This window comes from Pyxicephalus adspersus, chromosome 2 (assembly GCF_032062135.1).
Source record: "Pyxicephalus adspersus chromosome 2, UCB_Pads_2.0, whole genome shotgun sequence".
NCBI classification, from domain to species: domain Eukaryota; kingdom Metazoa; phylum Chordata; class Amphibia; order Anura; family Pyxicephalidae; genus Pyxicephalus; species Pyxicephalus adspersus.
In genome coordinates, this window is record NC_092859.1 from 110,409,149 (window position 1) to 110,474,866 (window position 65,718).

Here is a 65,718-nt window from a genome sequence, read left to right on the forward strand (position 1 = left end):
TGCCAATCGCGACCTGTGTTCAAATTTCCACTGGCCCGCATCCTCCGTCATAAAATCAATAAAATGCAGCCAGCCAGCACTGTTGACCACCGTATAAAATACACGTGTACAAAAAAGCTATTTTATATTTTATTAGAGTTGAGCAACCACCTTGCAATTATCGGCCCGCTACTCGGTGGGCACAAGTCGGCAGGACGGGAGTCCCCTACGTCATTATAGTGGGCGTGTGCACTGCGGGACCCGCATGGACCACGGCCACTCTGATTCCAAGAACGTGCTCTGCCCGGAGCTCGCACTGACACCGGACTCAGTGCACCGGGAATTCCTGTTGTCACCCTGGTGGGCGTGTGCTGTGTAGGACCCGTGCAGACCACGCCCACACTAACCCTGAGCACGTGCTGAATGGTCAGCCCCCACACACTTTAATCTACCATATCTGGCACTCTTTTGGACACCCCTGCTTTAGGACATGCTGCCTCCCATAGCACATTTTGCTGCCATTTCTTCCCCATGTAAATGATGCATCACCCTCAACCATCAAAGTAATCGAAGTAATTCATCAGAGCAGGCAACCTTTCTGTTAGGACATGGTTCTGATGCTCAAATGCCCAGAGGTGTACAGAGGACATCATGGGCACTCTGACTGGTCTGCTGCTATGCAACAAGGCCAGATGTGCTAACCCCCCCCCCCCTTAAACCACAATGAACATAAACAAGTTATGGGCACCCGGAATCCAGTTCAGAAGCTGTCCCAATTTTTGGTAGCTATTAAATACTACATACAGGGAACAAGCCACAAAACTGATTTAGAGATGTTTTGGCCCAGTCATTTACCAATCACAATTTGGGCCTTGCCAAAGTCAGTCAGATTCTTACACTTGTCACTTAAGAATTGACTGTTCACTTGATATAATAATATTAATATAGTTGCTTGATATAATAATGTTACTTACTTTACATTGAATGGCTTAAATGTTTTAGCTGATTGACATCTAAATATTGCACATATATCACCTTATTTTCAACCAAAGCTACAATATGACTTGATTTCCTCCTAAATTCATTTTATTTGCCCTAGCAGCAAAATGAGGTTACATGTATTGTGTTTTATTATCTTACTTTAAATTCATCAGAGATCTCTGAGACAAACGTAGAAATCTGTTTCATTAGCCTGTCAACGCTGCTCTCGCTACCAGTTTTCAGCAATGTGGTGATGGCCAGGGTAGCGATACTACGGTTGGAATCTGTAATGAGGTTTTCCAGGTCCAGGTTACATGCAGTGACTGCAGAAGGATGCTTCATTGCCACCTAAAGAAAATATGTAAACACAGCAAACAGACATAAAAATAATCATTACTAAAGGGTTAGTCATTACTTCAAACTACTACAGTATTCTGTTGGTTTTATCTGCATCATCTATTAAGCAATACATATAAATCAGTAAAATAATAATTATAGTGCATGGAAAAGATCTGTGAATATGAGTAGCCTATTTATGAAATAAGTACTGACCTTGTTTAGAGTTCGAACTGCAGCATATCTTAGAGCAGGTTTGGGAGAGCTACAGAAGAGTTGCAGAACTAGGGTAAAAAACAAAAATCACATATGAATTAGCTATGAAATCATGATGACAGAGCAAAGCATACCATCAAACAATTTGCCTTTTTATTATAGTATATATAAGGTATAAGTATTAAATTGCAAAGGAGCTAGAAGACAGAAGTAATGTGAAATTCAAAATGTTAAAGTTGTCAACAAAACAAGGGATGGAATGATTCCAATGTAAGCACCTATTCCAATGACAAATGTCTAAAGACAAGCACACATACTAGATTACGGTCAGCAGAAATAGTCATCAGTCCTGGTGGATCAATGAACGACTGCTGTACTTTGCTATCAACAAGAGCACGGTGGAATGTCACCTGGACTGCTGCCCTGATAGACAATGCTGGAGCCTCAGTGATCAACCTCTATTTCTGCAGTTCCCCAACTACTCGCATTGTTCAGGGTTCATCTGGGCTTTAACTGTAGTGTGGTCATAAGAGCTGCAGCAATGGGCTGTGAAGTTTTTCAGGTGTACCTGGAACATAGGACTTAATGAAAAGGTTCCAAACTCCTAGGCAGAGCAAACACTTCTCACGTATATATTTTACTTTTGTACCTTGCTATCAGGAGCTCAACTGTTATTAGCCAATTTCATATCTAAACAACATTACTTAAAACAAAGACAAGCAAATTGTTCTTCTGTGGGGTATTCCTTTTGCTGCCTGAATCATGTGCAGAGCTACCCATAAACTACAAGTAGCTAAAAGGGTAATACCAATACAAAAAAGTAAGGCGTCACCCTTAACCAATACCAACTTTTAGACTGGATTAAATAAAATGCTTTATCTGCTGATCAGCTAAACACTGTCACCCTAGCTACTGTAAGGAGAAAACAACCAGAAACTCATTGTAAAAAATGATGGATATTAATACAGAAGCATTTATAGCATAAAAAATGGAAAGTGATAATATTCTGAAAATGAGAGGAATAAAAGGGGAAATAGGTATCATCAAGTACTATGTGGGCATAGACAAAGACATTTTAACCATTGTTAGTTTGCCTTTAAAATCCCTCCACTGAAGTGAAAGAGCTAAAGTGAATATGCTAAGCTGTGTTTGAGATTTGTTTCTAACACATGTCAAAAACAGAAACACTTGTCTACACAAAAAAAACCATTTAACACGCCTAGCGTTCTAACTCCGTGTCCGTATTTTCATGCAAAAGCGTTACTTATTTTGCATGGAAATTTATTTTACATTGTAGGCTTATAGTTTTAGGCATAACTCACCAAAATATGTCCAATATTGAATAAATGTAATAATGAACTTTAAATAAAAAAAATAGTGAAACCTGTATTGGACTGTATTGGACCTGTATTGTATTTGTATTGGACTCAATAAAGTTATTTTGTATTGAATCCAATACAAAATTATTTGTATTTCCCGCCGCGCCTCACGCACGAACCGAAGCATGCATGAACGTCACCGGGAAATCCCAGAGAACGTCTCTGCAGTCGCCGGCTGAGGATCAAAGGAGGAAGTTGTGTCCCAAAGTCCTACAGGGACAAGAAGGACGCTGGGGAAAGCCAAAGAAAAAAGGCAAGTGGGGTTTTTATTGTTTTTTAGTGACCCTGAGTGTGACTCGGGATTACCGCTTTTTGCATGGAAAATCCACCCCAAGTCACACACGGGAATACCACTGGGGGGGTTAGTAAGATCAAGAAGGTGATGGACTGGATACCTGATACAGCTGGGGCCAGTTCTCTTGCAGTGCAGTTGGGTAGATGAATGATGGCTGAGGCTGCCTCGTAGATCACCATTTCATGTTTGTTTCTAAGGCAACTTTCAATGAAGTCAAACAAAGGACTATTGTGCCTATATACAAAAAAAACAAAAAACAAAACACATGTATGATGAAAAAAAAAAAAATAAATAAAACTTGTAAAACTGTAATTGTAAAGGATGGGTCCAAACATATAAACAAGTCTCTTACTGAGAAAGGTGAACTAGTATGGGAGTTGCATAAAGGATAAAGATTTTTAGGGACCTTGTGAAGCTTGCTGTTAAGCAGAAACTTTAAGCATCAGATGGCAGACAGATTGACTTAAAATAAAATTTAAGGCTGAATGTTAGACCAAAAAGCCGTTTTGTATTCATTAATGTATTTTTTTAAGACTAGTATAAATGGTTGAATAGGATAAATGTCTAAATCTGTCCTGATAGGCTTCTGTAAAGCTCTGCACAGCTGAACCCACACAAGGCGAGAGGCAATGTTTGTTGGAAGATAAATAGTAAAAATTTGCCTTACCCATCATCGGATTCCTCCAGTAACCGGCTAGCAATTCGTATCAACATGCAGTATGCGAATGGGGATTTGAGCCCTGATTTGGTGAACTTGTTTATCATTTTGGCAACAGCCAGCCTGTCATTCTTCCGCAAATAGTAGAGAAGCCCCAATGCATGATACTGTTAAAAAGGTGATTGCATTGTTAGTCACATAAATAAAATAAAAAATAAATAAATAAATAAAACACAAAAAAAACAACAACACACACACAACTAGCAAGACATGTTTTATGAAGAAAATGCAAGAAAGAAGCAAAAAACACTATAACTATGTGGAGCAAATACACTAACTCTAGTTTTGCCTTGGTCCATTCCAGACAGAGTTCCTTTATAAACAGAAGCTTCAAATATACAGTAAGACCTGGGTATTAGTTCATTTCAATATTAACAAGACACATTTCTAGTGTATACAGCTTATGTTAAAAGCAGATATATACCTGAACCATGATGTTGTCACTTGAAGCAGCTTCCTGTGCCTCATTAATCCATCTTTTTACCACATCATGGCTTATTTTCACCATATGCTAAAATGATGAAGAAGAGACAAGTTATTTATGAACAAAACTTTAGCATCATGCAATAATGCAGCATTTATTCAGAATTACCTTCAGTGCTGATCAGCTGTAACAAATGCCATTTTCTATATTGTAGCTTCAATTCCTATTAATAACATTTTAAATATGTTGGTGCTATATAAATCCTGTTTATTAATAATAATAATAAAATATAAGTTCCTGTGATAGGGTGACAACTCTCACACACCATATATATGTATCCATTTAGTAGCAGACTTACTAAAACAGAAGTGAATTATGACTACATAACCTACAACTTCATCTTTTTTCCTGCCCGCGTAAAAGGTTTTTTTTTTTTTTGAACCTATTGAATATAAGAAAACAATTTTAAAAACTCCAAAAAACACTTAACGCAATTTTGTTTACCAATAAACCAATCTTCAGTTATATTCCTAAAAAGAACCCCACCCACCTACTTACTACAGTTTATCATTATATCAATAATAATAATTATACCATTATTATCTGTCTGCCAGTCATTACAGCAACCACCTATGTGTGATTTGTTAAACAGTGGTGACTTAAATTTGTGGTAGCAGCCCCTTAATGTAAATTCTTTGTAAAGTTTATAGCTGGACCCGGAATAAACTCTACTTTCTCATTATCAACATTTACTTCTGTGCTTGTCACAGATCTCTAAGCGTCTAGGTATTCCTGGGTTTACTGATCTGTGACACACACTGATAACCTCTCTGTAAAAAAAGCCCTGCACTGAGGGTCTGGCAAGGATGTGCTGCCGGTAGTGGAATCAGACATGGAAAAGGGTATCTGGCAATCGATACAAAACCCCTTTAGGGGAGAAATCGGCTATGAGCCATTACTATGTGCACGCAGCCCAGGCTAATGCAACTTCAGCAAGCTAAACTATTACAAAACAATAGGTTTACCAACATGATTTAGTATAACATGAATACCGGAACCGTAAACTTCATTATAAACATCTTTCTATTATACAGTAAGTTCTGCACACCATCAAAAATACAACAGTGAATCAATGACATTTTTGTTAAAGTTCTGTAATATTAGATCACCCAAACTTAACTGTGCTTACATTAAAGTGTAAATCTTGTTACGGTTTACAATTTCATAAATGATAACAATGATCCAGGTGAAAAAAAACCAGAACCAGAAATATGTTTTTCATGTGGAATTATTGCATTCAAAGCAATGAGTAAACATTCACTGCTTTAAATACCAGCAATCACAGTACCTCTCCTGTCAAATCCCTAATCTACTGATACCTCAAAAGGTCTGTGCCATCCTCCATACCATTTACTTTCTGGACTAGAAATCTGGCCAATAAAGGACACAATCATATAATTTGCAGTGGAGTATCTCTAAATGGCTCTGAAGGCAAATATAAGTGTCTGCAGACACCTTCAGCAGTATCAGAGAGCCATCAGGGCTGACTACAAGGGTAGCAAACCTCCAACATGTCTAAAAGGTGCAGGAGCTTACCACTAAGTCTGCACACAAAAACACACACACTGCCCGACGCTCCCTGCCCCTTTTTTTTTTACCTTGTTATATTGTACAACCTGGGTGACTGAGGGTGTAAATTGTAAAGAATCCTTTTCTGTTCACTGATTGCATAAATTCCCCAGACTGCACCTCCCAAAACCCAGGCACAATCACATCACTGCAGGTTAGTTGCTGCTTTTTATGTTATTTTCCACACTTTTCATGTATATTACAATATACTTAAGTTATCTTTGGAAAAATTACTGATGGGGCCGCTTTAATGTAGCTAGAATAAACATATAAAAAAAATGAACACCTTAAAAAGCAGTTTCCCTGATTGTGGTAGTGGGGATAGAGCCAATAGGTCATAACCTCATCACACGCACGGTTACAAAACTTCTCTAGAGCTGCTCCAACTCTCTGGAATGGCCTTCCTCGTCCTATTCGGCTTGCTCCTACTTTCTGCTCATTTAAAAGAGCGCTCAAAACCCATTTTTTCAAACTTGCCTACCCGTCTTCTTCTGTCATTTGAAACCACCACTACTTCCCACCACTACATATCTCCCATCCTATTGTGTGTGAAGTTCCCTCACCTACTAGATTGTAAGCTCTTCGGGGCAGGGTCCTCTCCTCCTGTATCACTGTCTGTATTAGTCTGTCATTTGCAATCCCTATTTATTGAACAGCGCTGCGTAATATGTTGGCGCTATATAAATCCTGTTTATTAATAATAATAATAATAATAATAATAGGTCCCTTTGTGTTTTACAACTATATATTTAGCTGCATGCCTGGCTGTGCCGCTTTAAAGTTAAGAAACATTTTGCACTTTAAGCAAATTCACAGATGCAGACGTTTTTGAGTAGTAAAATTCTTTCCAACCAACATGTAAGCAACTGCAGTTTCTGTAGCTACCCTTATCAAACTTTGGTTACTCAAAACTAAGATTCAGTAGATCTGGTAACAGGAGAATGCAGGATGACCCTTTCATATTACAGGGTCAGAGTTTACTTGTAGCTTAACCTTGTTTAAAAACATTCAAGATTTGTAAACTAAATAAAGATGGTTAGGCCTAATAACATACAGCAGAAAGAAATAGCCCACACCTGCATGGATTTATTTTTCAGTTTCAGTTTGTTGCAGTACATAGCTACAATAAAAAAGCAAAGCATTGGGATTTATTTATGGGTATTAAAGGATACATACCAAGGATGATACCAATGCAGAACTGGAGACACTAGGAACTTTATCCACAATGGCTTGCTTCATGTACCTCTCAATGGCCTGCAGCATAGTGGCCTGTCACAAAAAGCATTTTAGGACTTATATTGTGGGAAAAGTAAGTTTAAATAAAATGTATGACTTTCAAGCAACATTTCAATTATTAATCTACCACTATATTTATAATAGGCACAACTTTCAATTCACTGTATGCCCATTATAAATGCCTGTGACAGAAACATTTTTCGGATCTTTTTTAAAGAAAAAGAAAATAATAATCCCAGGGCACTACCTTTCACCTGGATAGCTACTTACGTCAGTGATCCGGCAAAGGGCACGGATAGCTGGTCCGCGGTAAACATCTTCTTTCCCAGTCATGTCCTTGGTAAGACTACCAGAATGAAATTATTAAAAAGGTCAATTCAATAACTATCAGTAGACATCTGTTTAAAAAAACAACATTAGAGCATTTATTTTGCCATGAGACATAAGATACAAACATGAAAGGCTTCTATTTATTAACATGATTGGAAATCCAAATATCAGACAGAAGAAGTACTGAAATGTCAAGGACAAAAAATAATTATTTAACTATATTAGGCCAGGAGCTGTGGGAAAAAAAAAAAAGAATAATTTTTTTCTGAGCGGGTACTAGAAAAGAAAAAATCTAGTATTGTACCTTACAGAACAAGTAAACTAAACATATGTCAGGATCATGGGAACTTAGGTATTTATATATGTGAAACAAACATTACAAGCATTAGTTTTTAAATTTCACACAAAAACAAACATAAAAAAAACCTTGTCAGTGCCCAATGTCAGATTCCCTGTTTTATAAATAGAGCTCCAATCATCCTTACAGCCCTTTATTACCTTCTTGTTGTCACACCAAACAAAACCAAACCAATCCACACCCCAAGTGTGTTGAGGTGCCACTAATAATAAATGGCACTGCATGTAATGTGAATTAAAAGCAACCAAGAGGTGTGAATGGGCCCCTACGCATTTGAAGTTACTAATGGATTGGAAGAAAATGGATCCCAGATTTCAGCAGGAGAATCTTTTGTAACATACAGTGTATGGTTTTGAGGAGGATTCCTACCTGCTTGTAACAATAATGACATCTTCAGAAATATTGGCCATCTCCTTGATGGTTAGGTAACACATCCTTCTCAGGGTTTGCTGAAAACACACAAAATGAACCATAAGCTTCTTCTTGCTAAGATCATGATTTTTGCTTCTGAATATTTTATAGGCAGAATATTTTATTTTTACCATTATGTGTATTACTTACAACTCATATGGGATAGAGCATTAACACCTGAAGCAGTGGAAACCAGCAGGAAAGATTCTCAAGGCTTCCCTTAGCACAAAGTGTCCAGACATCAATACATCATGCACTTCTCCACTAGCTTTAACCCCCCCCTAAAATCTGTCAGAATATTCCACATTTTCCAAACTGAACTGCAGAAATGACAGTTTAAGCTAGGTCTACACGGACGTATTTAAAAACGCATGTAAACATTCCCACTGCGTTTATATGCATTTTCACACAATTTTACTAGTGTTTTAAAGCTTGCACTTAAACTGCTGGAACCTGCGTTAACCCTGCAAGGAGCGTTAATTACACCGCTCAAAAACATGCCTCAAGGAAATGCTCTGGTCTAGATTAGCCCTTTAGAATGTATGGGAATTTCAAACATGGGCTTTTAATACCCCAGGTTAAACAGTGGGGAAAACATCCGTGTAGACTAAGCCTAAAGAACACTTCCTTTATAAAGCAGAAGAAAACTAAAATTTTTGCCTTACATAAAAGGGTAGACAAGAATTTTAAATAGGGTAATAACTATCTTTTGTTTGGGAGAGGGGAGGAGGTTTAAAACTCTTTCTGGGAGCACAGAGACTCCCGGGATACATACATCACGCATCTCAGGAGATATCTGGCTGCAATCTTGGGCATGCGCAGAAGTATTTTCTTCAATGGGGTGAAAAAATACTGATCCTGATCTTGGGCCTGCACAGAGCAAGATGGGGTGACATGAAGAGTGAGTGACTTATTTCGTCTAACAGGCAAATGCAAATTTAGTAAGTTGTGGTTTTCAAAAGGGCAGAAAATAACTTTGAATGAAAAATCTTGGCCGATATGTGGCCCCCAAATACTAGAGTTGAACAGCCCCAAACTAGACATTGCCCAAGTATCACACCAGGCTTACAAATATTCTTTATTAGAGTTGAAAATCACTTACATCATTTGATTGGAATAATCTGGTCATAGCAAAAAATGCTTCTGTGGCTTCCATCGTTCCAAAATGTTCACCCTGTAAACAGAACAGTGGAATAATTTGAAATAGTTTGCTATTCTATTAACCTCCTGGGCAGTTCATTTCTGTCTGGATTTATATGTCTAAAAGCGGTAACATTGTTTTTCATGAAAATTTATTTTTCAGTATAACATAATAGTATAATAAAGTTTGAAACACAAAATCATGTAAAAATAATAAATTAAATAAACTAAAAAAATAAAAATAAAATAAAAATAATATTTGTTTTATTTTTAAAAACAAAACAAATAATATACTCATACTATAATATTATACTGTAAAAAAAAAAAAAAGTTCATGAAAGACAATGCACTGCTTTTACACATGTAAATCCAATGTATTGTCTTTAATACAGTTATTTTGTATTGAATGCAAAGCAAATGTATTTTGAATTTCCCGCCCCGCCGGCATCGTACACACGCACCGATGTCACCGGGAACTCCCGGTGACTCATCGTGTCCAGAAGACGTCGGAGGAAGAAGAAAGAAGACACGAATCAGGTAAGTCTGTATTTGCTAACCTTCCCATAGGTTTACCTACCTTGAGTGTGAGGCGGGGTTACCTCTTTCAGGAGCTTGGGGTTACTGCTGGGAAGGTTAATACTGAAAATTTGTTTGGTTTGTTTTAAAGAAAAAGAAAAAAAAAGCATATACGCAGATGCAATTCTAACGCTCAACTAGACATTCATTTTAAAGATGCTAAAAATATTATAGGAAAGCTCTCCAATTAGCAGAAAGCACAATATTTTCTGTTTGAAAAGCTGTCTGCTTGATGATTTTTAACATGAATTTTAATATATAAAATAGAATGCTTGTGAACCAAAAATCAGGAGAATGTTTTTTTTTTGGCATTTATTGAAAGAAGCGTACCTAAACTATGTTTACATAAAAGAGTAGACAACCCTTTTATGTAAGATAAAAGTTATGTTTTTTTTTTTTTAGCCTAGGCAATCGAGAATGAATGGGAGCGCAAAGCCTCCTGGGATACCTACGTCAGACATCCCAGGAATCTCTTGGGTGTTCCTTTTCACGTGGAAAAAAAAAATATGCCAAATTTTTTTTTCATCTTACGTCACCTAATCTCACGCCTGGGTCGGGTGACGTAGGATGAATAGATGAAGATGGTGGCGCCCAGGGGGCACCAGCTTCAGGACGACGCAAGACCTGATGCAGGACACCCCCGGATGGATCAGACTGCCCTAGGGGATTGAAGGCAAGTGTATTTTTTTTTTGGCAGTTTTTAGTTTAGTTTCTCTTTAAAGAACTTATAGGAACTGGAAAAAAAAACACTACTGTGAGTCCGAGGGGAAAAAAAACACTGATTTGAAACTACTAAGTAATATTGTAGATATGCAAAAATATCTTCCCAGTTACGTCTCCTGTTTTTTATAGGATACAGAAAACAAAGACATATAATGGTGAAGAAATTGTGAATCCACACATACAGCTGTTCTGCACCTGCTGGCTTTTTACTGTCTCTAACTGAATTTTAATGTGGAAGACAAATTCAGGTTTTAATGATTGTAACAAGATTTTTTTTTTCTCCTTACCTGGTTCAAAAGATACAAAATCTTGGTTAAAATATGAATACATCTTCTTGGATTTATTGGAGTTTCATTGAATAATCGAGCCTGAAAAAGAAAATATTTTCATGCAGGTATTAGCTGAGCTACTCACTGTTTCAGTATAATCACGTTGTCTAACAATTCACTAAACTGGGTTTCCTTTATGGCTGTATGATAGTTTTAAAAACACGCACACCCATTACATTGCCCTGCAATGCTTTAGAACAATCCATTAATTTCATGGGCTGCCCAATGAACCACAGCATATAAAAAAATGTATGCTGAACTTTTGAAAGTACGCCAATGATCCGCAGTGCACTGGTAAGGTCTGATGGTGGTTTATTATTAAATGGCAACTAAGTCCATTAATACTATTTTTTTTAATCATTTGGTTTGTTACTTTATGCAGCATTCAAAAAAAATCCCAACATTATTTAAAATAACATCCTTTGTGTTATTTTAGTGGGATAGATGATAGTATAAGATTTTTATTTATAATTATTATTAATAATATTAAACAGGATTTATATAGCACCAACATATTACGCAGTGCTGTACATTAAATAGGGGTTGCAAATGACAGACAGTGACACAGAAGGAGGGGAGGACCCTGCCCCAAAGAGCTTACAATCTAGGTGGGGGAAGCAGCAGACAATAGGAGGGGTGTGTCTTTTAGTTTACAGTGGAGCTACTACAAAAATGCCACTTTTTCAAAACTTTTTGCCAAAAGAAAGCATTCCTCTTTACGGAGGTGCCACTGACCTGAAGGAGGAAGCTACTTTCAGATCTACAAATTCATTTTTATATTGTCTTACCTCTTGAAGCACCGCACTCTTTTCTAAATGCTGAAATGGATTGGATCCACTTCCTAAAAACAAACAGGTTTTATTTACTTAGACGTGTGTGTATATAGTTAGACAAAAAGGAGATCTTTTTTAATTTACAGCATCATAAAATTATTACACAAGCCATTTTATAATTGAAAAGACAACACTAATACCGTGTTTCCCCGAAAATAAGACCTAGCACTTTTCCCCCCAACCTGCCCCAATATAAGACCTACCCAGAAAATAAGACCTAGTAGAAAAAGAAAAAAAAAAAAAAATACTCACCGAGCGGGAGACAGCGGGCGTACACACTCCGGAGCCGCACAAGCCGATGCTTGCCTTGTAGTTCCGGCTCCTGTCACAGGCGGAGTGATATTACATGCACTTCGCCTGTCAGAAGCCAGGAACTCGGCTCGCGTCTTCTGATAAGGTAAGTTTTTTTTTTTTATTTTAACCAGCACAATTACGGTATAAAAATAAAAAATAAAAATGTGAGCAATCATTGCCCCAGCCACATTTTGTGCTGATTTTAGGTTTGTAAGGACAAGCTGGCTGATTTAATACAGTAACAGTGCAAGAAGAGAAATGCTGAATTCAGTAACCAATACCGGTAGCAATGAATCAATGAAGAGTTTAATTTACAATTGGGTCACCATATAAAACTCTCAAATGTACATTGTTCTACATGTATATGGTGTTTTTTTTCATTAAAAAAAGTATATAAGACCTACCCTGAAAATAAGACCTAGTGTGTTTTTGGAAGCCCAAAAAAATATAAGACAGTGTCTTATTTTCGGGGAAACACGGTAGTACAGAAAAGAAAACCTACAGAAGATAAACAATGCTGCCAGGGCGGGTAATGAGGGGGCATATGTTACAAAACGCTACATATTTTTTTTTCTTTATTGGGTTTACAGACACTAAAAAAATAAAAATATAATACACATGTGAAAGTCCTATCAGTGCTTACATTCTGGTGTGAGGAATATTGCTAAAAAAACCTCTAAAATATTATATATATCATTTAATCATAAAAGGGATATTATCTGGTACAAAAAAAGTCAGAAAACCCTTCAGGGGTGTAAAGCTATTTTTTAGAGGCACAGCTATATACACAGAGGAGATACATAGAGGGTGAATATCTGACAAAGATTTGTCTTTCTGTTCACCCAGTTCTAAGGTGTCCACAGCTCTGCCAGACCAAACAACTGGCAGAACAGAGGACCTAATTTTCCCTGGCTGCAGCAAATTTGGAGACACACCAGCAGTTTACCATTTCCTCACGCCAGGAACCGCTGCCTCTCAGGGAGATGCCCCATATGGAATGAACAGGGGCGGCAGTGCCCCATAGTAACACTCACTGCCACCAACTTGTCATATATGCAGGTGCTGGTCCTTTTTGAAAAAGTGCTGCCATGCCTGTGCGACAGGTGTGAACCTTTCTTTATGACAGTGCTTTTGGTTTAATATGGTCAGCCATTTGATCAAATGGGTCCGCACATCACTCCTTATTTGACAGCTGTTATCATTGGCTCCTGTGTTTTTGGTCACTACATGTAGTGTTTAGGGGCAGTTTGCCACCCCCCTGCCAGCAGGGTGCCGCTTTATCGTTCTCTAGAGCAGAATGGGGCTGTATGTACAGCGCTCATTCATGCATCGTGCAGTTGTTAGTCCTTCCTCTACCTTATATATTGAGCCGGGGTCCTCCATACCTACAGGCTGTGAACACTTCCTACATGCTGGGAATCACATCCAGAGAGGTGTGATGTCATCGCTGTGTGATGTCATAGCGGGACGCATATCAGGGTCCGGCCAATGGGCACAGCTCCAGATCAGAGGGGCAGACAAGGGGCCTGGACAGGGAATTTATCTTCCTGCAGACCTCTATAGAGAGACACACTGAATATAATAATAATCATCACACAGCTATATTCATCAACATGAAACCAGCTGACACTCAATGTGTTACAGGTATGGGGGCAGAAGAGCTAAAACAGCAGAAAACTATGAATATATTCCTGTCAGGACATACACGTCACCCCCTGCTATCTGAACAGTGAAAACTCCCCGGTATACAATGTGAGCGCTACGTGTCTATCACATGTACAGCCACGGCTTCCGGCTTTAGGAAAGACCGAGGCTCCGGGCCTACACAGCCTAGCTCCATTCCTCCTCTGCATTGATAACACCGGGAACGTTTCCTACCGGCCTCCTCGTCCTTCTTATCGAATTTCTTTATCATTTCCACGTGTAGTGGCTCTGCTGTCGGTACCGGAGGAGATTCTCAGCGTAAGATACACCTCACACTGCGCCTGCGTACAGATCTCTGTAAAGCCACACCCACATCTCACTGGAGAGCCACGCCCACCCGTGCTCTGCTGATGTTATTGAAGCGGCGCGTGCCTGTGGTCAGTGAGGGGATTTGTGTGCTGGGTCAGAGCGGGAAGGCGCCGTGCGGAGGGAGGGCGGCTCAGAGATAACAAAGTGCGGAGGGCTGACTCCGGTTTGAAAGATTTAAACAAATGTTTTATCTCTTGTTTTAAAGTGGAGTAAGGATTTTGCCATAAAGTTCACATACACATAGCAGACATACCTGCCAAACTTCCCTACTTCATTTAGCGCTGTCACAGCCACAATGTTCCTTGCCTACCTGGCCCGCTTTCCACACCTTCCTGAGTTTGTCATCTTCAGCCGTTTTCATTGGTTGGGTAGGAATGTCGCCAGCTTGCGTGCACGTTTCACGTTCCGCCACAGAATCACGCTGACGCTGTACACTGAGCTGCTCCGAGACCATTATTGTACCGCCTGCTACAAACTAATGGGATTATCCCATTCATGTAACATTATAATATAAATATGGAATAAGCTGTAAAATAAAATATTACTTAGGGCTCCGCAGTGACTCAAAGCTTGGCTCGCCATATTTGAAAACATCAAGAAATCATATTCTTGTCCGATACCAGCCCTGAAGTGATAACACTGGCCTGGACTTGCCAAACAATAAAGTCATTTTAGGGTATGTTTGATGCACAGATTCCAACTATGATATTGGTTTTGCTAGATTGGCTCTAGTTGATAAAATAATTACCTCAATAATAACCTCATAGAAAACGAATAAAACATGAAAATTAAGCAAAATTAAACTAGATACCGTGTTTCCCCGATTTTAGGACATCCCCATTAAGTAAGCCACCCCCGATTTTTAAAAAAATAATTAAAATAAGACACTCACCCGTTTATAAGACAGCTCCAGATATCTGATCCTGCGTGTGTGTCCTTTATGCTGGCAGCCTGGATGCTAAAAGTTCAGATGCTTGTTTTGACAGACTTAGGTCACGTAATAAATCATTGAGCTCTTCTTAGGGAGAACTGCTGGTTTGATGAACCCCTTATTCATATTCACTTTCACTGCTAACTCCTGGATTACACTCCGAACCCTGTATATCCTCCATGTCAGATACAGGAATATCAGGGAGTGTACTGAACACTGCTATGGGAACATCAGCACCATGCGGCACAGGATGTTATGCTGATTCCAAATCAGAGTACTCCCACTTTTTCATTCTACTGGAGACCTTTGTAATTACATGGATACAAAATGCTTACTGTTATGGTTGTTGTCTGCATTGCTGCCACGGTCAACACCTTTCACTGCTATTTTTGTGCAATGCTTGATAAAATAAACTTGTTTGGACTTTTAGGATCATGCAAAAAGTATAACAAGTAAACTTCATTATATGTTCTTTTTTTAGCTCCTATATCAAACAGAAATGCAAATTGCTCTTTATTATTTGTATTGCTTTTTTTATTTAGGATTTGTCACCACTGCAGTCCTTTTTCAAGGAAAAGTCCCTTTTGCGAAATTAAATTTGAGTGGGCGTGCAGACAAATGTCTGACTCCTCAGCTCTAAAACAAAGCCACTGCATGATCCTGATGCTGTGTCTGCCCATACATAGTGTGACTGCCTGTTATTTCAGTTACAAAATTTGAAGATTGACAAATCAGAGATATCTGCCACCAGACCTCAGGAAAAATTGCCGTTTGATCTGCAGAGTCTTCTACCTTTTTTGTATCTTCTTTTGGCAGCGAGTAGTCCTTAGTGATGCAGTGGGCAGAGCTGACATAATGATGTCCTGTCAGTGCACATACATACTGATTTATTAAAGCTCTCCAGGGCTAGGGAAGATATTCTATGGTGGGTGAACCTGGGTGATTCAGCAAACCTATAATGGCTTTCCTAAAATCATTTGCTCTTAGATGGCAAATGTTTTTAACCCTGGACCAAATCCATTCCAAGTTTGCTGAATCAACCAGGTTCACCCATGATAGTCTATCTTCTCTAGCCTTGGAGAGCTTTAATAAATCTGGCCCATAATGTCCTCAGTCTTCCTGGGCATCATTCAACCCAGTAGATTGAGCATACCTTGTGGTTAAGCAATGCCAATGAGGAGGTAAGTATGGCAGCTAGAGTTTTCAATGGTACATAAATGTTAGATGGAATTAGACTATTTTGCTATACAGACAACACATCAGATACCAATCATGATAAACAGGTAAAAGGTTTGATGCAGGTACAATAAATATAATGTTTGATGGCGAAAATACAGGCCATAGGATAAGTAAATGGAGTCATTATCTAAGGGGGTGTAGATTTTATGGTGGTAGCAACCTTAGGTTGGGGGGTGTTTGGAAGCCGTGGATGTTTCTGCAAATATGAATTTAGATGCGTCCTAATTTGTATTGGCAATTGCCCATAATGAATTCTAAAGTTTTAATCTCTGTGTGTTCCAAACCCTTTGCTTTACCTGACCTCAACTTCTGATATCTACCACTAGTGACTCTGCATTTTGGCCTGCTACACCCGCTCCTGATTTCTGTTCTATTTTACAAACACAAAAGCACCAAATAATCCTTGTGATAAATAATTCTGTCAGTGTTACTTTCAAGGACAACAGAGAAACAGGCCAGCTTGTCAATATTTACAGTCAGTAATAAAGACAAAAAGGTTGTGTTTAATAAAAGATGTAAATATGACAATATATGTTTTGTAATATGTATGTTTTGTTTTTGTTTTTTTAGTGTACATCATCAATGGTTACTCAAGATGACTGGGAATATCATTTGCAGGGTGACATTTCTATTTAATGCCACCAGGAGGGGCTATAGTTCCTCTCATTCTTCTATATCATCGTAACCTATTTTGTGAGAAGAAAAGTGAGGTAACTATTTTCCCATTGTGTCTCAAGTCATTTTACTAAGTTTTACATAGTAAAAATGAAAATGTATAGGTTGTTTATGCTGTAAAGGTTATAAAGGGTTAATAGGTTACAGAGCATTGTGCTCGAATGGAATTATCTGTATTATTTTTTCATATAAAGTATTAATCATACATCCCAGATATTAATAGAAGGACTAAACTTCCTTTCTGTAAATCATGTAATTATAATATTTTTTGTTTTTATTAATTTGACGTAGGTTAACCTTTATTATTATTATTATTATTATTATTAAACAGGATTTATATAGCGCCAACATATTACGCAGCGCTGTACATTATCTATTCATTCAATGCTTTTTTATATCTGATTTCATGTCATGTCTTCATGGCTTTTATTACAAATGATTGTTGTGCCATATTCCATAGGATTCTTTTTTTTAGTGTATCCATAGATTGTTTTCCCCAATATGAACAAATAGTAACGGTCACAGTTCCATATTGTGCATTAAAAAATTGAGCAGCTAAATTGGATATTTGCCTTAATAATTGATCATTTTGTGGGTGTATATGTAAATGAACATATGATATATTATTACCTAAACTGTACTGACCAAATATACATATTGGTAAACAATCAACCCTTTATTAAGAATTCCTTTGAGGGACAGTTAGTGACATGACTATGGACTTTGTACAGTGCTACGTAATATATTGGCGCTATATAAATACTTTGTAATAATAATAATAATAATAGCTAAAAGGAAGTAATGGGGAAGTTGTTCTATTTAGAATTTTAAAACAGATTGTAGGTGCATTAATATAATGCCTGTACCTAACTATAAACAGAATATACATTGTTTTATTGTAGGCCTGACCTGTAACTATTTTAGCAAATAGATAGCACTTTATTTAATAATTGCAGATAAAAGTGGAAAATTCAAACTTCAATTTACTCAAATTTGACTGACCAAAAATGTTTTTTTTTACTTTCCTTTAAAGATTTAAAGACTGTGCTTTTTGAGGATATGTTTTTGTAGTTAAGTTTCTTTGGTTTACTTTTCTTTGTATTTGTGTTTTTTTATATATATAGATTTTGTATATTTTTGTGTATTTGAAATGTTTGTGTTGTAGCTTTTCAATTATTTATGTAAAATAAAGGCAGGCCAATATTACAGAAAGAAACAAACTATGTCCCTTCTGCATTATTCTGTTTTACCTGCCTGAATATTAATATTACACAGTACTTATATAGCGCTGACATAGTGTCCTGGCTGAGGTTCGAACCTGGGACCCAGCGCTGCAAAGACCAGAGTGCTAACCATCGAGCCACTGTCCTGTCTGTACCAGAGAACTGTCAAAAAAAAGCTGAGCTGCGCATGTTGCATGTTAGGAATTCCCAGCATCTCTTGTATGTGCATGGAATGAATTGACGTGCCTGGGCAGGAGTTAAATCATCCCAGCAGGGCCAATCAAGATGTCTGAAGCCCATTGTGCTCTTAAAAGAAACCCCAAAAACCACTTTAACCCCCCCAGGCGGTATTCCCGAGTGTGACTCGGGGTAGCTTTAACTAAAAAAAAAAACCCACTCACCTTGCTCCATTTGTGTCCCCAGGCGTCCTGCTGGTCCTCGCAGGTCCTGGGGTCACTTCCTTCCTCCTCAAGCTCGAGTCGGCGAATGCAGCGACGATCTCCGGGGTTTCCCGGTGACAATGGTGCGGGCGGGAGGATCGGTGGGAAATTCAATACAAAATAGCTGTATTGAGTCCAATACCAAGAAATAATATTAAATTATATATATAATTATATATATATATATTATACATGCTACTGTACAGCTTTTAATTACAGGTTTAAATATTTATTTTTATTTTTTTTTAACAGATTTTTGTGTTTTGTTATTTAAAGTTTATAAATAAATTTGTTAAATGTATTTAATATTGATGAGTTATGCCTAAAAATTATAGCCTACAATGAAAAATAAATTTCAATGCAAAAAATTGTACCGCTTTTTGGAAATTTGAACGGAATTAGACCACTATGGGGGTTAATTAGCTCCTAAATTGTTTTCAATGCAAGTTGATAAACTCTCCAGGTTTTTACTAATATTTCCATGGTAATACTTTTCTTTCATTTTTGTTTTAGTTTATTATCCTTGCTAGCTAAATAGAATGTAATTTGTCATTTAGGGCGATTATGTTTACAAATGTCCATATTAGTGCACCATAATTTTATATCCTGCCAATTAAACAGATATTCTAGGCTACTGTCATTTCTGGGTTTTTTCTGCGGAACCTTTTCTGTCCCATAGTGGTGTGACTGAAAATCACCCACAAATCAAGCCATAGCTTGGCCTTATTTTCATTCATTTCCTATTTTGGATTAAGTGTCAGTTTATCATTAAAATTCACACTTTTCATGCATCAATAAAGCATCAACTTGTCAACAGTACAAATCCAGTTTTATTTTGAGAATAAAGCTCTAAATGAATGCAATGAAACTGTGACCTAAAGCTTTAGCAGCTTAAATCCCATGGCCTTTGGCTAACATTGTGGGTGTTTTGCGTCATTAGAGACTGCAGATGGTGTATTGTTTTCGGTCAGAGAGCTACCGTTTGGTTAGGTTTGTGAGATAACAGGATCATTAAGGAGCAAACAGAAAGCAAAACCAGTATAGATAATATAGTCAACATTTTGCACATAAAAATAGAGTAGATACAAGCTATATATAAAAACAAAGCTAACACGTTATGACAAGGTAATATCCACCTGCTACAATGCCACTTCTGGAAACCGTGTGTTGGAGAACATTCCTAAGCAAGTTTTTCTCTTCAACACTGCACAGTTGGAGATCATGGGAAGCCAGACAAATAAGTATTGCCTGTTTTTTACAGAAAGGGTTTCTTTCATTTTGTTTAATAAAGTTGCTTATATCTACACTTTTTTTGTTGTAATGCTGAAGTATGATAAATAGTATTTAAATAATACATTTTTTTTAAAGACATGAATATATATTGGTGTCATGGTAACATATCATATAAGACAGAGCTATGGTAAGGTGAGCTGTTGCTTCCCTTACATCTGAAGTTTTTCCTCCCACTCATAAGTCACATAGTACACATTAATTTTAATCTTTATAAGTTAGATGGAGTCACACTATAGTATGTGTATGCACTCTCCTCATGCTCCTTCTGATTCATCACTTGGTAATTCAACCAACGCACCACCACGCTTGCGGTCAGCAGTATCCATCTACTGGAAAATTCAACAGGATGCACAGACAATGTGTTCATGAAAATCATTTTAATGAAAATAATGTAGAAATAGTAACAAAAATCAAAGAACTGTCCATGATATGCAGCTTTGTCACCCAGGTTCTTTGCTAAATATAAATGTACGGGTTCTGGCTCAGGCCATTTTTCATGTTGTTAGATTAATATTATGAATTATTATTATTATTTTGAAAGATACAATATATTACCAACCTAATCCAGGGCTAAATGAGTTACACAGTTCTTGAGGACCTTAAGCAGCCCAGTATATTCATATAAACAGAGTAATTTTCTGATTCCTTATTAAAAATTATTTCCACTATAGCTGTGCCCTTTGTTTTTCAAAATGCATATGTGTTACCGTATTCATTCTTGGGCTGTATTTGGCAGCCCATTTAATTGTATGACCAACCCAATGCATCACATCAGAGATGTAGTACTTTCTGAAAAAACACAGCAGACATCAACACATTGCAGTGTGCTTGTAGGGTGCATTTAGGGTGCATTGACAACCCAGCACCCAAGTCCTGAAATCATGCAGGCACCATTAGGCAGGAAATCAATCCTCAACTACTTTAGGAAGCCCTAGCAACCTCTGCAAGAGAGGGCGAGAAACACTGTACTGCATGTAACATGAAGGGAAGAACTTTACATGTAACTTTAAGTTCTGACAATAAATAGTTTTATACAATTTGGAGTTTATCATTGTATCTATGTTTTGAGTTCTCTGGTATCTCCTGAAATATTGTTTCCAAAGGGGCTGCCAGTGTATTCCTGAGTTGTAGGGTGCAGTTGTCTTTAGAGTTGCAAACCGTTGCTACAGATATTTGTCAGTGTTTTTGACTTATTATATAAACTAAATATTTAGATTAAAAAATCATGTGAATTGTCTGTACATTTGAACAAAATAATTACTAATAGTTTTCCAGTGGTATACAAATACCAAGGCTTACTGAACTGAAGTGGACTTAATAATCTTTTGACAGGTACAGATTTTAAGTTAGCTTTGAGTTTTGCTTTCTTACCCATAGATGGAATTTCAACAAAACATCACTGTGTAATGTCAAAGCAGATATGACATTCGATATTGCTGCTGTCAAAATTACTCAAATGCTTTTTGCAATCTACAGAAGTTTCATAAAAGACAACAGGTGCTTACACAATTAGGCACTGATACTTCCCCTCCAGCTCAGTTTCTTCATTAAAATAAAGGCCCTTTATTAAGTACATTTAATTCAAAGTATTGACACCATTGACAATGAGATGCAGAAGGAATGTGCAGCTATTTTTGTTGTGGATAGAATTTTGTCATCTGTTATGGAATGAAATACTGGAGTTGCATGTCCCACAATGTCAATATATGTATTTTTTAATACATTGGTTTTAAAGGAGTTTTTGAAAAGTGCAAATGCAAAGAAAGAGATTTTTCTTTAAATGCTGGACACATTTGAATACAACTTAAGAAGATAAAAAAGGTCTATACCAAAGGGCCAGAAAACTATAATATATATGGTTGTAAGAAAAAAAATGGATATAAATCTTCTTTTCTGGATAATTATCATGATTTAAGACATAAGTTCTCCTGAATATAGCACTACACAGGCCCTGAAAAAGATTTTGATAGTGTAATAATAATGCACATAGTTGATAGTATATTAATAATGCACATTGAACAATTTTCCCTTTAAATCATTCATGAATTGACTTTAGATGCAGTAAAAGAAGAGAGAATGACACTGCAGAAGTGATATAACGCTGTAAACAAGGCAAATACAATTGAACTAAAATTTATATGTAAAGTCTAAATAGGGCCTAATGTTTACTGGCTCTCCACTACCTAGCCACTGAAATATGTGGCAAACTTAGTCTATAGGGGTAGCCAGAAGCTGCTCTGTAGCCATATTAGGATGTCTGGATTTTGTTGCTGTCGCATCCAAATGCAGTCTTCTGGATGGAAGTTATTTCAGGGTAGGTCTCCCTGTTGTGAGACACATGCCTCCCCACTGCTTGCGGAAAGGCTCTCCCTTTATCCCTGACACCTTTATGAAGAGATGGGAGATCTTAGGCAGCACCAATAACAACAGGAAATCAGCAATGGACCCTATACATTATTATTATCTTGTATTAACATGGCGCCAACATATTACGCAGCGCTTTACAAGTCCATAATCATGTGGCTTACTGTCCCTCAGATGTGCTCAGGATCTAATCTCCCTGCCATAGTCATATGTCATTAACACAGTCTAAGGAAATTTTTTTGTGGGGAAGCCAATTAAACTAAGTATATTTTTTGGGATGTGAGAGGAAACCCATGCAAACACAGGGAGAACATAAAAATAATGTGCAGATAATGTTCTTGCCAAGATTAGAAGCTTACCTAAACTAATTTTTTTTTACTTTACATAGAAGGGAAGACATCCTTCTAAATAAAGTAAAAATGTTGTTTAAAAAAAAAAAGGTGCAGCACTGCCCCTTTAAGTCTTAATCCTCACGGATACCAACGTCATGCATCCCGGGAGGCTCTGGCTGCTCCTTCCATAAACAGGCCCTAAACTCAGGCTTCCGTAGAAGGGGTATTTTTCCACCAAGAGGAAAGAGATGCTGATCTCACGCATGCGCAAAAAGATCGGCTCTCTTTTTTTTCCCCCTGCACAGTGTAAGATCCGATGACGAAGAAAGAAGACAGAAGAAGATTAAAGAGAACCTAGCGCTTCCCCTGCGCTGGGACGAAAAGGAATTCCAGGTTGAAGCGGGACCGGATCATGGGAGGGACCAGCACCATTGAGGGATCTTTGGGATTAATATTAGGTGAATGTTTTTTTTTTTTACTTTAGTTCCGCTTTTATTTACATGCAGATCTGCAGACATTTTGCAGTAAGATTTCTTAATCCAGTTTTTAATTATCTAAACCTTTCAAGACTGCATGGCAACCTGACCCAAAGCTAACACCTTTTCTGTGGCTCTCTGATATCCATGCTTAGATTAGCTCATATTACATTGCAGTAACAAGTTACTATTAAAAGCAGGTAACCAAATGTATCTTTTATGTACAGCAGACCAGATTATGCCTACAATTGAGTTGATTAGAATACATGACATATTGATTAAAACAGCTAATTTCCGTTTCCTTCTTGTTATGGTGTTGCTTAGTGAATACTTAGTGAATGTTACTGTTACTTAGTGAATAAAAATACATCAATGTAAAGTAGTGTTAAATAAGACTATATTCATTGTATAAAATTAATACAATAAATGCAGCTGCCATTGTTTGGTTGGGAAAACTGAAAATATTTTTTTTGCAACAATATTACTATCTTCCCCCTTGAACATTAGCATATTTAAAAAAATGCATTGATGGATGCAATTGGATGCTATTTATATTTTAAAACAGAGCCATTGTCATTAACCCAGTGGTTCACTGAGGGTAAAACCTTGTAGTGGAAAGGAAGAATAACTGCAAATATTAATTATGGTAACAATGATAGTAAGCTTTCATTAGTGTGAGGTCAGAAAATAATTTGTTGGTAATTGTTTTCCCTCATCACCTCTTTATGGCAGATACAATTGAAAGATTAGTGTGTATCATACTAAAGAGGCTGGAAACCACCCCTTCATCTGCACCTTTCATCTGCTAAATTCCAGATAAATAGCTAAATACATACTGAAATATTTTTATCTTTAATTTATTTATACATAGGTTTATCAAAAAGTTTCCACCCTTTTTTTTAACCCTATTTATCAAGAATTTCAAAAACAAATTGCACCACTTTTGCCTACATTGTACTATGTTTTTAATTCCATCAGCAAAAAATGTTTTTGGTTGTGAGTGTAGCCACTGATGCACTGCTGCCTTCACATTATCAGCACATCTCTTTCCCTTTAAAGCTTTTTGTAAAAAGGTGGAAATCAGATGGCACACCTGCCAACAAAAAATCATGACAGAACACTGTTCCTCTTTGTAGCTCATTTGTTCCTGGAAAAGGGATTAAAGGACCTTGATAGAGCCATAAGTAAATGTTTCACTGCAAATCTGTAGCATTTTATTTGGGATCCAGACCTTCACTGACCTGGAAAGAATGGGTTTGTCAGGCACTCCATCCCTTTTTCCAGGTCAGAAATTGGTGATGGTTCTAAAGAACCTGGCATTAACTTTCTGGGCAGTTCATTTCTGTCCGGATTTATAAAATTTTATGTCTAAAAGCAGTACAATATAATAGTATGAGTATAATAAAGTTTGAAACACAAAATTATTTTAAAATAATAAATTATGTTTTTTTTTTTAAATAAATTTTTAAAAAATGTGAAAAAATAATTAAATAATATACTCATATTATATTTTACTGTAAAGTACATTTTCATGAAAGACAATGCACTGCTTTCAGACATATAAATCTGCTACGGTTATTTTGTATTGAATGCAATACAAATAGATTTGAAATTCCCACCGTGCCCCCGACGCAATGGCTGCATGTACTTACGTCACCGGGAACTCCCAGATGCAATGCCAGGTGACTCATCAGATGCGAAAGCCGCCGGCCGGAGGATGGGAGAGGACGGGAATCACGAAGAAGGACGCCGGCAGACCAGGTATTGCTCTATTTACTGTTTTTTTTCTTTGTTTTAGCTACCCCGTCTTTGAGACTAGGGGTGGGATGCAGCCTGAGGCCAGGTGGCTCACGAGGACAGACTGTGTGCAGCTTGAATGCAGGGAGAGTTTAGGAGGTCTCCCAAAATTTCAGGTCTGTGGGACCAAGAGAGTTAAAGCCAGGAGACTTAAGTTTTACATTTTGTTGTCATGCTGTGAATATTACTGATGCCCTGCAAGGGAAAACTCTAGAGTTTGAATATTTTTGTTGATGATTTTGTAATAAAAGTAGGCAGAGTGCCCCGAAATTGAAATGAAGCCTGAAGTACCTCTCACAGTGAGTGCATTTGCAGCTATTCCCTCACAAAATTCTGCACAACCCCTTTTTTATTTTTAGATCATTGGTAATTAGCAGCTTTCACTCCGCTTCCTAATGTGACTACCGGTAGGATTGCCTAGTCTACCACAAGCGGTTTTCCTAACTGCAGCTGCTAGCAATTATATACAGAGGGCTGAACCTAGGAGCAACTTGTGAGGTCAGGCTAACTCTAACTGAAACATTCCCTAGTAGAGAATGAGGTACTACCATTGAAACACATGTATATGGAAGATTTTTCACCAGGGAATGTTTCACGGAATGTCAGATTCACTGCTTTATAAATAAACCCCTAGGACTGCTGCAACTGCATCCTGCTGTTAGCTTTAAAAGGTTGACTGTGCATATCTGTCATTGTTACGATGGGTCTGAACCCATGGATAGCATTGACAGAAAAGGAAGCCAGAAAACATGCAGTGTACAAGTAAAATCATCATCACCAAGATCAAGTGTTTGTGTTTTTTGGAAGCAAAATTTGATGATGCAAAAGATGCAAAATTCATAGTTGATGACTGCGAGCTGCCCAGGCCCTAAAGCAGCAAAGAAACATAATAACATTTCCATCACAATGCTTCACAGTTTGTATGAAGTTTGTTCTTGAAAATGTTGATTTTTTTCCACCAAACATGCCTACTGTAACTTTGGCCAGCAGAACTGTCTGTGATTCATTAGTCCAAAGGACAATGTTCCACAAGGTCTAGTCTTTGTTTATATTCAGAGGTAAACTGAAGTCTTGTTCGTTTTTGGACAGCAAATACTTTTCCCTGGAAAATCTTGCCTTGTGTAGTGCAAGTTGTGATAACGCAGCCTTCCCTGCAATCTAATAAGTATCTTGATGCCTCAATAAGGGTCAGGTAGAAAGGTCACTCATGTCCAAGTGCAAATGGCAGCAATAAACCTAAAATTATGGAATTTTTGGAACAGAATTGACCAGAATGCTGTCAGCTTAAGTAGAGGGATGAAGGACTTACATTTTGTTTGTAAATTTGGGTTCTACGATTGAGTCTCGCCTGAGAGAGGAGAAAGAAAAAGACGAATTGTGGAAGAAAATATGTGCAACGCAGATTATTTTCTTTTTAATGGAGTGACTTATTTCAAATGATTTAGCAATCTTTTTAATTCCCCTCAAATATCTACAACCTTTTTACTCAACTTTTCTTTAGTGCTTTGGAAAATTAATTTGATCATGACATGATGACACCACACCAGTCATTAGCAAACAAGTAAATGAACTCATGATATCTGAGCTTTAAATAAGACACGTTCCACCTGCATACCACCAAAGAGGTTGAAATAACTGGAACTTAATCTGCAACACCAAATTCTAATTTAATGCATTTAAATTGTTGGTAAATGTAGGGGTGTACATGCCACAAATCTTAGTTCATTTTAACTTTAAGCGTATCCATAGCATATCCATTGTTAAGGTTTTGCTGTACAGTGTATTGCAAAAGAATGATACCAGGGTAAATTTGGCTACTTTTAATGTTAACATTAAAAATAATGTAACAATGTATTAATTAACTGCTTTCAATTGTGTCTTTTAGATCCGCCTGTAAGTTTGCATTGAATTGGAGCTTAAGTTACTATTAAGTTATTGTAAAAAACGGTATTATTATTGTAATTATTAATGTTTGGGCTTATTAAAAACAGGATCATCTTCTCCTGTATTAGAAAAAACTTGTGTATTTAATCAAAAATGTTCATAGAAAGTTACGACAACAATTTAACAAGAATATATGAGTGTAAATATGTGTATATGTGTGTGTGAGTTGATGCCCAATGGATGTGACGTCTCACAATATGGTTACAATGCGATATATACAGTTCCATACATTCAAATATGGTCAAACGGAGACCATGTGATAACACAACTCATGAATAGTTGCTCCAGTCTTCTGGGCAGTCTCAAACTCCAAACTCTGTCAAGTAAGATAGATAAATGATATATGTTCTTCCCTTCACTTGTTCAGTCTTGTACATGAATATAACATCATATAAAATTATGGTTTGATCTTACAGTTGTCCTAATTGCTCCCCTCACACCCTCAATCTAATTAATATAGACTTGCAGCTTCTTTTCTATTCATCTTGTTTTTTCATCCAGCTTTGAGGTAAAAGGTAATGTTATCAGACTTGTAAGCCACTAAGCAAAATCTGTGATGCTGAAATCTAAAATGTATCTTTTTTATGTAGCCTGTTTACTTTTATTTACTGTACATAAATTGCACAATGCAGAACATGTGAGCTGTCCATGGATTTGTAAATCTCCCAATAGACCAAGTTCAGAGAATGAGCAGTAGAAACGGTGGTTCTCAGATGGTGGTTCTCCAGCTATGCTGGTCCTTAATGATGCAGCCTTTGAACATTTGACAGTAAGTGGTAGCAGGTGGTTCTCAAATGCTCAAGTACCGCGCACATTAATTCCCTATGTGCGGCCATGGGTACATGTTGTGTCTCCAATGCCGTAACTGTTCATAGATTTGAGAAAGCTATAAACACAAGTCATAAAGCCATAAACACTTCATTGTCCATATGATCTTAGCCATAAATGCTAGTTTTCATGATTGTTCAACTATATTTTTTTTTAATCAAGCCACAAACCATTTGCAGTATGAATTACCAGTGTTCCACACAGAATTGTCTTTTTTAGTACTGCACCATTGTCACTTCTTTGGATCTGTGACTTCACTTAGAAAAAGTAAGTATATTGTAAACAGTGAGATGTACCAGCGAGGTTTGAGCTTTTATAAAGCCTTCTTGCCTAATATTTTAAGTAGTCTTTTAAAACAGGGGTCAGTCATTTCTTAGCAGCAATTGCCATGGTGTTGTTGATGATAGTGTTGGTTACATTACTGTTTCATGACTGACTTTTTCCTTATTGGGAGATTCATGTTACCTTTACAACAATGTACATGTTTGCTGTGTAATATCAATGTATAGATACAGTGTATACTCTATCAAATCTCACACGGCACTCATCAAGCAAATATGTAAAGCTTTCATATTTTGAAGAATCACTATTTATACCACTCCTTATTTCTAGAAATCTACTGCCTAGGCTTGCTTTTTATCTCACATTTGCCTTTAAAATAAAAATGGACTAGTCTGTCCTTGATGTTTTTATGATAATATAATGAATAGCTACCAACTGCAGAGAACCGCACCTCTGTTAAAAATACTGTACAACAACGATTTTGCTACTAAGAATAACACATGATTAACATGATATTGAGTGTGCTGATTCCAAATCTGAACTCAGAATTGGCCTATCACATACAGATTTGAATAGGCGTGCTATTGCTGTTCAAATGGTCGGTAATTGGGTAATGTATTTTTACATGGGATCATTATAACAGTTGCAGCTACCACTATGCCCGCTGTCTCCTCAGCTGAATCACGCCCCCTGGTGGCATGCATGATCGAGCAGCAGCTGGGCATGTCTGGGCAAGTCAGTGAGCTGACGTCAGAAATAGGTATATAAGGCGAGATGGACCAAGGGCTTGTCCCTAGTGCGAAACCATCTTATTGGATAGTACAGCTAGGCCATACTGGGTCTGTTTTGAGCTAAAGATAAGTAGCTGCGCGTGTTAATAAACTGGACAATTTTTGCTACTTTAGTGGCAAATATACCCCATGTGATCAACGCAAGAACCTAACAAAGAGGGTGAGATTTGCTTACAAGTATTACTTTGGATGTGAAATTGGAGATCAGGATAAAAGCTCGGCACCTCATATCTGTTGTCAGGTGTGTTATGTTGACCTTACACAATGGTTGAATGGGGAAAAGGAATAAAATGCCTTTTGCTCTGCCTATGGTTTGGCGTAACCCAGAAGACCATCACTCGGACTCCTACTTCTGTATGTGAAAAATTGTTGGGTTTTCGAAGAAGACTAAGTCAAAAATCGTCTATCCTGATTGAGAATCTGCTCTGAAGCAAGTGCCACATGATGCAGAGAATCTAGTGCCAGTCCCTCCTACATCTGTTGTTACTGACAATGACATGTCGGATGAGGAACAGGAGGATGATGTCGATGTTAATGAATGTTATGAACCCCAATTTGAAGAGGGTAAGCCACATTTTATAAGCCAATCAGATTTAGATGATCTAGTAAGGGACCTGTCTTTGTCAAAAGAGTTGACTTTGTCAAAAGTCTGAACTGTTAGCCTCCAGATTAAAGGACTGGAATTTGCTACTAAAGGCTAGACAACTTCATACTTTTGTGATCGTCACACAAATTTGCAGGTTATTACAAGCTGGAAAATTACATTTGCTTCTGTACCGACGTGAGTAGTCTGATGTTGGAGTTAGGTTGCAGTGGAGTTTGTTCATAGACTTGAGCAAAGCAAGTTTGAAAGCTGTATTACCGCATAAAGGTAACGGAAAACCTTCTGTTCCTCTTGCTCATGCTGGGGGAATGAAAGTGACATACAAATTCATGGAGGTCAATATGAAATTGATTACCTATTCAGAACACAAGTGGAAAATTTGTGGTGACCTGAAGGTGGTGGCACTCCTTCTTGGCCTGCGATTGGGATATACAAAATATATGTTCTTTCCGTGCCTGTGGAACATTCGTGATGATAGCAACCATTACAAAGTGAAAGACCTGAACACACTGTTGGCCAGTGCAACGTGAAGCATAAATCACTCATTGATTCACAAAAGGTTTACCTTCCGCCACTTCATATTAAACTTAAAATAATGAAAAACTTTGTCGTTGCAATGGATCGTGATGGTATGGATTTTCAGTATCCGAAGGACAAGTTTGAAAAAGCCATAACAGATGCTAAACTGGAAGCAGGCATTTTTGTTGGTCCCCAAATGCGCAATTTGATGCGTGATGGCACATTCAGAGAGAAACTTAACCCACTTGAACTTGCTGCTTGGGATCAATTGTGCTAGTTGCACAAAACTTTCTAGCCAACCAGCATGCTCAAAACCATGCTAAACTCGTGAACAACATGCTAACAGCATACCATCAACTTGGCTGCCGAATGTCACTTAAAATTCAAGAAAATTCTCATCTGGACTTCTTCCCACAAAATTTGGGTGATGCGAGTTTGGAACAAGGAGAGAGGTTCCACCAGGACATTTTTGTTCTGGAAACAAGATATCAAGGCCGGTGCAAGCAGACAGGAGACAGCGGAGAGCCACAAACACAAAAACAAGTGTCTGAAACACTTATGAAGTGTAAACGTGTGTGTTGAAAAAGGACTCAGAGGTGAATTATGTGTAATTCTATATGTTGTTGCAACATAAAACTACATTTTTGTAATGTCATGGAACAATGAGGCAAAAGTTAGTTATGTATAGAGGTTCCACAGTAACCGTGGAACAAGAGAATGTAGCTAATCGCATCTATACGCGTAATTAACTTAAGATCTTGACATCCTATGCAGAATCTGATTTGGATTCAGCCCACCTGATTTAGTATAGGACACATGGATTAGGCCAAGTAGCAGACAATATTTATTTTTTTGTGATGCAGTGAAATTCTTTGTAGCAAAAAAATGGAGGGGGATATAAAAGAATATTACTGCCTTTTCGAAATTAGTTTCCTGTATATTCATTATGTGGTATCATTATTTATGGTTCCAGTTTACTAAAATCCTGTCTGAATTATTTCAATAATAGATGTGGGGTTGTTATGTATCTCTATCCCCACACACTCTTATAGCAAAGTTTATTGGTTTATGGTTAATGGATTAAGGACTCCAAGTCCACTGGTTGTTGAAGTTTGTGTAGTGCAAGCTGTGATAATGGAGCCTTCCTTGCAATGTAATAAATATCTTGATGCCTTAATAAGGGTCAGGTAGCAGAGGGGAGAAAGGTCACATATGGCCAAGTGCATATGACAACAATAAACCTAAAATGAAACAGAATAGACCAAGATGCTGTCTGCTTAGAAGTAGGGATAAAGGACTTTGGAACTTTGGGTTCTACAGTTAAGTCTCGCTTGGGAGATAGAAAAAAGACGAATTAAGGTATTATATTGGGAGTTCAGTTTCTTAGGAATCCAGATTGTAATCCAAAGGTGATATAAGACCTAAAATTATGGTATAGGTTTTGGGCCACATTTTGGTTATGGTTATTTTACAGTTCTTTAGTAAAACAATGGGTTAGATGAAAAAGCAATATGATGCAAGCAGTTACTGCCTAATAGCAAAGGTAATTGAAACTTTAAAAAGGACCTTGTCTTTATCTTTATTTTTCATTGGTCAGTTTCTGATGTGGGGCTTTTATCTAACTATCGATGCAGGCAATTTGGCAATGTTTATAGTTAGTAAAAATAACAATGAGTCCCCAACTGGTCTCAGTACAATTGGTAAGTCACATTACCAGATTGCAAGTCTAAATTTTTTTCTCATAGTACAAAAGCAAGTCATCCTTATGACAGGAAGGATGTTTTAGTAGTTTAAGGGAGTTGGTTTAGTTCTGACATTTGATGGACTCATTGTTACCTTGTTGTTATTCCGTATTAATACAAAACATTTGTTTGATTGACTGGTTAGCTAATAGGTTGCTGAGGACTTGTACTTAGAACGTTACAATAAGTAACATAATAAAATGATATTAGGACATAGTAGTTGATTAAATATTTTATTTAATTAATGCATTCGTTTGATGTAACAGCGGCTGTATCCACATGATATCTGAGGCGTCCATTTACTTCATTTTCATGAAGAAATGAGCTGTTTTTTTTGGGCATGGGCATGGGTATGTATGATTATTACAAAAAAAATAGAGGATGGTAATTTTTTAGGTTATTGCTGAAGCATGTTATGTATAAGGCTAATAAACTAAATTATATATTTCAGTATAAAACTGTTAAAAGGGGATTAATATTGTAAAGTAGTTTTTTATTGACAGCCGGAAGCTGGGCTCAAGACATCATTTGTTACGTGAGGAGTGAGGTTTTGTATTCCTTGTTTTTGAGAACATTTAGTTTTGCCTCATCTCATCTTATTCAGAAGTTGTAAATTTACTTGCTTCTGGTTCCTTTTAGATTCCTACAGGTGCATTGTCTGGGTACTGGGTCACTCATACATATTCTAGGTGAAAGGGAGTGCTGGTTTACGTAAAAAAAATTGGTATTAGTAGGAATGAAATGAAATTTCACTAGTTACATTTCTCCAGCTTTATTTGTAAACAACTATTGCCAAAATTTTTGAACATGGTCAAGTTATGGCATTCTCCTCATATATGTTGAAGCATGCTGGAGGGATGATATAGGGACATATATAATATAAAATATTACAATAAAGGTGTGACCAAGATTTTCCAAAAACAAGGCATCTTGTCATGATTTATAATATTTTGGAAAAGCAGTGCAATACCAGTGGTTAAAAAGCCCCCACCCCATTTAACTCCAAAACCCATGTCATGACACTAGACATGATGAAAATACAGTTTTATTTTGTAACAATATAGTAACAATCCTAGTGCAGTTCTATTATACTTTGCAGGTTCGAGTTCAATACATTTAAAATGAAACAAAAGATGTACAAATAATAAGCATTACATTAAATTAAATGCTAATCAATGATGCTGGTATACCGTTTAGTAAAGCAGGGATCTAGCAGACAAAATTCTGTAGAAAGATATGTTTTGAGTCAGAACAGCTACTGTTTGAGCTGTAGGTAGTACATTTTGTAAATGGTCTAACCTTTTATGGAGTCAGACAAGGTAATACATTTAGAGGAAGATCTCTTCTGGCTATTAGATTTGTGGATAATTTATGTATTTCACATTATGTTACCATGCAGAAGTAAAATTTGTGGTGAAGTCAAAGCATTTATAAAAACATAAATACCAATTTTACTCAACCATTTATAAAATGATGCTGAAGGTTTTATAATATAATTTTACACCTTCCAGAAAATTATTATATCCCTAAGTTCCCAAATATCCCACCTATTATGGCCTGTGATGAAAGGCAAAAAAAATCCTCTTTTCTCATACAAGTCAATTGAAGCACAGAAGCAGCTCAAAGCAGGCTAATGCAGCTAAGCAGCTAAACTCATTCAATTTTTACCTTTCCTACTCCATCAAAAAAAAGTTTAGGTTGTAGGCAGTAAACATGAATTGGTCATACTTATGTAATCAACTACATTGAAAAAAAATTGGTTTCTCAATTTTTATAAACTTATTTTGCAGTTTAATGTAACCATAATTGTACCACTGAAGTTTTATTATTATTGTAATTGTGCTTTAATAAATGTGAAACAAATTATAACTACATGCATTTATAAATCTTTGCATTTTAATGCCGTTTGAGCTACATTTTGGTAACTTTATTTTTAGGACTGAAATTTGCAAATCACATCTGGCACGTCTCAGTCGGCCTCTCTTGGACCTCACAAAAAATAAGCAGTTCTTAAGAGAACTTTGAGAGCTTCAAAAACTGTGGCAGTCTATGACTTAATCTACAAAATTGGAACTTTGGCGTTTTCCTTTTTTTTCTCACAGTCAGTAAAGATTATTGACGTGGCATATAAGGATATCATCTTTTCTTAGGAAAAAAATCCAGCTCTATTATGTTACTGGTAATTTCTTTTACAACAAGTCCTATTTTAACCTGGCTGGATGGTAGAATTGTGGATGTTTTCAAAGTAAAGGAAATAGGAACTTTACTTCCTCCATGGAAGGATTCCATGGATTCTAATTTCTCCCACAACAGTATGTAATAAATTAGTTATTATGAACAATTCTATGGTAGTGTAGAGGGATCAAGTCATGGAAATGTTAAGTGTGCTGAAAAGTTTCTGTTTTTCAAAGAAGCATTTATTCAAGAAAATAGCAATACACTCATTAGATATGCATTCTTTTGTGCAAAAAAAAAACATTGTTTGAATCCGAAGATATAGGCTGTAATTGTTGGAGCTCCTTAGCAGTCGTTTTAAGGAAGGAGAGTTTATCATTATCAACTGAAGATTTAACCTGGGTGACTTTTTTATTTATAGTAACCAGAGTATTTTTGCTTGTTAGGAGAATGTGAACTTCAGTGATGAAATGATAAAAATACAGATGTTTGCTCATTTAATAGTTTGGCTAATAAATGGGCATTGGCATAGCTGCATAGCTTTTGATTTTCTATCACATGGTGTGCAAAGACCTAACATATAAACAAAAAAGCTCTGGGGTTTCACAAATGATTTGTTTAATAAAAAACATCACAGTGGGAGATGCAAACATATTTTTTTTAATAATTTTTGACTTCTGCATTAAAATCTCCATGTAAAGGCAAGGGAATCTACAAAGGAATGTGTGACAAAAATTGAAATCAATTATAATAAAACCAATAGGGATGAAGCCAGAACACAGAGATTTCAGAGAGAGACAGAGAGAATGAAAATAGGAACAAACAGAAAATTGTAAAAATAAAGTCTAAAATCAAAAGGGGGGAGCAGGGTGAAACATCACCCCTTGGGAAATAACATGTAGGTAGTAAATGCAGCTTTGAAGGACTCAAAATGTAGCAGTGTACTGTACAAAGATAAGTTCCAAGATGCGGCCATGAGTGAGATAGGAGGGCTTCTTATGACACAAGTCTTGTGCTAATGTACTAACCCTCCTCTGTGCCCCACACAAGGCCTAGCCAGCCTTACTTTCGCCTACCTATTTGGGCCATGAGTTGGGCATTTGCTGCAGCCTTTGCTCTCATTTTGTTAGCTTTTGCAATGTCAAACAGAATGTTCATAAGGTTGGTTGGCACATCCAGTGAGAGAGTAAATTTGGTCCGCCGGTCACTTTTTGCCTTGTTTTGGTAAACCTTGCCTTTTACCTGTGCTTGTGACAGGTACCTGTAACGTGCGGCTGGAAATGTTCTTTTCTCTTTCTCATCTTCTTCCTCCTCCTCTTCCTCTTGAGACAGAAGATTATCACGTGGTCCAAAATCATAACCCCTTTTACTAAGAACAGAGTTTTCTTCTAAGCTCCGTCTCTTGGCATCTTCAAGTGCTTCCTTCAGGCAGCTAAATATCGACTCTGCTTTGTAAAAGTTGTAGTGAAGACTGGATCGGGCCATGCAAACTATGAGCAATAGCAGGAGAAGCCTAGTGTGAGGCATACTTCCACCCTGCGACTAGACAATGAGAACATAATATTATTGTAAAGCTGTATTGAATTTAAAATAATTAAACAAATTTTAAAAGTTTACTCTCTGTTCTGCAAATGTTAACTTTATCTTGCCAGATGATGCTTTGCACGGACCAACATATTCTGTTGTCGCAAGGCTTAATAAGTGTCCTTTCTGACCAGTGAGGTACAGGAGGGAGCAGACAAAGATCAGCTATTCAAGATAAAATCTACATGTGCACAAGAAAGCAGGGGAATCAGCGGAAGTAATAGTTTTTATTCAGGACAGGTACGTTATCATACTAAATAGTAAAAGTCAAGCAACCCAAAGCAATCGATCAGGAGGATACTGGAAATAGCAGCACACCACCACAAACACTAATTTAGGTCTACAATATTTCATGAAACCAGCATGTCCACTAAAGTGAAAAAAAAGAACTATACCACTTTCATCATTTCCTGGAATGTTTTTGCATCTTTGATAAAATGCACACTTTGGGCCTGATTTAGTAAATCTGTCCGAGAATGAAGAAGAAAGACTACCATGGGAGAACCAGGTAATCCAGCAAACCTGGAATGGATCTAGTCCAGGATTGAAAACATTTGCCAATCAATACCAAGTAATTTTTAGGAAATCCATTCTTCTCCAGTCTTAGAGAGCTTTAATAAATCAGACCCTTTAATTCTAAAGGTTACCTAACCCTCCCCTCATTGTCTTCTATGAACTTGTTTACCTAAGCGATTAGGCAAAGGGAAGCCTTAGTTTAGTACTACAATATTACCAATTATTCATAAGTGCTCAACAATCTTCATAATTAATTTACCAAACATTGACTGTGATCAACTTACTGAAGTCAGAACAATGAAAGTTGTATGCTTTGCATTAATGTTATTTGTCTTTAGCTATACTAAGAACTATGGTACTAAAACTTACCATTTTCACTGTCATGACAGACAAAACCAACGGCAGTGGTCAATTTTTACATTTTGTAGTTAAACATAAACATATTTTTATAGGTTATGAAGAACCTTGAAGAACCTATTTTGAACTTATATTTCAATATTTTTTATTACAAACCTCCCTGGCGGTATTATTATTTTATTATTTTTAAATGTCAAAGTAGTACATTTGACATTTAAAAATTCTTCTTATTTTAAACTTCCCACCAGTCATGCCCCCCAAGTGTACGCCGCCCGCACGCACACATGTTGCTTGCCTGTAAGACATCTGCATACCATGGCTTTGCAGATGCGGGCCAGGCATCGCCAAGGGGATGCAGATCCAGGGCCGGCATCGCCGGAGGACGCCACAGGCTCGTGGGGACCAGGTAAGCCCTCAATTCCACCCTGCGGGGTTACCCCTTTTTGTAATGAAAATGAACCCCGAGCCATACTTGGGATTACCCCCAGGGAGGTTAATAATAAACATAGGTAGTTGTATTAAAAAAAAATACAGAAAGTACAAAAGTAACAAAACAAAAACGAGGTATGCAACACAAGGACACGTTACAACATCGCTCCCCCAACATAATGATAATTTTCCCACTTGCCCCATTCTGTAGAGAATCTGCCTTTTCTTTTGAATAAATAAGGTAATCTCAGCTAAACAGAGTACAGTCATACTAATATTGTTTACCTTGTGTAATAGTTATATTACACAAAATTTTTTATTAAAAGAACTGGACTAATATGGTCTGAGTGTAAAGGGTTTTGTTTTGGTATTAAAAAGAAATGGAGACAATTTAATGTATGTGTATTTCTAAAATTAGGTTGGGATTTTGTAATGATTAAAAATACTTAAGAATTGTTTATTCGCTGTACATCACAAATTAAAAGGTAGGCTAAAGAATGTTGCACCATACAAACCCTCACATTATTCATATATATATATTTTATATTTAATATGTTATTTTGCAGGTATACAAAGTTTGGCCAGATAGGTGCTCATATGTTCATTATCACATATGGTACAAATAGTATGCTAGCGCATTCTATTTCCTATAAAGTTCCTATATAACTAGTTCCTATGCCTTATTTTCATTTGGAAGGATTGCTATGTTTTGCAAATGGTATTTTATGTTTAATGAGAGTTGATATATTCAAAAGTGTGGTGCTTTCATCAGGTTAGGTTCGCTCCATCTATGCCAGTGTTTACATGGGTTGGCAGAAGGAGTGTCATATTTTTGCAGATGGCAAACCCTTTACTTTTAACAATATTGAAAATAAACCTTGATCCTTGAAGAATAATTCATCGTTTTGGATCAGAAGACCTTAGAAAGGGAGGCATTAGACATGGCAGGGTTTCATGCTCTTAAAGCTTCCTCTCTGGAATAATACATCTTGGATTGTATTGCCATGTACCTTGGGACAGGGACAAGCCCCTGTTTGGTCTCAGCCCATTTTTACAAAATGGATTCACCATTGCCCTTCATGAATTGCATCAAAATGTACATAATTTATATTTGTAACATATCTTCTGTAGATGAAAGATAAAATAAAAATCTGGTACAATAAGTATAATGTAATATTTTCTTGTGAATGTTAACATTTTTCAGCATGACATCCTTATTACCAGTAGGTGATTTCACTGTTTTGATATTTTAAATAACATGTTTTCCTAAATTGCATATAGCCTATTGTTAAATATAACACTTAGTAATGTGTGTATAAACATCTGCTAAAACTGTAGACATTTGACTAACATTTGACTAATTAAAGGAAAAATGCTGTTCAATTAAGGAAAAATATTTTCACCAATTTTAGTCCTCAAATTACTTTAAAAAAATATAAAGAAGTGAATGTGATATTTACTAATTATTCATTTTAGGTAAATTTTCTTGGTGGTGTTTGAAATGACAATGACAAATTTACCTGCTGTATATATTTCATAAATGGTGCATTTACTGCTGTTAGGCATATCCCTATGGGCCCATTCCTACATGTGCACTTGAGAAATGTGTGCAAATTACTGTTTTGCTGTTGTAGGGTGTAGTTTCATGGATGACAGGGCTAGACTAAGGATGCAGCTGAGCCTCTGTGAGCAATTCTGTGAAATCCATTTTTTTTAAGGGTTTTAGTCACTGGTTACATGAGCATCAGTATGTCTGTTCGGGACCTTACTAATATTAGATACCGTGACTCTTATTTAAAGTTCGGTGTTGCTGCTGTTAGTTGTTTAGTATGTAGTCTTACTGACAGTGCTGTGGGCTGATTCTGCCATATACCTTTGATTCCTTTAAAAAGGCCCTGATTTATTAAAACTTTCCAAAGCTGGAGAGGATAAACTTTCATCAGTGAAGCTGGGGGATCCAGCAAACCTGGAATGGATCTGGTCCAGGATTCAAGACATTTGCTAGCAAATAGCAAATGACTTTTAGGAAATCCATTCCAGGTTTGCTGGAACACCCAGCTTTGCTCAGGAATGTATATCTTCTCCAGCCTTGGAAAGCTTTTATAAACCAGGCCCGATATGTCTGTGCCATGCTCCGTATCATTTGCCTGTTAGCCCAGGTCCCATGATAAAGCTCCCTCCTTCCAGATGACCTGCATTCTGAGACAGTAGGCTGAATGATGCTGAGTATCAAGAGGATCACCCTTAATCTTGTAAGTCCGATGTGTACAACAGAAAACAAGATAAATATTGCAGACTTCATGGTTCCAGTTCACACCCTACTAAGCAATGTTTTTTTCTTAATAAAAAGTGGAATTGGGCTTTGATGTGATTTAATTACAGCAGAGAGAGAAAAAAAAGTGGATAGTAATGGCTATAGCAAGTAATGAGATCTCACTACTTGAGTCCGGCTTTAGCAGTGATGCCAACATTACTCCATAATTAAATGATCAGTTTTGCTAGGTTGACACTTTGGACCTGATTTATTAAAGTTTTCCAAGGCTGGAGAGAATACATATAGAGAATACAATACTTTCAACAATGAAGCTGGGTGATCCAGCAAAGCTGGAATGGATCTGGTCCAGGATTGAAAACATTTGCTAACAAATAGCTAATGACTTATAGGAAATCCGTTCCAGGTTTGCTGGATTATCCAGCTTTACTGATGAAAGTGTATTCTCTCCAGCCTTGGAAAACTTTGATACATCAGGGCCAAAATGTCTGGCTTTATAAATTGACATCTTTTTTAGGTTCCATTACCTGCCATGATCGCAATGTGAGTAGAGCTGATATGTGCATGTTTTTTTTCTGTGGATGCACAACAGCTGAACCAAATAGCATAATTTCTTACGAACTCCTTGCATACACAACATTTTCTCAGAGGCTGTGATTTGTTGTGAATGGGACAATAGGAATTTGGGTCTTTACCCTTTGTTCACTGTTGCCTCTTGCAGTGGTTTTAACTCTTTCTAATGCAGACAACATTTGTAGAGTGCATTTTTTAGTGGTGAGTTTTTCTCATCTTGTAGTTGGGAGCTAGGAATGCTCATGTCGATAATTAGGAAGCTTGTACCATTCTTAGCACAAGGTAAGTCTTTATTCAGTTTCAAAAAAGCAGAGACTTGATGTTCCTCTTCATACCATAAAGCAACCGGTTTACTATTTTTTAATATTGTAAGGAAGTTTTTTCTGTGACTTGGTTTAACAGAGGGCAACAAATTTCTTCTTTTTTAGAAACGTTTTCCAAGGCTCTGAGCAAAATCTACTACTTCCTTTCTGAAGATCTAGTTGAGCGTCTTCCTGAACTATTTCTGGCTGTTCTCATGCCTGGACATTGCCATTGTTCTGGCTTAGGAAAAAATCCAATGTTTATCCTGTAGGGTAATCAGAGTTTATCAAGATATGATGATTATTACCATCTTTTTTCTTTAAAAGATTGTTACAAGGCTTAAAGGTTGGCTAAGTCTGTTACTTCTTTTCTTTCTGAAGAACTTTTTTTAGCTTTGCAAAAGCACCGCTTAGTTGCTTTGCAAAATTACATTTCACCATACTTCACATAATTACATATTCACCAACAACAGTTATTGATTAAATCGTCAGATTCCTAATATCAGGTTATGATTATCTGTTTGCTTTGTTGGCTTCTTTAGGTTTCAGTGATGTTTATTCTTTTATCACTACCTCTCGAAAATCATCTTCATCTTGAATTGGTGTCTCATGGTCTAATTGTAGAAGGTTTAACTTCAGTGAGTTAACAATTTTTTGCTGAGATGCATTTTTGCAAATGTGTGCAGTGTTGCTGTATTGGTTTGAAATCACAGGTTATACAAAGAAAGTTTTTTTTCCAGAGTTGAAATTATACACAGTCCATCACTGGACAGCAAAGTCCACATACTTCACTATGCATACACAGCTTTTTAAACTGTGGAAAGATTTGTTTCTAACATTTGCAATCATACACAGGAATAATACAGCAGTCTGTATTCTGATCCTGAGTGTGATTTATAAACAGATCCCAGAGGCTTCTATCATATGCTTACTCTGAATGCAAAGAATATATGCTTTTTGAGGCATCGGTACAAAAATACTGCAGATAGAGTAGAGCGGGGGTGTCAAACTCTGGCCCGGGGGCCAAATGTGGCCCCCAATGTCCTTTTTTTTTTTGCCCAAAAGGGAATCCTAAACATGAACTGCAGCTGGCCTGCCACTGCATTGGAATAACGCCGATACTACAAATCCCCGCATCACTCGCATCTAAAGACCAGGGGGCTCTCTGCCTATGTGCAGCCAAGCATTGGATTGTTTTATAGAGATGCAAATAATGCCAGGAATTTTAGTAGTGGCGCTATTTCAATGAAGATGGAGTTTCAGCGGTGGGCCACTCATAAGATTTAGCTCCGCATTGGCCGTGTCTGGCATTTCCAGCACTCCCCCTCAGCTGTACTTTTTCTTGCTACTCCAAGGCATGGACTTAAATGGTTGGATTTACCAACCATTAAAGGTTACTATTGAAATTTAACTTAGAAGGCCACAAATAGAGAAAGAGGCATAAGATTTTTGCTTAAATAAAATAAAAAAAATGTATGCCTCTTTCTCTATTACAATCTTGTTCCAGATGAATGTGAAGCAAAACCTCTTTGTTTCCATCTAATGAGAAGGAAACATTTCCTCAATTTTTTAAATAAAATTCAAGGTTGGCCCAAGACTTTATATAAGTTTTTAATTTTGGCCCTCTGTGTATTTGAGTTTGACACCCCTGAAGTAGAGTGTGTGTAAAAGACATTGGAAATTTGAATGCCCATTCAAATAGCCGTAAAAGCAGTGTATGTGGACAGTATGAGCACTTGCTGACTTGGCAAAATCTATAGACAGTTTAACTCCTAATAAGACACAGAACTTGAATCACATAGTTTTACTGTAGATAAGTACAAAGGATGTTTGTCTTTTGACATGTGAGACAATGGGTTTCCATTATCCAAATCAGGAGTGTGGAGGAGGAAGAAATTATTGTTTACCTGGAGTTGGAGAGTCTTGAAAATGTACCAACTCCGACTCCAACTCCACAGCCCTGGTCCCTGGTCTGTAACTGTACAGAGGAGTAAACACAGGAGTGCCAAACTAAAGACTGTACCAACTACAGACAAATCAGAGTTCATTTTGTACACTATGCTGTACATTTTATGTGGCATACCACATCACCACGTAGTTCCTTGTCCTTTGCTCCACTTCACTTGTGTGAAAAACATTATCCATTGCACTATATTCTATATGCTATGCAATTCATTCTTTACTGGACACCATTCCATTATGTATATTGTGACATCCACAGTACACACCATGTCATTCTGTACAATGAGCTGCTATAGAATTTATAACTCACCTCACCTTTTTATATTATATTTATGAAAAAAAATACTAACCAGTAAACTGTTAATTGGTCACAATTGTTCTTTAATAAGGTCTTTATAACACTACTCTTAAAGTATACATTGAGCCAAATGCTCAATAAACAATGGTAAGTTAGTTGGACATTGTAACGTTCCAGCATTAAATGGAAGCAATTAGATGTGTTTTTTGGCTTCTGCTGCTAGAAGAACTATCTGCACCATGGGCAAAACACTACCTAATCAACACTGGCATTGTATATTATTTTAATTGGAAGAACATATTTGCACTTTTTCAGTTGGATAGCTATCTGACTTAACACTAATTCTGTTATATATCAATATAAACACAATATTATATAATTTTGCAGAAATTGTATAATGATATGTGTTTCCTTTTAAAGCTGAACTCTATCCATACATAAGTAACCAGACACAAGCTGGGGGGTTTACAAGACCTGCTACAGAGAAAAATCAGGCTTCCTTTCTTGCCACATAGAATTGTGCTGTGTGACAGAGCTGTGTCAGTTTCAGAAGTGGTAGGAACACCACCAATCCTTTGTCAAGCAACCTCCTATTTTATATATTATCCACGTATTTATCTGTTTGCCTGAAGTTCGGCATTATGTGCTGCACTTCCCATCTTCTGATTTTCAGCAATATCTCTAAATTTCATCATCTTTTTTTTCTTCCTTCCTTCCACATTTTTTATAAGCCAAACATACCCTTGCCTTCTTTGTTTTAGTGTTTTTTATAAACTATTTATAGCTAGTTAAATGTTTAAAACTCCCTTCCAATAGACATCCTGAGTATCTGAGGTGTTATGTGGTGTCAGAAAAGAGCTGTAATGGTATTGTCATTATTAGTAAATATAAATAGATTGCATATGCAAAGGATGGGAAATCAGTTGCACTACAAATTAACCTTACCACATATTACCATATTTTCTTTTACATGCCACCTTGGCCCTGTAAATCCTTCCCCTAATCAATGTCCTTGTGAATAGCGATTTTCCTTTCATAAAGAGGTATTCATATCAAAATCAATCATCCAAACCTGCAGTGGTAAACTCATGCTAAGGTACTTTTTACTTTACATATGGTAAACCTTGCATGCGTAATTTGATGGCAATATACCAAAGAGTCTGTTGAAGAAGATGGCATTTCTATTGTTATAATCATTGATATAAACAGCAGTACCTAACTAGGTATGAGCAGCCTAATGCTATCTAATGCAGACTTTTTAATAGACAGCTCATTTAACCAGTAGCTCAATGTATTTATCTGAACACAGTTCATCCTTATATTGTTCTGATCTGGCCAATTTGGGTACTCATTGCAGACATTATAATGGAGTCTGATACCAGAATTGCTTCTATTTGCCAGTGCCAGCTTACTAATGAGGTCTAGCACTCCCTTCATTATATATATTCCCAGGGGATCAAGGCAGAATGGTGCCCCTTGCAAGGTAGCTGCTTTAGTCTTCCTGTCTTTGATAAGGACTGCAAAAGACAGAGAAGTTGACCCATCTGCAAAACCTAATCAGACACTAACTGTCTACAACAGCATCCTTCCTTACCAACAGATACAGGTCCTATTGTACTGGTTTGATGCAGAAATATGAGTTGTATCCGGGCTCCAATGACTATACTGGGACCTAGGCTATAGCCTGGTTTGCCTTGTGGATGGTCCTGCTTTGTATAATATAGAGAGGCAATCTGTTAGCACAGCCTTTGCATACCCAATCATGCTTTGCTCAATTAAAGATGCATATTTGTGCTTATAGTGTGCCTCCTTGTTGACTTATTTCTCCTATCTGTATGCTGCCCATTTGTTCTATTCAGCATCAGCTGTCACCAGTTGCAAACCAATTTTACTACAGATTGTTTAGGATTTGTGCATTTCATGTATTTTCCTACTGAGATGTGTAAATAGTCAGCATATGAAATCTTTGGATTTGTATGCTTTTAATCTCCCTTGTAATTTCAGATTTTTTCTATAACACCAAATATATTGACCCATGACCCACATAGCACGTCAATATTCTCTCTAATTTAAATCATCTTCCTTTTCACTAACACGAACAGGTCATAAAAAACGAGTTGTCCTAAATGTCTTCATTACTAAACATTGGAAACAACTTTTCCCTGTATTTATTTTACCTGCCAATGGTAGAATTACAGCTCTATTACCCCGCACATCTCTTACTGATCCTGTTAAGTACTAAAGGCGTTGTATGGGCACAAAAAGGTGATGACTGCTACAGGGCAATGCTACAACCATCCCAGAAGGCTAGTAGTCATTAAATCTTTGTCTACTCTGATGTGTGTCAGCTCTTTTCACAGAAAACTTAACTGTTAATCACTGTCCTTATATTGTATTATTTTTTTTGTAACAGGCATTATATGCTATATTCTGTAACAGATCCTTTACCTAAGAGCATTAAAAGAAAATGTATACAGGCAATCATGAGTTTACAGGAGGATACAGCAGCTTATTTAGTATGAATGGGGAAGGGATTAGTTACTTTAACAGACTACACTATTTTGCATTATCCTAAAGCTTAGTTTTCTGTGTTCTTTGTATTGACTCTTGGCATTGCCTTGGTATTTGTGGGTATATTATATTTAAAGATTGTGCATTTAGCCTAGTAGAACTCATTAAAAGTTTGTGTGCTTTGTCAGCCCATACATTAAACAACTTTTGTTAAAAACTTCTAAGCTAATGTGCACTCATCCTTGTTAAATGGTACACTGGTACAATGTTCAGTGTGTGATATACTACTGATAGTTTACAATATTTTGTAAAACATCAAGGATACATGAATTGCATGGAACTCAAATGGAGCATTGTAACTAAATGAATTTCAAGATCATAAAAAAATCTTATCTGATGTGTCAACTGTTCACCAGTGAAAGCAACCTTTAGCAACCATCTACTGAATGATTTTCCTATGTCTTTACCAAGAAAGCAAGTGCTGTAATGATCCTTTATAAATATATAGATATTTAATTTCCTACAATATATGACACAACCCCATTAAGCAGATTCAGATACCTGGAACAGACTAAGAACACATGTGTTACATACTTTATTAGTATGCCTCTAGTGCACAGGAATGTTTGGGGTCTTTAAAAATCAGCTATCTTATATTAGATATTACCTGTTAGTGTGTTTATAAATGCAGCATCTAACCTCACCAGTGGCAATAATGGAATCATTTATTGCAATATATCTTAAAAGGTTTTCTTTTAAAAATATAGATTGCAAGTTATCATGTAGGGTGTTATCACCAGTAACAGAAGTATGTATATGCCTTTAAAAGTATTACTTAGTATGACGCTGTGGAAGATAGCTGCACTTTAAAAACAAGAAAAATGACAAAAAACAGAAAAATAATGTTCTAACTGCCGTTATTGGTAACACAAAAGCACAAAATGAATGTGCATTGTGTTTGTTAACTTATATATAAAACAATGTATACAACACAATCCTATATGACGTCCAATCAGAATATATGATCCTGAAGATATAGCAGTTAGCACATCATCATTACACTACATTATGTTTGCATTCTAGGATCTTATTCCAACTTAGAAACTTGGATGGAAAACTGGTAAAATGTACTGAGTTCTGAAGAAAAACTGCATGCAGCAGGTAAATACAACTATTAGCAGCACTGCTTAATATGTCAGCTACTTAAACAATAAAAGATAATCATATTGCCTTGTTTGCAGCTGAAATAGGCTTTATGATTACAACTTTTATTGTGGAGTGTTAGTAGCTATGGTATGCTCTTCCCTGAAATTCTTTGATGAATTGTATATATGTGTTTATCTAAATCTTCCTATTATGTATTTACAGTCATTATCTAACTGCACAACATTCACAGCATTTTACTTTGCTAAATCCTGACACATATTGCTTTTTAGTACATATATTTAAAATGTGCTTTCCCCTGATCAACAACTGTAGTGATACCGGAATGCTGGATATATATCGTTTCCAATTAGCTTCAGAACTGCAGATTGTCCATGTTACTTTTAACTCTTGTAATATCTCAATAGAAATCGCTGGATTCTGTTTTCTAATAAATATATTCCATGAAGTTCAGGCAATAAGGTTTTTAGACAATATATATCTAAAAGTTAAGTGTAATTCAGTTAAAAATCTAAAATTAGATAATACTATTTATCCCCTTTACATTACAGATTGCAAAATTTTGATAGCAAACACAAATTTGGGGTCTATTTATAAACCAGTGAATCTGACTTTCACCGACAAATTGGTGGATAATCAATCACTGCCAATAAAAAACATGCACTTGAAAGATTCTCCAGCCCGGAATGTTTTAGTGAATGTCATATTTCTTGCTTCATAAATGGACCTCTATGCATTTTAATAAACATGTAATGAACACTCCTGTTCTGTATTTCTACAATTCATCGACTTTCTTCTCTCATTATTTACCGCTATAACATTTTTGTGGTTTCCAGTGGGCACATAGCAGCAGACAGGTCAAATATCTCCCTATTCCCCTCTGTGCTCATCACAAGTTGAATTTTTGACACCACAATAAAGTTCTTATCTAAATTCTGCTACTTTTACATTAGGGAGAAGAAATGCTGTTAGGAGTAAAAATAAGTTCCAAGCTAGGGATTTACTTTAGCAGTGCTTGTTTTGCCCTAAGTTTGCCATTACCTTGCTAATGTTGGAGGTGTCAGCAGTACTCTGTACTCACCTGAATGTGGCGGTGCTGATGAGTGACGCTCCCTTCTCTCTGCCTCTCAGGATAAAGAGATTTATCAGGCAGCTGCCTCTGACTTGAAAGTCTGCTCCCCCTCTCTCTTTCACTCCTACCCCTCCTCACTCTTAAGGAAGGGGCTCTGATATTTTCTCTATGGAAACGCTCCCCTCTCCTGAGTAGATAGAAAAGAAATGATAACAATGTCTCTTCATAACTTATAGACAAAGACAAGATTTTATTATGGAATAGTAAGGAAATGTTACCCTTGTAGCCATTCATTTATTTAATTCATTCATATAGCCCTGGAATATTGTGTTCTACTTTACTAGGTGCCATGAACTATTCTAGTAGTTCCAAACCCTAACTCGAGAACATTTATTTTTTTTAAAGCACAGCGCATAAAAAATGTTTCCATTTTTATATTTTATAAACTGCTGGTTTCCTCCAGCCCTCCTCGGCTACTTCCTTTCTATGTGGGTTACCTCCAATGATGGCAGCACATTACATCCTTGGACTGAACTGGCGTTCTGATGGTGAAAATGGTGGACCATTCCTGTGCTATATAACAATGCAGAAGAATGATGAGAAGATTGAATGATTTTGGGACAATTGCGATGTTATTCCGTGTCTAAAGAAGGAAATTCATGGCACCAATTCTATATATTGTCATGGAATATAAAATTAAAGCAGGAAGTACAAATTATAGTTTAGGGTGGATGTTGGATGTGTTTTTATTACTCAGACATGTCATGTCATATTTTTACAATGATATCATTAAACACAAAATATCCATTTCACATGTATTGGACACATCATTTGCTGTTGATCCAGCACAAATATCAGCAGAGCTCACTGGGAATCGGCAATGGCATCCTATCAAAATGCTTGTGAAATTTTGAATTAAAATAGATGTGAATATAAATGTATGGCTTGCTGTATTTGGTAAACCATCCCAGTTTAATTAATAACACTGGTCAACAAACAGAATAAAGTCATTTTAGGGTATGTTTGATGCACAGATTCCAACTATGATATTGGTTTTGCTAGATTGGCTCCAGTTTTTTTAAATAATGATCTAAATAATAACCTCATAGAAAACTAATGAAACATGAAAATTAAGCAAAATTAAACTCGATATGTCTACATATACAAAATTAAATTTTTGAAATAAATATATTTTCAATATATTCTATATTCAGTATATTTACAGAACTAATCACAAAGAAGTCAAAATCAATTTGTATGATTTCCTTTTGTGCTGATGATCAGGGCAATCACATTGAAGGCCCCAGCAGTAGTTTGCTATCATGTGTCTATCCTATCTGCCCTGATACCTTTCTTCCATCGCCTTTATATCTTGATGGAATCTCTCCTCTTGTTCCTAACTGAAATCACCAAGGTTTTCTGGAAATTTTTGCAAATGGCTATGGAGATAGTGTACCTTTATGCTCATAGTAGCACCCAAATTTTTAAAGTTTAACAGCAAGTTTTGTACCAGTTGTTCAGAATTTTCTGCTTTATGGTTCTTGACAACCATGACATAGTTGTGCCAGGCAGAAGCTTCAGTATCAGTCATGTAACTTGTGAAATTTGAATCATTTATTAGTTTCTGAATCTGGAGTCCATCAAAGATTTCTGCTTTTTATTTTTCAGTACTCAATCCAGGGAAGAATCTACAAATGTATTTGAAGCAATCATCATCCTTGTTCAGAGCTCTAACAAATTGCTTCAATAATCCCAACTTTATGTGTAGTGGAGGGAGAATGATTTTTTCTTTGTCAACCATTGGCTCATTAATGATATTAGCTGCACTTTTTTCATGTTTTCCCTTGGAGGCCATGTCACTTTTTTCCAGTGATCCTGCTTTGCTCTACTAACCCACAAGCAGATGAAACATGGGTACTTTGTGTATTCACTTTGCTGTCCAAGTAGGAAGTTCACCATTTTTAAATCAACACATATGGACCATTGGTGTTCATGATAGCAAAGCTTTTGTAAGACAATTTTGATATTTTCATGTTCTTCTTTAGGTTTTGTCGAGTGACCAATTGGAATTGATGCATAGCAGTTGCCATTATGAAGTACAACAGATTTCAAACTTTGAGTGGAACTGTCTATGAAAGGCCGCCAGTCTTCTGCTCAGTGTTCGGGTACTCCCATATGGGCTAGTAGTCCAGGGATGTTACAGTTAACAGTGCACAAAGTCTCCATCTTCACTGAAATATGGTAGGAGTGTCACCTCTCTTGTCCTATAAACCGTTATTTTATTTCCGGTCCCGTAGTTTTTTTCTTTTAGCCTGGATGCTAAAAGTTCAGATGCTTGTTTTGACAGACTTAGGTCACGTATTAAATCATTGAGCTCTTCTTGGGAGAACTGCTGGTTTGATGACACTTCCTTCATATTCTCTTCCACTGCTAACTCCTGGATTACACTCCAAACCCTATATATCCTCCATGCCGGATACAGGAATATCAGGGAGTGTACTGAATACTGGTATGGGAACATCAGCACCATGCTGCACAGGTCGTCTTGCTGATTCCAAATCAGGGTACTCCCACTTGTTTTTCTTGTAATGATTGAAAACTTTTACATTCACAGCACAAAAATAACAATCATTATGATGATTTTTGGGCTCTCGATATACTATAGGTACACCAAATTTCAAACGTTTCAGTTTTCCATTTTTCCACTGACGTAGACACTGTACACAAGTTTTGCATACCATATGATGGGCCCAATACTTATACTTGGTCCTCTAGTTTAATACTAAAATATGGAAGGTTTGCTTGTTTCACAAATTCTGTAATGTTTCTTCTCTGTTTTTGCTGAGAAAATTCACCACAAATGTAGCAAAATACATTGGGGTCATTTAAACAACTTCTTCTTGAAGAAAAAAAGATAATGTATAAATAAAAAGAAGGCAAATTAATTTTAATGAAAATAATGCTACATTTAATATATAAGATGCAAAACATCGGTGTAAATAAAGATTAATAATAATATGCTGTGTTAACATTTGTGGTTGGTTAAATCGTCTATTCTGATTCCTGTATCACAAAAACTAGAGCCAATTCAAGGAAACTGATGTCATTTCTGGATTCAGCAGACTTGAAATACACTAAATATATTGTAAAATCCTTGGCAAGTGACATGTTGAGCTGTGTAATTAATACTTTTACCATCACCTCATTATTTGTTTCAGTTCAGTGCTGCTGATTTCTTCCAGCCTCATAATAACCACTTCATGTTTACATGTACTCGTGTGGCGCAATGGCTGCATATTGTTTTTCAGGCTAGGTTTCCTGATTGTATAGACTGTAATTGTATACTGTATGTTAAAATAATCCAATGTCTCCATTCGATTTACCAATGCAGGAACACACTTGGGGGACAGAGACTAAGGCTATGTACGCACATCAGATGAGATGAACGGCCATGCCTGTCTTGGGTGAGAATCTGTACAGTGGTCACCCATTGTTTATGGATCTGTCAGGAAGGATGATGAGTTTGTTGGCTAAGTATTGCATAAAACATGGACCATCATGGCTGGTATTATTTCAATGGAATGGTTTTTGGACTGGAAATACCGTAATTAGTTTAACATGTTAAAGGGTTTATGATAGTACAGTAATTGTACTAGTTTTAAGACATCATGACGTAGTGGAAGCAAGAACCAAAACTAAAAGGTATGTCACCTCTTTTATGACAATACTTTTTACTATTCTAAAATGTGCATCCTAGCTCAGATTCTCACCTTCCATTACATATGCTAATATTATGTATGCATAAAGTGCCAACAATTTACATTGCTTTTTAGAGTCCTTAGCCATGTTACTGCCTCTCAATGTCCCTACCATAGTCATATGTCCATAACACAATCTAACCTCCAATTTTTGGTGGAAGCCAATGAACCAACTAATATGTTTTTAGGATGTGGGTGAAACCTAGAATGCCCAGATGAAACTTATTGTGGACATTGGCATATTGTAGCTGTTTTGTGGTGTCTGCTCCCCCCAGTACAGTTTAAAAGTACCAATCCAAACCAGCCAATGTATGATATTCCATTCATGGATGCTTTGAATGGAGATTACAATGATAATTGCCTAAACCTGGATTGCCGGGTTTCCTTATTTTTCTCTAGTTGTAAAGTGTACATCCTAATATTCACGGTGCATAACATATTGCATAGAAAATCTGTTATGAGGCTTTCACTCGTGGTGTGAAACCGCTCCCAATCTGCTGCTGTGAGACTGGGAAAGACCTGGATGGGCACATGGCTGCAGCTGTGGTGCAAATCCTAAATAGCAATTTGTGCCACAATCTGCCACAGTTGTGTGCAAAAATAGGTCTCAATCTCTTCCATGAGACTGCGGTGAAGCCCGTAGCAGAACTGGGTCTAAAATAGCCTTTACATTATTTATTTTTTTAGATAAAGTTACAGTTTTAGTCCATAAAGTTCAATCACTAGGGAAAGAAAGCTATACTAGAAAGCTTCATATTCCAGATAAAACCTTACAGTATATACATAGTTGATCCAAAGGAAGGCAAAAAAAACCCTTACAAAACATGGTTTACAACAGATAAGCAAGTGGATGTTCCCTGGATTAGCAGTGTCTGGTGTCATTCCATTTAAACTTTAATACATATTTATATTCTGTGGTTCTAGAAAAGCATCCAGCTTTCTCTTAAAGCAAAGTATAGAACATGCCAAAATTACTTACTTACTGCAAAGAGTCCCTTATGTATGCGGAGATTGCCCTTTGTAATGATCTTAAAGTAAATAATTTTGAACAAAGTTATAGAGGGTGATCATACCCCCCCCCCCCCCCCCCCAAAAAAAAAACACTCAAGGGAGAATAAATTCAGTTCAGCCAATCTGTCCTGATAACTGAACTCTTCCATTCCTCTTATAAGTTTAGTTGCACTTTTCTGCATTACTCCCAGTTCCACAATGTCCTTTTTGTGAACTGGTGCCTAAAAGGGGACTTCATATGTTTGTTAACACATGAATACTTTTGTTTCCATTATTACAACAGAAGTCACAAAAAGCACATGTTTAGGTACGTTCAAACTAGGGAAATGTATGTTTATCAGTGAATGTTCATATAGATTTAGGGACCTTAATTGCAGTGTGCACCTACATCCATGCGAACATGTAGACCCACAATGCTAGCATTCTGCAGCGTTTCATTGCTTTTTCCTATGTGTTTTGGAAGGATGGCTAAGCCTTAGAACTACAGTACATAAATACTAGTAGAAATACCTGTAGAAAAGTATTCTTTTGCAAGTGTAGTACTGTAAAGGAAAATTATTGGTCCTCTTAATATATTGTAATTATGCCTAATGTAAATCTATGTGTAATTCCTTCTCAGATAAATTAGGCGTGTTTCAATGTCATCCTGTTTCAATGTCATATGCTACTATGAATCTCTGTGTTACCATGGAGTCCTAGAAATGGTGAATCTGACGTTGTATATTAGATTTGGACTGACACCAGAACATTGGTCATGCAGTTTTCCAGTTAGTGTTTAGCCTTGAGAGCTCCCAGGCCAAATGCTGTGCAATACATTGCCGTTATATCATCCAAAGCACCATAGAGAAGGGAAAAAAATGCTGTTAGCATTTTCAGCATCTTTTTATAGGTAGATTGGACATTTGAGCCATTATATTAATATTTCTTATTTACTTGTTTATTTACAAGTGTGTAGCATCATTGTAAGGAAACAAGTTAGATAAGATAAATTCATAATAATATAGTGTGTGTAATATAATGTTCCAGGGGAAGATCAGCTTAAAAGCACATAAAATTTCATCAGTGGATTTTAAATCACACTCAGCACCCACAAAAAATTTTGAAATGTATTTATTTCAACAAAAAGTCCAAGCATCCAAGAGCATTCAAGATTTGTTTTTTTTCTGCTTGACCAATGCTTCTACCAATTGTGCCATAGCTTCAGGCTCTACTATGCACCTGGAGTGACTTCTTTAGCTTTATGTTAAGCTTTTTAAGATTTTATGATAAGCTTATATTCATCTATGTGAAAGGGACAACACTAGATTCACATGGGCAGCTCTCTTAATATGGAGACCTTCTTGTCTGCGGCTCAAATAGGTGTTCCAAAGCCTCCAGTTCCTGCCCTGGCAGTCGGATAGATTGTTAGGCCCATCTGATCTTTCAAAAGACATTCTGGAACTGAATCCCATAAAAAACAGCAAATCTGTAGTTAAACAATTACCCGGAGCCCTATTTAAGTCCTTTATCCTATTTCCAGGTGAAATGGAGGAAAGCACTGCCAAATACCCTCTAAACAATATATATATATATATATATATATATATATATACACACATATATAAAACCAGCTTGCACATTCATGTTTAAATACAAGCAATAACTTTATTTCAGATGTAAGCACATTATACATTGATGTTTTGAAATATATTTGACACAGTAATTGTACATATGATTGTATTCCCATAAAATCTAAGACATAGTTTTGACAAAATTATTTTCATAAAATATTTTTTTTGTGACTGGAATCTGCAGATTTGAAAAATTATGTTAAACACAATCTGTGTCCAATAAAATCATGGAATGTTTAGAAAAATACTGATTCATTATTCAAGAGCTAAGTTGCACCTAACAAAGATAGCCAAAGAAACTAAAAGTATATCTGCACCAGAGCACTGAGTTCTCAAATCTAGTACAACAGGTTTTTTTTTATAAATGTAGAAGAAGACATTATGGGGTTGTCTTTCAAATATTGTCACATCTATTGAAATAACCAACTGTAGTTGTCCTATGAAGATGAGTAAACCTTGAACACCAACCAAACAACATAAACACAAATATGCAAACTTGCCAAAGGTTTTGTTCAACTATGCTTGGGGTTAACACTTGTATGTATGTTGCACTATACATATTGTACACAGACACACACATAAAAGTCCAGACAAATGATACATTATTTAGGGTACTAATTAAACACATTTATCATTTCTAGATATTCCCTATATTATTGCAATTCTTCACTGTTTGGAATTTAGTTCCACTTTAAAGACCCACAGCAGCCCACTATTGTTCTTATAACAAATCATGGTAATTTTTTGAGTATCACATTTAAATATGTAGAATGTAGATATAGAAAATGGTCTTTTACTAATTTGCACAATTTCAAAGCTGTGTTGTACTTATAATGTTGTATATGTTAGTTTTCAACATTTTTGAGCTTGTTTAGACATCACCTAAAGTATTACAAGTGATAAATAAAATGTCTTGTAATATTCTATATGTAGAGTAGCCTTCTCGTGTTCACAATCAACTCAGTGTTACCTAAAGCTGCCCTTTCGTACGCCCACTCGTGCTTGTTAGTTTAACAGCTAGAAAGTTATTTGTACTACTGAAGAAAAACAGGACTTTCTTAAACATTTTTCTCAAATAAAAGCATGCTGCTGAAGGAAGACCTGTCAACAGCAAGCTTGGTGGCTTGTATTACACACTAGGATAGTAACTTGGTCTCACTCTGTGTACAGCTCTTCAAGATATTACTATATTTTCTAGATTTATGTTTCCTTAGTAGTACTCATTCATTCAGTTTAAAATGTCCCCAAATTTTCCCAAAGCTAAACTTTATCTGTACATCAATAGATCCCACCATTTTTGACATTTTTGTTATAATATAATGCATCAATGCTAACTATTCATCAATGCATCATTTGTCTTTTGCTTCATAGTTGAATTCCTGTACAGGAAATGGTTCACATCTTCAAGTTTTATACTTTCTCCTCCCTAAATTCTTAGTGCTCTCCGAAAAGGAACCCCATAGATGCAGGGGTGCTTGAAAGCTTGGAAACCTAAATTGTGCAGTTTTCACAACAGGTATGCCAGGCAATGCTGGTCTTGTTTATTGATAAAAATCCCATTGAGGTTTGCAGGTAAAGATCAGTTAAAAAAAAAACACAAGTTATCATATCTAACTAAAAAAAAATAAAGTGCTATATTACTGATAAATTGAAAATAGTGGGTACATTCCTAGCACCAAAATCGTATGGAATAATATAAAACATATTATATGGGCAGCACGGTGGCTCAGGGGTTAGCACTCTGGCCTCTGCAGCGCTAGGTCCTAGGTTCGAATCCCAGCCAGTACACTATCTGCATGGAGTTTGCAGGTTCTCCCCGTGTCTGCGTGGGTTTCCTCCCACATCCCAAAAACATGCAGTTAGGTTAATTGTCTTCCCCCTAAATTGACCTTAGACTATATTAATGACATATGACTATAGTAGGGACATTAGATTGTGAGCTCCTTTGAGGGACAGTTAGTGACATGACTATGGACTTTGTACAGCGCTGTGTAATATGATGGTGCTATATAAATACTGTGTAATAATAATATTATTAATAAAAACATGGTCTAATTCACACTGATCTGGTAGACTAGCAATAAAGTAAACCTTTGCAAGCTCTTCCCCTTGCTAAGCAAGGAATCAAGGCACAGTTCTTTTTTTTAGAGGAACTAGTTTTTTATGTAGCAACTTTAATTTTGAGTACATACATTTTATATAAATCATGATACTTTTTATAAAAAGTATGATCACTTACTTCCATACCCCAGTAAAGGTGCCATTTTACAGACCAATCAACAGGCTCCCATGGTTATTCTTGTCTGAATATAAAGTGAAATTTATATAAACTAATAATCTGCAGTTTTAGCAAATGGACCCAAAATGTTTATAGTTTTTCTTTAAAAACAGAGAGATGGGCAAGCAAAAAGATCAGTTTAGCATCAGGGATAGAAAATGTAATCTTTTAATTTTTCCGTAGCATAGATATGAGCTCTGTTTGCAGTAGTCCACATTTTAGTTTATTCTGATCTGTAAATGAAAAGGTTTTGTAATTACAACAATTCAGGCAATGGTTTACAGTAACAACATGAATTACACCGATACTATGACAACTACATTATCTCAGGTAGGTTTTATGATATTACTTAGAAGTTCATTCAGTTGCAATTGCTTTTTATTGTTCTTAGGTTAGCTTCCTTATCTAACAGTATTTAGGGCTTCCTGAGTAGAGCAAGTGGATACCTGCCAAAATAATTAGTAGCTCACAATAGATGACCAAGCTTCACTTTAGTTTTTCTAGCGCTTTGAAATGTTCCTCCTGCTTGACATCTGAATACACACTTTGCATATCAATATCTCTATCAACGCATATCCTGTATATTTCATTCATATTCCACATCACTTACTCCTACCTGCGTCAGTACTGCATTGCCATAGTTTTTTAGGATTCCATAGTGTGATGGATAAAACTTGGTGAGTGAAGGTTTTAGCGGATTATTTTTAGATAAATTGTTTGAAGCTGAGCTATAGCCTATTCTAGTTATACATCTGAATGATATCAACTGAATGTCGATATTCTTATCAGTGGAATAGACAGGGGAATGGCAGTTGCTGAGACTGGGCCGCATACACACGTGCAATAATAGTCGTCAGAAAGGATCTTTCACAATTTTTTCCAACGACTATTATTGCACGATGCACTAATGAGTGCAGTACGCACATAAATAGAGATGTCAGGTTTCTGTCGCTGGAAATGATTTTATGTGATCATGCTCACTGACAGAAGTATGACCGAGCACTGTACACACAGTGCTGTCCGGTTCTGTGGAGAGGTTGGGGGGAGAGCAATTGAGTGCACCCCGCTGGGCTCTACTCCTTGGAGAAGTATTCCACTTTCCCCCCACTTAGTTGTTCATTGATCCACCAGGATGGATTGATAAACAATGTCAGAGGAACACTGCTGCATCACGGGCCTCTGGCAACAACAAACTAGTGCGTACAAAGCATTAGACTAAGTTCATTTTTGACAGCAAAACAGCTGTGATTCCCCTTCATCATCCAGTCCTATGCTGCCTCAAAGCCCTGGTTTGAAATGATTAGGAGTGAATGAAGTTCCTTTTTGTGCCTGCCGTGCATTTGTGGTGCAGTTTATGAGACACTTCATGCAGTTTCACAGGGCAGTCTGCCACTGAACCACTTCAGTAGGTTCTATTGGCATAACTTTAAGGTTATTACAAGTGACTAAAAAGTGTTTTGGTGTACAGCAGCAAGAGATTAGATATGTATTGCATGCAGTGCAATATTGAAAAGTGCCAGGTGGTGCGCCTAGCTAAAAGGGGCTGGAGAGAACACCTATGTTCCTAGGCAAGATTTTCCTATGCAATGCCTCCATGTTATGCTAAGTGTTTAACTGGCAAGCACAGCATTTGACAAGATAAGGCTATGTTGGCCCTTCTGCAGTTCAAACACACTAAAATAGGACATGCTGTGTTCAAAAACAAAATGTGACGCAAAGCGAGTCAAACACAGATTGTGAGCAGCCCTATGCTCTGCTTAATGAAAATCACCCTCTCTCTTTTTGTTGCTGACTGAAGGCAAAGCAAATGATGGTTTTCATTATAAAATCATATTTAAATTAAAATACAAATCATGTAAAAAGGCAAATGTATTTCAACTAAATGTGGGAACAAAAGTTATTGTGTCCTATTTATTTAGCAAACAGTGGATGGAAAGAGCAAGATTACTTATTACCAATTAGTACTGATTGCCGTATTCTCTCCTTTTCCACTGGTCCTCTGCAGCTTCTAATTTTAACTGGATGACACCAAGGGCCCACTCACAACCCAGAAGTCCTCCCTGGACATAAACACGCATGTAACCCTCGCAGTGTAGGGGTCGCCAGATCCAAGAGAGTTCAATTTAAACGTCAATACATATATTCTTAATTGTGCTAATGTTATAACATTGTTAGATAAATTTGGGTTTTGTATGATGTGCTTGTATGTATGTGTTGGGTGGGCACAAGGTAGCTGGCCAGGGAATGATAACAGTTTATATACTACCATGATGGAAGAGGTAACAGTAATTTTGTTTAGACATACCTGTTGCTAAAAGAGCTGTAGCTGAGCTTTTCTGAGTAGGATAGGAGGAACCCTAAACAGGCGGCTAGTTCAAAATTCATGTGACTTAACTGAATTGGCCACAACTGCTCCTGGGAACTGTGTTTTGCATAGAACATGGTTTAACAATGCTACTTAAAGCCTTCCTACAAGCCCCAGCCTTGACAGTGCTTTTCACACACAATTTCCCACTTTAATTGAAGCTCTTAAGGTAACTTTGTGATCACTGTGGGAATTTGGCAGATTTTATTTATTGTATTTCATAAACGACAAATAAAGCAGTATGAACTTTACGGTTATATATAAACCAAATAAATGTTTTTATTGATTAGATTACATACTTTTTTATAATTTGTTATATTTGATTGTTCTAACAAAATTATGTATTCTAATAATTAAAAAATAGTTTATTTTGTTTATATATAACAACTTTCTGTAAGCTTCCTAATACTTGAATTTTTGTATATGTGAATGAATTTGGGATGTAGTATTTTTACACCTACCACTATGACACATTATTTATTAAGTTTATTCTATTTCATCTAAAATCAAGATTCATTCAAATTAGGTAATGATTGCAATGATTGCAATGATATACTGCATAGAGCAGTGCTGTTCATCTACTTTTATTAATTTTCCCCTTTTAAACTGATTGCATCACATAACAGATCAGATGTTCAAGCTGTTATCTGTACCAAAAGAAAGTAGGAACACTCGTTCCTATGCGTTTGGTAAATATTTATCATATATGTGCAACGTTTTGCGGCATCAGTGAAATTGTTGCAAATGTATTAAAATTTAGAACAATACATACTTTCTGAAGGAAATGAGAGCTTAGCAACTAAATAAAATCCTTTTTTAATAAAAACCGGTTGCCAAGCATATATGTGGTTAACATCATTAAAAGACTGAGGGGATGAGGGATAAAGGGATAGTGTAATAAAATCAGCTTGATACAATATCAATATAGTGGTCAGATAAAATAATCTCACAAATCATGAAAACTGTCTCTTTCCCGACACTTTTTGCAGTTTGGCTTCTTCAGGGGATTCAGAGAGACTTAAACTTTATTGACAAAATATAAAGAAAAATAAATCTTTTCAATCTAGTTTAAAAAAAATTCCAATTATTCACAAAAGGAACAGATATAGTATAATTGTATGTTTGTTACCATATAGGCAGTCAACGCAAGAAAATATTGTATTAGCTATATTCAAGTATACATACAAGGTATGTGACGGTCAATACATCTAAAAAGGCGAGTAAATGAAAGATTTTTTTCACTTACTTTATCCTTGACCAAATGCTAATCGGTAGGATGGTAAAAGAAAAGAAGGAGTTAACCAAGAGGGTACACATGGTATAGTTGAGAGTATAGGGTGTACTTCTGTTAGTCAAAAAGATATAATCCTGATGATCTAGATGGGTTAGAAGTAAGAGAATGAATCTCAATTGTTGGGTGGGAGGAAATACATTATGAAAATTCCTTGATACAGTGAAAGCACTTACATGTATAATGTGACTGTGGAGGAGAAGCTATTAAGGCTACAGAGACTAAGGTAGTAATTGATCCTAGTGATAGGAAAAGATCCCAGGTATTGTTGGGTCCTGATATCTTTAAATTTATATAGAGAGGGATAGAAAAATAGATATTTAGTGTATTGGAAATAAATATCTGTCTTTCCCTCTGTCTTTTTACAACAATCATCTATGTACACTATGTCCAAAATAAGTGCCAAATGAGAATACTACAACGCTGTTTTACTTCCACAGGAATGCTGACATTAATGTGTTGAAAACAGTCCTCTGTGGTATAAGTGTAGCCTGAAAGACCCACCAGTTTTATATAGACGCCCTAGTTGTACTACGTTAAAATCTTCATTGATCGAAATGTTATCTGAACACCCCAGAGGACTTTATACTGTATGCCCTTTGCTTTCAACAAAGTCTTAAGCTAAGTGTGTAGGACGAGCTAACTTGTTTTGATACCAGCACAAACAACTCTAATTATTAAACACCAACTAGAGTGTAAAGGAAGCTGTCTGGCCAGTTCACTTTGTATTCCTTAGAGAAGTCAAATGAGGGCTTTGGAGAACTCTATGCACTAAATACCATCAGATTTCTGACAGCGTCATGCCTTTCAGGCCTTGCTTTAATTGCTTCTTTTCTTACTCATATCTGGCAATTAAAAATAATCATAATATAAATCGTTTCTTAACCCGCACAATACTGCAGACAAGTGTTTCTTTAACAAGGACATGCAGGACCATGGGTTTTTATGGAATACAACAGATGTATTTTAATCAGCATGCTCTATATGTATTTATTAGAGTAATTTTTACATAAAAAGATATATGTTTATAATAGGTTTGAGAAGCTGTTTACAATATCTGGAGTGCCCTCAGATAGGTGTAGAGTATATATTAAGCAAATGCAAATGTTGAGTAGAGTAGGAAATGTTTAAGGAAAGGCATAACATAAATCATTCTAAGGTATGCCTCATCCATAGGCAGTGTTTTTGTTTTTATTTAAAGGGGATTATGTTGTTATTATTCTATTGATCTTGTCACTATAAAAGTTTTACTGTCATTGTCATCAATACTGTCATCAATACTGCTGTCATTTTTAGCATAATCTACAAAAGGATTTAGAAATCTTCATTTTAGTTATCCAAACACATGAAAAGCAAAATGTGGGGATGAAATAAGTAAAAAGGAGCTTGCTGTTAACATGAATGGATACCTGAACTGAATTTTTGTTACAATTTAGTGACTGAAAATATTCAATTCTTTTAGTAATGTGTAGTGTTCTATTACATCTCATGTCACATACTCATTAAATTTAGACATGGCTAGATTTACTCATATGCATGGATTTTCCCTCTCTCTTCAACATATGGATACAAATTCATTTAACTGAGTAGGTATTTAGTATACCTTAAAGGTGGATAATTTGTTTACAGTTTTATCAACAAGCTCCTGAGGTAGTCAGGATCTGGGACTTAGTAATGGGTGCTGTGTTTATATCTTCAGCGCTATTGTGTGATATTTTATAACTAGATAAAAACACACATTCAAAAGCAATACTTTTTTAATGATTGCAAAAAGTTTTATGTATAAAACTGAATGGTATAAGTTATAGAAAAGAAATAGAAAACACACATTTTCTTGTTCTTTACTGACATCTTGTGGCCTTTAACCTCAAAGAAACATTCACCATAAGTCTAAATGCAGACATTAGTGCTTTTAATATTAACATTCCTTTGCTGACTTAACAAGTGCTGTAAGTATGTACATTGTGCATATTCAATTATGAATAAATGTGTTAGCACGTTAATGGACTACCTTGTAGCCCCATTGCACTCCTAAAACTAGCAACATCTCACTGGTCAAGTAAATAAGAAAACAACCCCATCATAAGCAAACGTGCAAGTTGTCACTAAAAACTATGGCCACAGTGAGTGTCTGGACACTAAATTCATAGGTATCCATTTGGTATGAGATGACATGACAAAGCATTGTTATCCAAACACATCGGTATCATAAAATATATAGTATCCCTGCCTTTGCCTCTAATGATCAAAGAGAAAAATAAGTATGCCATACACATTATTTTGTTAAAACAAAGAACCCTTTTCTTTTTTATGTTTTTCTTCCCTGCGCTGGTCACACTCAAACTTGTTGAGTATTGTGCGCTTCAGCAGCAGTTGCACATTACAGTTTTACTGCAATGACTGAAACAACACCCAGTGTAACGTCAAGGCTGCTTGTATTCCAAATTAACAGCAAACAGAAATGGGTGACAATACTGTTGCTGAATTAAGGATTGCCTCCCTAAAAAGCAAGTTCCTTTAAATACACTTTACAAGCACAAATTCACTTTTTAAGTGTTTACATGTTTGGGTTTTGATACTTTTTAAAAGAAAATAATGGAAAACCAAAAAATAAAAGATTTATAGCTATAATGACTGGTCACAAAGACTAAATCTATTCCTAATTAGGAAGATTTAAAGACAATTCAGATTTAGAGGTAACCAAACGCTGGTATAAAAAGGCTGAAATTCACACACTAGTTACAAAGTCAGAGGGAGTGACTCATCCCATAGGGCCTATTCACACTATTGTATTGGACTATTGCCATGCATGAATGTGCAATCATTAGGGAAGACAATTCATTTAATGAGCTGCTGCACACACCAAAACAGCATGTACTACTTCTTGAAGTACAACACACATCTATAGTTAAGATGCTTTGAGGTGCCGTTAACAAAAATTGTCACATGCATTTCACCAATGTAAAGTCCATTGCTGTCACACAGTAGTGTGATTGGGCCCTTACAGTATCGCCACTTTTAAGGTTTTGGTCAGACAAAGGTGCCCTCCAAGCAGAGGGTAATAAATGTGTGTTAAATAAATATAGCATACAAAGTAAACTATCCTCACAGAATATGAGGTCATAACAATCCTTTGGGATTATTTTACTCAATAATGATGAAATTATACAGGGTAAACAGTATTATTATCCAAACTTGTTTATTTATATATTACATTAGCTTGGAAACTTCATTTTTTTACAGTTGCTTTGTATATTGCTAGCAAGTTTCTTGTTATTGGAAAGAAAACAATACAGTTGAAGTCACATCACAGACTAACTCCCTTATGATTAAAACTTGGCTTCTTGCATTATTCCTGTGTTTTATTTATAACATATTTTATTAGATCAATCTTTCATCAGTTAACATTTGTGTTTGTTTACACACAGTGAATACTGCACTAATATACATACTTTGAGTGCTGTATACTGAGAAACTTCACCTTATCATATGCTGTTATATGTAAACATAGGAGCACCCTTATAAGTTTGCTTTAAGGAAACAACATTGGATAAGATGAAGTTTTACAGTAAACAGTGTGAAGTTTTTCCATATTCCAAGCCCCTGCTCAGCCTGAGGAGGTTGTGTTTCCCAACATGCGCTTTCTCCCAGGACCTGCGCAAGGGATAGTGTCTGGTGAAGGGCTGGAAGAGAACCAGGAGCCCACAGATCATGCAGTACCAAGATTCCAACCAGATGAGGTACACAAGGGCAAGACACAAGCAGAGTAGGGGTCACAGGCAAAAGGTTGGTCCAGGCAGCATAAACTCACAGGGTCAGGAACAGGCAAGGTCAGCAACAGTAAATCAGATGAATAGTATACCAGCAGCAAGTTAGCCCAGTTTAACAATACAACAGGCACTGGTGACTGGGAGCAGAGAGGCCAGCAGCCAATGGCAGCGCCGGATAAAGTCAGGAACTCACCTGCCTTTAATATCCCCTTCAGCCTCAGAGTGTGAACTGGGGATGCTGATAAAATACATCAGGTTGCACAGCTCAATGGAAGCCGGGGCTGCTGCTTTTTCTATATTCTCCTTGTTACTGCAAGTGAGATTGCTGGACAAATTAGCCAGTGTGGGATACTGCAGTTTGCAGAGATTGTGCACATGTTGAATGTTCATTGCCTAGCCAAATTTTAGGGTGCATTTGTACTCAGGGGAGATCCAATGATTTTGGGGATAGAAGGCAGTCTCTGGTTTTTGCACTTACTTTCTATTCACTTACCCACTGTCCAGTTCAACCCCAAGAAAAACCTTCATATATGAGAATCATGCCCTCTCCTCTGCCTCCTAAAATGCAAATATATGTGCTTGCACAGTCAGTTTTTAGTCATTAAACACACAGAGGTGCAAGAAGGTATATAGGGCAATGTTAGCTATGGCACATGGGTGGCTGAGGCTTTCACTTAGCTTTTACTTTGGTGGTTATAGGGAATAAGTATAAGTGCCAAGGGGGGCTTGATGGCCAGTAAACCTGAATGTCTGGAGTAAAGGCTACCCTTAAAGGGTACTTGTATTTATTTTAAAACTACAGAAATCAGCCTTGTGGGGACAAAAAATAGAAGAGATTTTCTGGATTAAATGCTTCTCAAAGATTTCTTCAGTGAACCTGAAGTAGTGATGTCTGGCTTTTAAACCTCTTAATCATCCAACTCAGCAATATTCCACCTAATTAATGGGTTTGAATACTGTATTTAAAAGCTCTTTTTTTAAACAGAGCTTCAATCAAATGTAACAAAACATTTAAACATCAATTAAAAGATAACAAACAAACATACACAAAACAGCTTTTGGTGTAATGTTTATCTTCAGTTCAGTGATTTTCCCTGCAATAGTATTTTTGTCTTTGGATTCTGATGGCCAGCTTAAATAAACCCCTTTCCTTCATTTCCAAGAGCATGTTTCTTGTCAGTACATAAACTAATTAGCGAGTTTTCACCCAGAAAATGTTTTTAGATGGGTAGGAGAAAGCTGTAATTGGTTGATCAAAATATGGGCAGGGCAATACGCAACACTTAGTGCTCCCAAATTGTTTGTGCTATATCCAGTAACCCCTATAATTGGGTCCTTCTTAGTATCTTTTGATCTTCTTTGTATTGTTCCCCTGACTGCCCAGTGGCCCAATATGGTGACCCATCTTCTTAGCGCACAGTGCTTTGTAAAGAGTGTAGTGTAATAGTGTAATCAATGTTGTTTAATAACTTAGGCTTATTCACATTAGTGGTAAAAATCTGTGGCATTTACTGTTTCCATTGGCTTACAGGCAACTGTGCAGAGCCTGGGAATGGTAACATGCTGTAACTGCTCGGATTTTATAGATGTTTGCATGTGACTACAAAAGCCTGCCAATGCATCAACTTTTTGTTTTCACTATTTTTATTGAAACATAAAAAAATCGGAATGCTTAAAAAGCTTGCTTTCACAGTGGTGACAAATAGTTATAATTCATGTTTATGGGAATGGCTGGGGCCTGATACAGAAGGATTTCCTACATCTACAGACATTCTGAGGTTAGTTCTTCAAGATATTTGGAGTAACCCACCTGCCAAGTTTCTTCAAAAACTGTGTACAAGTATACTTTGAAGAATAGATGTTGATTTGAAAGCAAAGAGTGATCACACCAAAACCTATTTAGATTTTTCTTTGTTCTTCTGTTCATTCATTTTGCATTGCTTATTGATAAAAAATAAACTATTAACTTGAACTCCAGGTAAACTATTATCTACCTCTAACTGTTCACTGTAAGGTTAAGGTGTTTGTTTTTGTCTAAGGGTAGATAGTTTACAAAAAAAGTACTATATTCCTTGCTCCCCATCTGGCACCATCTTTTCCTTCACTGTACTGGTCCCCTTCAATGCTGGCCTATTAGCTTTGCATTGTATGCGGTGACACTCACCCACCACTCCCTCTTCATCCCAGCACAGGGAAAGCTCCAGTGCCGCCATCTTCCTTTTTCTTCCTGCTTCTGCCCATACCACCCAATCCTGCATGTGCATGGGATTGGCATTTTTTTCCCTATTGAAGAAAAAGCTCCTTCTTCACATGCCCTGGGCTGTGTGACATAAGTATCCCGGGATATAATAATAAAGACAGAAGGATAGGGGCTTCACACCTAACCCTCCCCCCCAAAAAAAAACAAAGGTAATTTGTACCTTACATAAAAGAGTTGTCTACCCTTTAATGTAAAGTAAAAATATTATTTTAGGTCTGCTTAAATTAACAAATACATATAGGTTGAATTTAAGGAATTGTTAATTCACAGACTATTTGTTCTTACCACTGAAAAACAAGTAAAACACATATTAGAAGCTTTTTGTCCACTGATATTTTTACAGATTAAAGGGTTAGTCAAACAAAAATTATTCCTAATTATCATATTGTGCTTGGAATATACTGTACATCCTCTTTTCGGTACTACATTCAGTAGAATTGTCCAATTCAGGTTATACTACCCATTCATTCATGATTTTTT

At 36.6% G+C, this 65,718-nt stretch overlaps 2 protein-coding genes across 2 annotated transcripts in view; both read right to left on the minus strand.

The window, feature by feature from the left end:
• COPG2 (COPI coat complex subunit gamma 2) overlaps positions 1-14,189 on the minus strand; it is a gene marked incomplete in the record, with an annotated part of 23,010 nt that extends 8,821 nt beyond the window's left edge. Inside the window, 12 exon segments of the mRNA XM_072401841.1 lie at positions 1,120-1,308; positions 1,513-1,580; positions 3,287-3,420; positions 3,854-4,011; positions 4,329-4,415; positions 7,134-7,226; positions 7,464-7,539; positions 8,251-8,330; positions 9,395-9,466; positions 11,019-11,099; positions 11,849-11,901; positions 14,066-14,189. Of these exon segments, the coding sequence (XP_072257942.1) occupies positions 1,120-1,308; positions 1,513-1,580; positions 3,287-3,420; positions 3,854-4,011; positions 4,329-4,415; positions 7,134-7,226; positions 7,464-7,539; positions 8,251-8,330; positions 9,395-9,466; positions 11,019-11,099; positions 11,849-11,901; positions 14,066-14,102 (1,128 nt within the window).
• An 18,523-nt stretch (positions 14,190-32,712) lies between these two features.
• Positions 32,713-46,968, minus strand: UCN3 (urocortin 3). The gene is made up of 2 exons (XM_072401842.1): positions 46,905-46,968; positions 32,713-35,397 (listed from the first exon to the last, which is right to left on the minus strand). The coding sequence occupies exon 2, from the start codon at positions 35,380-35,382 to the stop codon at positions 34,918-34,920; it is 465 nt and encodes a 154-aa protein (XP_072257943.1). The 5' UTR covers positions 35,383-35,397; positions 46,905-46,968; the 3' UTR covers positions 32,713-34,917.
• Between the last annotated feature and the right edge of the window lie 18,750 nt (positions 46,969-65,718).

What these genes read in the sequence shown, in the direction of transcription:
- UCN3 (XM_072401842.1), bottom strand. Translation starts at nt 35,382, where the DNA reads ATGCCTCACACTAGGCTTCTCCTGCTATTGCTCATAGTTTGCATGGCC.